We start from the raw sequence: 63,867 nt of genomic DNA on the forward strand, positions 1-63,867 counted from the left end.
TGCATAACTTCATGGTGGTAACATCATTTCATTATTTGTGTAGATTTGTGGAAATGTAATCATGATTGTAATCATGATTACTAGACAATGTATTCGCAATCGTAATCGATTACTTTCAATTATCTTGTAATCGTAATTGTAATCGTAATCGTAATCGTGACATTCTAAAGTAATCGTAATCGATTACTTTTGTCAAGTAATCGCTCCATCTCTGTATTACAATACAATGTATTGGCACGTGGAAGTACCCAAGTCATTTGAGGGGAATCGATCCTTTGACCCATCACACATCTAACGCTCTACCACCGAGTTACATTCTGCTTCGATAATGAAACCGAACGCAGACATCTAACGCCGTTTCCTAAAAGGCTCTAAAGTAGGGTCACTGATCCTGTACAACTTGAATATCTTTTATAATGGAGAGTTACAGAGGAAGGTTTGTCTGGGACTAGGCAGATGAGATGATAGATATCTGTGTTCCTCCGTTCACTTACAAAATAAAATTTATTCTCTGTAATCCGACCTGGAGCGAGTCACCGTTGTCCACGTGTATACATTACAAACATACCCACATCACCCCTCGGTTATTACCTGCGTTCTCACCGTATCGCATTAGCGTTAATCAGAGTTAATTACAGGAAATCTTTGTTGTTCAGTGAGACCCTTTGTAAGTGATCCTAATGACGGACGTCTTCATCAGTGCGCATGTCACCAACAGAGTGTTGTTTAGTGCGGAAGACGCGACCTTCACACCGAGTCATTGTGGGCAATCTTCTGATTCACACTTGTCAAGCAATTGCTTTTTCACACCCAAGACGGCGAGAATAATAAAAAAAACACACCGAAAAGTGATGGTGGTGGTGTGTGTGTGTGTGGGGGGGGGGGGGGGGGCCACCGGTTTCCATAGCCATCGACTGAGAGTAAAAACACAAACATTGTCCCTTTTTATTACCTTCGTTGAACTTCATCTCATTTCTTCACGATTTAGCAGCTCCTTTGATCTTTCAAATTATTTTGCTGTCCATCTCCACATACCAGTACTTGTCTATCCAACCGCGACATGTGCTTCTCTTCGGTCCTCACACTTGTTATTTTCCATCAGCTGTTGCTGTCAGTTTAGTCTGACCATCGGTAGACCCATTGGGCTAAATCTTGTTCCAGCCAGCTCTAGCCTGGTGTAAGATGTGGATAGAGACTGGAGCATGATGCAGAATAACAAAACCCCCACAAAAAACTCCAACAAACCTCCCCCCCAAAAAAAACCCCAAACAACAACAACAAAAACAACAACAAAAAACCCTCAAAGAAACCAGCGAACAGACGAATGAACGAATCAACAAACAAATAAATAAAGAACTAAAATTGAAAAGGGATAGAAACAAAGAGAGCGATACACCGAATCTCTGAACAAGCACACATGGATATCAGGAATCGCATTGTTTCCAGGTCAAAGCTGAATCAGGAATCTCCATGGTTCTTAATTGCGAGAAATGTCCACTTGTACATATTCACGTTCAGTAATTGAGAACTGTTTGATATAATGTTTCATTGCTAATGAATTCCATTCTATTAGTAACTTGACCAGAGAAATTGAGAAAGAGAGAGAACGATATATATACAGAGAGAGAGAGAGAGAGAGAGAGAGAGAGAGAGAGAGAGAGAGAGAGAGAGAGAGAGAGAGAGAGAGAGAGAGAGAGAGAGAGAGAGAGAGAGAGAGAGAGAGAGAGAGCACGCACGCACGCACGCACACACACACACAGAGAGAGAGATAGAGAGAGAGAGAGAGAGAGAGAGAGAGAGAGAGAGAGAGAGAGAGAGAGAGAGAGAGAGAGAGAGAGAGAGAGAGAGAAACAGAGAGAAACAGATACAGATAAACAGACGGTGAGATAAAGAGACATACACATAGTGACAGATCTGTCCCTTTGCGCCTCCTCTAGGTACGGTCAGGACAACTACAAAAGATAGTTCTCCAACAAATGTTTTTAAATATATTTTCGTACTTTTTTTTATTTTTTATCTTAATCGGAAGATATTTGAACACACGAGTCCCTGAACATACAATAATTAGACTACTCATATAAATATCCTAACAAATTACCCCCAAACTACTAAAATGTGATATTCAACATGGCGGGGAGCTGGACATTAACAATACCCGTGTGTATGTTCTTGAGAAAAAAGATCCCGAAAACTGCGTTAAAGCAGACGATCAGAGGAGTTTAAGAAACTTCATTAGTCCACTGACTGTGACCTCTGACCCTGTTTTTACTAATTACACAGCATGACGACCCACTTGGTCACACTCTGTCATCTGACGAGAGGGCCCCTCTTCTAAAAGGAGAACAGAAAATTTACCCGAATAATCTACGCACAAGGAACTCTAGTTCACGAGTTAATAAACCGGCATAACATGGGGAGAGAACTCACTGAGAAGGAAGATATTTTGGAACAAAATAATTTTTCGTTCATTGTCTAAGGACGAGAGCGAGGTTCGCTGAAGAGGTTTCATAAGCCATTGCATTGAAGCGGACCTGTCAAAGATACGCAAGAACCATCCCAAGATCTTGTCAAACAAGCCAGCACGCCATCATTTCCACGGTAGATGGAGCCACAAGAGGACGATAACTACGTCCGAATAAATCTCTTTGTTATCGGTGTTTTCTTCATTAACAATGGCAACTGAAATTTAGCTTTCAAGTGCTTGTGTAAAATGTTGTTATTAATGGCGCAGGGGCAGGTTTCAATGGAGTGTCATTTCTTTATTTGAGAACTGGAGAAGGACCTCGATAACCCAGGCAGCACAATGCAGGTGACTGGGGAGCCACGGTGTACTATCTTCTTGAAGTAGTTTCACAAGGGAGTGTTATTTTAATAACCGATATACCGCTACACGAAAAACAGAACTCACTGAAAATATCCCGTGCGAAGCGTTGTTATCCAATTCCTACACAGGTTAAATCAATCACAGACATTAAGGCCCACAGTACTTATAGAGCGAAGCTAGTTAATGTATCTAAATACTGTTCCAGATAGAATCACTTTGCGGTGGGACGTAGTGCTTTTCCTTCCAGTAAATACCATCCATAGAATTAAGTCTTTTGGATTTTGTTTGCATCTGCGATTTCGAATATGTCTTTGCTATAGGGAATCAACAACAACAACATCAACAACAATGGGCACAAAAATGTAGTATCTAACAGTAACGACGCCAATCACCTTACTGCTTCTCTGCGAAGCCCTTCAACAAATCTAATGCTAGATATGGAAGTGGAGTAAAAACCAATACATGGCGTACTTGTAATACACAATTAAAGAATTTTCTTCAGGATTACACTTCAGCTAATGCTCGTGTAGCGACGTTCCTCCAACATCTTTTAACTCTACCAGTACTTGATTTTGTTTTCTCCCTGTATTTTTATCGCATACCATCCTCATCTTGGTAACACTGCTTAAGAAGGTCCGAGAATATGCGCGCTTGAACCTTACTGGGTATTTAAACGCACATACATATCTGATCATGACCAGCCACTTTAGTGTAATTGTTAATCTGTCAGACTTAAGGCTGGTAGGTGCTGGGTTCGCATCCTGGTATCGGCTCCCATCCAGAGAAAGTTTAACGACTCAATGGTTAATTGGTACTCTCACACCCCTAACACACTGTCCTCGACAAACATCCCAAATAGCTAGATGTGTGCCCAAGACAGCGTGCTTGAACCACAATTGGTTATTAGCAAGAACATAAGTATAAACAACAACAACAACAACAACAGCAACGGTAGTCCACGCTGTCCTAACTAACGCTGTCGCAAACTAATGATTGCAGAATAACACTGTACGGATGAAGCTAGGGCCAAATGATTAATATCTACTTACTTAATGTTGCATATTGTCAAAATGAAATCTCTGTTCCTTTCCTCATTACTGACGTATATTAGTCTTGCACCTGTTCGTAATGAAAGTTTATTTTGATTTCTATTATATTTTGTTTAACTTTACTTGACTTTGACCACATCATTAATTTTGTTTCTTAGATGCCACGGATCCGTAAATTAAAGTCCTTCCACAATAATTTCACTGTAGTGATGGACTATTCTACTTGAAGTTATAATGTAGCTGAACTGTGGAGAGCTCGTTAGAGAAGAAGTTTATTTTATTTAACGACACCACTAGAGCACATTGATTTGAGCAGTTGTGGTGCACTGGCTGGAACGAGAAAAAACCCCGATCAGATGAATGGATCCACCGAGTTGGTTCGATCCTATGATGCATGCACCTCAGGCGAGCGCTCAACGGGCTGAGCTAAATCTCGCCAGCTGGCTAGAGGTGCGATGAATCTACGGATCTATCGTTTGTAGCGGACCTGTCATGCATGTTGCTATGAGATGCTGGACTCCACCAATAGTACGTCAAAGGCCATACTGTGTAGTTCTGTGTGACTCGACGCAGCCAGTGCACCAAGAATAGAATAGAATGAATGTTTAACGACACCCCAGCACGAAACAGACATCGGCTATTGGGTGTCAAACTATGATAAAGTTTGCGTGCGTGTGTGTGTGTGAAATGTCAACATTTCTTTACAGATCATAACTAGGGTAAAAGTAGTTCCGTTTTATTTAACGATGCAGATATATAGAGAGGAAACCCGCTGTCGCCACTTCATGGGCTACGCTTTTCGATTAGCAGCAACGGATCTTTCGTATGCACCATCCGGCACAGGATAGTACATACTAAGGCCTTTGTTACACCAGTTGTGGAGCATTGGCTGGAACGAGAAATAGCCCAATGGGGACACCGACGGGGATCGATCCTAAACCGACCGCGCATGAAGCGAACGCTTTACCACTTGGATACGTCCCACCCCAATCCGTCCCCAAAAAGCTATATTCCTAGTCGGTGACGGAAAATATAAAAATATATCTAATCATCCACTACTTGAAATTGTTATTGGAGTTTATCAGCTAACATTAGCATTTTTCTAAAGTTAGCAAAATCCTCGATTTACAGATTTACACTAAACTGTCCCCAGCGTCTGATTCGTTCAGAAGCATTTTAAATAGATAAAACTGTCCCACCCCCACTCCACCCATCCCACACCCCATACACAGGCGTACGGGCTCCCATTTTTGTAAGTGGGAAGACAGGGTTTTCTACCGAATTAAATGAAAGTGCCCGAATCTGGATTACATCATTTATTCATATTATTATTACTACCAAACAGCTATATAGGGTTGCAAAAACGAATCACTAAGCATTTTATTTTTTACATGGATCACAACTAATTTTGAGGGTTAAATGATGGAAACATATGGTAAAACGATATCAGGTTAGCACATATGGCCGAATATCTCTTATCATTTTTGCCCGAATTTGAGATTTTGCTCTAGCACAAGGGGGCAGTTTCCCCCCTGCCCCGTCTTGTACGCTTATGACACCATACCCATACACGTTGCCATCGTTATAATGTTACGTCATGACATTAAAGTTTCTCCACTGACAGGTTGGACAGGCTAGTGTAGTAACTGGCGGATAAGTGAGAATCGAGGAGTATTTTGTGAGACCGTAAGTTGGTTTCTTTCTTGAAATGGGGCGGGACGTAGCCCAATCACAATAGAATCGCATGATGCGCGGTCTGTCTAGGATCGATCGCCGCCGGAGGACCCATTGGGCTATTTCTCATTCCACCCAGTGCACCACGAATGGTTTATCAAAAAGCCGTGGTATGTGCTCTTCTGTCTGTGGGATGGTGCATATAAAAGATCGCTTGCTACTAATCTCCCCGCCCGCCTGTTACCGATCTCGATCGGACGGTTGTTGCTCCCGTGCACCTGCCAGTGCGGGCGATCCCCTCTCCCTCCATCCCCCACCCCTTTCCTGTCCTGAACAGAGGAGCCGGCCGAGGCCAGCACCTGTGCCTATGAAAGGCGTGCGCTAAAACAGCTTTCTCTGAATGTGCACATTAAACACGATGACTTGACTTTACTTAATGGAAACATGTAGCGGGTTTCCTCTCTAATTCTATAAGTGAAAATGACCAAATGTTTGACATCCAATAGCCGATGATTAACAAATCAATGTACTCTAGTGGTGTCATTAAACAAAACAAACAAACAAACTTTTAACTAGCATTAACGGTTGTATGTAACTTTTGACAGTGTGTCGATGGCATGGATGCCATGTATGCCATTTGCATGGACTCAGTCTGATAAAATATTTGTTGTAGCCCCTTTTAAAAAACTAATGAAAGAAAGAAAGAAAGAAATGTTTTATTTAACGACGCACTCAACACATTTTATTTACGGTTATATGGCGTCAGACATATGGTTAAGGACCACACAGATTTTTAGAGGAAATCCGCTGTCGCCACTACATGGGCTACTCTTTCCGATTAGCAGAAAGGGATCTTTTATTTGCGCTTCCCACAGGCAGGATAGCACAAACCATGGCCTTTGTTGAACCAGTTATGGACCACTGGTCGGTGCAAGTGGTTTACACTTACCAATTGAGCCTTGCGGAGCACTCACTCAGGGTTTGGAGTCGGGATCTGGATTAAAAATCCCATGCCTCGACTGGGATCCGAACCCAGTACCTACCAGCCTGTAGACCGATGGCCTAACCACGACGTCACCGAGGCCGGTAAAAACCTAATGAAGTATAAACTAAATCATTTTAATGGTTTTGCTTTCCACACCTAGAACACAAAATAATTACGCCCATCCCCCACTAAGGAAAACAAAACCCAACCCCCTAAATCATCCCAACATCTGTTCCAAAGACTGCTTTGCCAAATTTAAAACGTGCACAAGACAGAGCTCGGTGGATATGTATATTAGTGGATATGTATATTATTAAAGGAACATTCCCCAGTTTGCTGCAATTCTTAAGATGTTATCGATTAACAGAGACTTTTTAACCACTGTAATTAGATATCAAATATATTTTTTCTGCATAAAATATTAGTGGCTGTATATTAAATGTGTTTCTGATCGTTCTAATATTTGTACTAGGTGAAAGGGACATTCCTGAGTTTGCTGCATTGTAAGATGTTTATGACTAATAAAATATTTCTACGATTAAACTTACAAATTAAATATATTTTCTTGTTTAGAATATCAGTGTCTGTATATTCAATGTGTTTCTGGTCTTAATATTTGTAAAAAGCCCAAACTGGATTTTGTCTTCAAATAAATTTGTACGAAATAAAATTAACTTTAACCTAGTACAAATATTAGAACGATCAGAAACACGTTTAATATACAGCCACTAATATTTTATGCAGAAAAATGTATTTGATATGTAATTACAATCGTTAAAAAGTTAGTCGATAACATCTTAAAAATTGCAGCAAACTCAGGAGTGCCCCTTTAAATTTCATTTTATTTCCTAAAATATATATATATATTTCGTACGTACGAAATTATTTGAAGAAAAAATCCAGTTTGGGCTTCTTACAAATATTAAGACGACCAGAAACACATTGAATATACAGACACTGATATTTTAAACCAGAAAATATATTTAATATGCAAGTTTAATAGTAGAAATATTTTATTAGTCGGAAACATCTTACAATGCAGCAAACTCAGGAATATCCCATTAACGTATCATGATATAACACAATAGACCACACACAACACGAGGCAAACGCAAGACAACAGTGCATTTTGCAATTTTATTCATAATGTTAAACAGCAGAAGGAATAAAATGTACAGGCCTAAAAGTAGGAATTTAAAGAATTAATAAAATTTAAGTGCAACACATATAGCTGTTTCTATATTAATTTAACTATATTGTTCATATATAGTTCTCGTTGTGAATTTTCAGAAAATTGTGATTGTGCATAAAACCAAAGTATTATCATGCAATCTACATTGATGTGGTAAACTGTAATGAAAGTAATCATGCACATTTAAATATAATAATTATATTTATTAATAAATATCATTAAGAGTAATTCAAGCGAACACACCGAACTAAACTGAACAAATCACGTATGCTAATAATAAATCAAAGTGAAAAAGACAATAAAACGTTAAATATACAATTAAGAATGTTAACCTTTCTACTACATTAATGGAAAACATATTGTATTACATAAATAACAAACGGAATGGGCACAAGTTTCCAAACTTAAAAGGTCCGTACCTTATATATACAATTTAATACTAATGGCAACAATCATATAATAATAATAATAATAATAATAATAATAATAATAATATATATATATATATATATATATATATATGTGTGTGTGTGTGTGTGTGTGTGTGTGTGTGTGTGTGTGTGTATAAAATATAAATATAAATTTATTTCAATATTAAATAGAGGAAAAGAGGGTATTATATACAACATAATTTTGAAAGAAACCAATGATACATGTCAAACCATTGGACACTTTTTAATCAAAACAATGCGTTTGTTTTATACATTTTTGGACACGAATAAGTTTTGTTATTGAGATCACTTAACGTATTTTACCCGTATACAAGCAGTTGTAAATTTATTGCTTGTACATTATCGAGTTACAAGAACCAGCCCTGTTGCTTATATGTTTATTTTTCATTAACAGAAAGAGTGAACACTGTATAATATCCAGTTACTCGAAGGATCTATGGTAAACCCACATCCGTAATGATCTGCATTTAAGGTACTACAACCATATCGAAAACTTGTATTTAATATATTTTCTCTTCGTTCCCATACGAAATGTACAACTGAACCACACCTGATGTCACTGCTTTTTTAAAGGATGATATAGTTTCAGAATTCTTGATTTTAATTATCCCAAAGATCAATTGTTGAATAAATAAACGGAGTTTTAATAAACATATTATAGAAAAGTGTGTTGATATGTTTTCTTGACTTATTAATATGTAAGGGACTCTTTCGTTCTACATGTTTAAAGAATACAACCAGTTAAGAAATCGGGAGCCATTATATTCATTATTTTAAGCATTGTGCACACGTAAGTTTGAAGACTGTTCCAAATAAACATAGTACCAAGTTTCAAAACGATCTAATAAAAATTAAAACTTTCAAATTTTCCATTTAAATTTTAAAAACATTTAATAAAAAAAATAATATATATCTCTATTACTTAGAGTAGACTGCCCATGAGATTACGTATACTAAGTTTCTGAAGTTCTATACAATCAAACCTCTTGCAAATAGACTTTTAAATTTTCAATATTAAGTTTCTGTTTCAAATATTTAAATTTAAAACAAATTCACAAATCGAAAATGTTCTAAATATTTCTATATTAGGGTGTGAAGATTGTCTCAGAGAATCACAATACCAAGTTTAAGAACTATCTGATTAAAAAATTGACGGATGGATGAATGGACGGACCAACGAACGCCGGATAAATCAGTATTAGCAAAGCTCCACTGATGAACGTCATCGAGGAGCTAAAAAGCAAATGAAAATATAAACAAAAATAAATGGAATTGCTAGTTCATATAATTTGTGAAAGAACACCGAAGGGAGAGCTCTACGATTTTACAAAACGGGGAGGGCTGTAAACTGGGGATCCGCAAAAATAGCAACCTCGAATATATTGTTTAATATACTGGAATTAAACATTTAAAACAAAACATTAATTTATTGAGTGTATATACATACGAAATTATTTACAACAGCAACGAGTTCATTTATAAATCTACATGTAGGTCCTAATGTTCAGTTCAAGAGAGGGTCTCTAGTAAGTTGTCACACTTGTGCCGAATCCGTTAGTTGTTTATACAAAACACTGTTTTAGTCAAAATGTTCAATCAGTGCAACGCATGCATTTTGTCATTGTGTATTCCATATTTTAGAAAAAACCTCAAGCCAAAAACAACAACAACAATCAATCAATCAATTAATAAATACAACTTCTTTTTGTTTAGTTCGTATAACTTGTAAACAACACTAAATATAACCGTAATTCACCACGAGAATTATTTAAGATTTGATAAGCAGCTTGACACATACCTTTTACTGTAAAATACTTTATTTTCGCGGCATAAAATTTTAACGATTTAATGAGTCAGTTTGCGAGAATGCATTTTCGCGAATTCCCATCCCTCCCCCAATTAAAAAATGTACCGGTTCTGATGTTAATAATTTTGACGTTTATTGTTTACAAAATACCGTAAGTGTACGCAAGGTGCTGAGGCTACCCCGTGCTCTTTTTCGTAATCCTCAAATTGTTTAAAAAACCGAACCCCAAAACAAAACTGAATACTGTGATCTTTACTTCCGTTTTTTTTAAACACGTATGTATTGCTTTCATCGCCAGTACTTATGAACGAAAACCATACAAAACATCGTATTGTGTATTATCATGCAAATATATTGTCTTTACTTTGATATCGCTTCTTGATATAAAGTTATAAGTGTTGTTTTTTACTAATATAGTCCTGTGCAGTGGAAACTAAGGAAGTCTCGGATCTGATTGAACGAGAATACACTTATTTATTTATTTTTAATGGCCAATTTTCGTCAGGCTTTAATTTCGTGAACAATAAGGAATTGAATAACCTAGGTAAATATTTAGTGAGAGCGAGTACAATTAGAGATCGGTTAATGCAGGATAATAGTTAATGTAATAAATGTAACTTATATCACTTCATTTGTCCATGATTATATATAAACCACACCCACCATTGCTTTGCACGTGTGTATTTTTTATAACTATGTTGTATTATTTATGTTATGTATTCAGCTGATGAGTTGTAAAACTCAAAGCAAATAAAGAACTTGAACTTGAATTTATTTTCACGAAATTTATTCAAAGGCGAAAATAAATTTGACGTGAAAATTAAAGTATTGTACAGTATTAATCTACTGAAGAAAAACTTTCAATCAAAATGAGAAGGCGTGCACTTCCACACATCTCTTGATCCGTGCCTGTTAACTGCACGTGAACAATTTGTGACATATTTGGCTCCTTTTAGCCGGTGGGAATCGAGGAGACAGATTATTGGGTTAAGTGGTTATATGTATTTGAAATGTTCCGCTATGAATAGGACCAGCGAAGATGGTATGCACGATCTCAGTAAATAGTGCCTGTTTGTGTTAGTCAGAAGTCTTCAAATGAGAAGTTACAACGTTCAGTTTATTTGAACTGGATGAGCCAAAAGCGGTGTTTCACCGATCTAAATTCAGTGGAACAATCACGTGTTGTGCTTGATCATAGATTGCTAGTTCAACTTTGTCGCCAACAACGTGTGCTTCAAATATCATGATTTGTTTGTTCAACAGGATACTCCGGGTTTTTTTGTTCCCCAAACTGGTTAGCGTTTAAACAAAAGTTGGCCCTCAAGTGGGGTATTTTAGCAGACAGTGGCAAGACAAAATGGAGTTGTTGCGTCATGGAAGTCGGATGCTCGGACCGATTTGTATTTCTTATACCATTCAGTTGGAATGTCCACCGACATGTGATGGAGAAGTTTTTTTATGTTTCTGTTCTGTGTGTGTTTTGAAATGTGATGTTGAGGATATTGATATATTGATATTGAAATGTGGTGTTGAGAATCACATAACAAAATGAATGGTGTTATTATGTCAACAGGTACTGGGTAACGAATTGTCCTGTTTTCCAGAACTGTTCAAGTTCGTCGTCGGATAATGGTTCATCTTGAAATGAGAAGTTCCAGTTTTCGTCTCTTTTCAGTTGTTTCTGTTGTGTCTGAAACTAAAATCAAATAAACACCATAATATTCGTCAACCGGTTAGTTTGATTATACACACCACTGAAGGTTGCATAGTACCAAAGAAGAGAGTTCCGTGTCAGAGTTCGACGTGTACCGTCAAATATTTACGGAGTAAAAGCAGCTGTGGGTGTGATTGGTAGTAATATGTGACATTGATTATTTGTGCAAATACTATTATCCATTGACAATAAATAAATACACTTTTATTTGTCATACAGTTGTTATGCAGTATATACCAGAGGTTGAAACTAATGCGGGGTACCCCCAAAAATGGAAGTGCAATTTTCAGCAAAAATGACGGTTGCTATTAAAAACATTAATTAAATCTCTTAAATGATACGTGACCCCCCATTTTCTTGCAGGTAGATTAGATGTGAGGTGCCACACTTTCTATTGCTGTACTTCATGGGTGTGTTGAAACGCTGCTTATATCAGTTTTATTAGTAAACGTTAACATTATCGGCAATAGGAATTGATTTGGTCTATTAGAACCTGAAATATAAACTGACCCTACAAACTGACAAATTACAAAGGTACCACGACAATGTCCTATTCGTCAAAATCATCTAATGAGTTTTATTAAGCAGCTAAATGTTTTAAGAGGTATTGTCTAAAAACTTTACATGCTTATAATATAATTTGTATTTCACTTCTACTTTTTCAGTTCTAGATTCTAGATTTCTATAACTAGCTGTTTTCTTCAAATACAATTAAATAGAAATATTAAATGCGTTTCATACTATTTCTAGACTTAAGGGTATTTTTACTGGTCTTTCGAGTTACGATTTCTTTAGCATAATGCCACAGGAATGTTGTCAGCTCAAGTTCCAGCTCTCCATTCTTATCACTCTGTAGCAAGTCAATTGTATCCAGGAGTATCGACATGTAGATGTTGGCCAGGGTCAAGGCCATGATGACAATGAAAGTGAGGAAGTATATCAAGGCAAACCAGCTGCTCTCTGCTGGGATGTTGATCTTGGTGAATCCAGTATGACCCAGCATACCAGAGAAGAGACTCTCCAAACACGTGATGAGGTCTTTGTATTCCCTTGCGAAGGCGCCGAAGAACAACGTGCCACATGTAGCGAATGCAAGCAGGGTCAAGATGATGTAGGAAAAGAAACCTGGGAGCGTCTTGGAGCTTTGCTTTAGCACAGTGAAGACCGTGTGTGTGAACTTGCTGTAGGCCATGACTTTGATAAGCCGTAAGGTGACAATGAGGAGAGTAATGGCAACGACAGAAATAAAAATGCTGTCCCATATTGCAATGTGGTAGAAATTGACGAATTTGCGAGTGTTCTCTCTGAACTTGGCTAAGGCTTCTGTGGTGAACCGTAGCCTGTAGAAGTACAAGGCGATTGCACCAAACGATAAACCGACAGTGGCGAGTTCAATGATGTTCCAGAACTGGTTGAAGAAAGTCCATCTTTCTTTGAGCACTCTAAGTCCAATAACAACAGCCCAAACGACGGTAGTTATCAAAAAGAGGATCTCACAGATGATAATGAAGGTGCCCAGAGTTCCAGTAAGCTGCAAGCTTCTGAAGGTGAAGATATTTGTGTAATGCAGAAGAGATCCCGTTTCTGGAAACTCTGACAGCAAACTGATATAAGCGAACATGTTCAGATTGGCAGAATACACCGTGAACTCTAAAAACACAGCCCTCGTCTGACGGTCAATCCACATTGCTTCTATCAGTTCAGCTATTGTTTTTTTAGCCACTGGACGACTGATGTCCAGCTCTGCTATGTAACCACCACCGCCATATAGGTTGAAGCTTCCAGTAATTGGAATTCCCCAGATTTTCCAAGCTGGTACGAAACTCCATGCTGCACTTGATAACTTCAGCCCTTCATCCTCGTCACATGGTTTTGTAGAGTTCCAACCCTCACAGTAGTCAATCGTGTCTTCGGTAGTCACTGAATATCGTGGAATGCATTCAAAAGTGCCCATATACGGCAAGGAACATGGACCTGAAATAATATTAAAATGCCTGATGTAACCTAAATCCTGAGGAAATTTACTTTTGTGTAATTAGTTGGCTTCTAAATAAGAATGTGAAGATGTTGACAGATTTGGTTTTCTACATTTAAGCAAAAATTAAATTAGGATTATTTTGTATGGAATCTGAATGCTTTTGTATAAAATGTAAATATTTTCATATGGACTAGTGACAGTTTACTATCTACTTGTAATGATTTTCTATAGTATCTTAAAGTCTATCTTGAAGATAATGTCTTTCCTTTTATATAAAACAGACGTTTTTTTGTGCAGTCAGCTGTTTCATAAAATTTGATTGCATTTTCATGGCATGGCTTCTACACATTTTGACATTTGAATATATTTCTATTGCATTTCGATATAACGTTTCAACAAAATGTACAATCGGTTAATGATAACTTATTTCTGAGATTCTGTTAACTAAGTTCATTCCGCTCTTCATCCCGATAACTAAGAATTTAGATAGAAAAATTATCTATATATAAAGCTTACTTTTTCTCTGTCTGACAAGTCTTAGTCTGGGCGCTCCAACACGGAAATTGTTCAGGTCAGACATCAACAATCTGTCGTGTGACCCTAACAAATCGGTGTTGTAATTTTCCTCTGGAAACATAGCTTCCACCACTGTGTAGTTCAACCAATGGTAATACTGTCTAACACTGTGAACCTGTTGTAAAAGAAAGGAATATTTAAGAGACTAGATAAAATAGGGCGAAGGTATCCTTCTGTGGAGTGGCAAATGGAGCAATTAGGAGGTTTTTGACTCTGCCTTGTGTAGATTTAAAATTCTGAATATAATACTCGCTCAGGTTGATCGTTGACTGTTAGATGCAAAGCTGAATGAGAAAACCATTTGCATATTCAAGCTGGTATCTGTGCAAGGCAGTCTACATGAGTATTTTGAGACATAAAAACCTTAACCACTGACACATGCCTACAATATGAGTACAGCCGCACTCGAATAAATGATGATACACCTTCTCATTTCGTCTGGAGAATCACTGCCACTTCCAAGAATTGAGACACCGGAATGGCTGTCGTATTCCTATACAAGACACATCAGAAGGAAACACAGGTCATTATGTCACTAAATCACTGGTTTTAAAAAACTATAGGTAATCATTGTAAAACAGGCACTGTCATTCGGTCTGAGACTGTGTATGAGTGTCGGGCCAAAGCTTACTATTGCAGATTCTTGGAATTGAAATTTCGCGCCTCATTTCTCAATTTAGGGTACGCTTATGACCAATCCAGTCCAGTCTACACCATTCCAGTTCATTTCAGTGACGATACGCCACTGTACAGGAAACCATGGTAGGGTATTTAACATACTGAGAGCAAGTTATCCTAGCATAGACACACTCGTTGTAGTAAGCGATGTTGTGCTCAAAACAGGATTGGAGTACTGGGGTGGGGACTCCTTTAATTAAGACGTGCATAGGAATTCAGTGTTTATCGGAGGAATACAATACATTAATTTATTGTTAGTGTGGGACATGTAATATCTTTGTCAGCTTGGTGTTTCAGGGGACTATTGCCATGTTACAATGCCTATTGACGTAGTTTTCGATACTGCTGTTGCCCTTTTAAGCGTTGCACCTCTTCCCTCAATAGTGTAGTGCCATTTCACCCCCTCTCTAAAAACATCTTGTGGAATATAAACTATTGTTTAGTTTACAATAAACGGTTGTTGATCAAAAAGGGGTTATGAAAGAGACTTACTTCTGATAACTTGCGGAGCGGTTTTCCAGGTGATATCAGCTGGTTTTCCAGGTTTGTTCGTAGGAGAAAGCTGTGAGGATCCCTGTTACTATAGCCGATGGTGCAGAGGAGAATGAGGAGGAAAACAGTCACTAGAAACTCACTGATAGCCTTCTGGATCTTCGACTTTTGCTTTAATTGTATGATAGCGGCTTTAATTTTTGATCGACGGAAAGGACGTTTGTGTTCCAAGTTTCTTCGTGCTGAAAGAAAGAAGTGCGAATTTTATTACATTTCAACACATCATTTAGTCAGGTGATATTTGATGTCAAACATAAGCTAACTCTCACACACTTTAGATGTTAAACGAATCAAATAGGTTGTCCAACTTATATCCAATGACGGACCATGCACGCTGTCCCGGATGCACATTGCTTTTGTTAACAGGAGACGAGTTGCTGTGTTCGTCGACCCACTGAACCATATACAGTAACTCTTGATTTTACTAAGATACGAAACCAGTATCTTTATAATTATGCTATCGAGGAAGGTGTAGGTCGCATGTAATTCTTGTTTTATCAAGCAGACAGCACTATGACCATCACCATCTAGACACTATTAGCTGACCACAAAAGACTGCATTAAGGCTCAACATTAAAATGTTGCATATTTAATGCTCCACTATCCATTATATATGCTGCATTTTGAGAGAAAACAAAACGTTTTCAAATTACAGTTTATAACACATTTCTTATTAGTAAGAAGAGAAGAAAAATAAATAAGGAAATGTCTGTTTTAACAAATTTACTTTCTACTGGTTTTCCTTGCTTGGCATTCATGGCTTTGATGTGGTCCAAATCAAACACTGTGGGTCGGACGACTTTGATGTTCTTGAGAATTATTGCAAATATGATTGCGAGAAACAAGATCTGAAAGCAGTATTAAATATTAATCATTTGAAATGAATAATACATTTTCACCACCATTTGACAATTTTCAAAACTATATTCAGAATAACCTTAATTTGTTCCTTTTATCATTATTATCCAAAAGGAATTAGCAAAACGTCATTAAATACAAAAAACCAGTGGCGAACACGAAGGAACAATAAAAAGTAAACTATCCACACGGAAGAACAGATGGGGGATGTATGGAGAAGAAGTACGTTTAACTCTACATGATACATACTCAATCATTTAATAACATTACAATGTCTGAGAATGCTTTAAAATGGGTATATGCCGATTACTGTTACATAATCCTGTCAGTATTAAAAAGGAAACTGTTTGTATTTAACGACGCACTCAACACATTTTATTTATGGTTATATGGCGTCGGACATATGGTTAAGGAGCACACAGATATTGAGGGAGGAAACCCGCTGTCGCCACTTCATGGGCTACTCTTTTCGATTAGCATAAAGGGATGTTTCATATGCACCATCCCATAGACATGATAGCACATACAGCCTTTGATATACCAGTTGTGGTGCACTGGCTGGAGCGAGAAATAGCCCAATGGGCCCACTGACGGGTATCGATCTCAACCGACTGCGCATCAAGCGAGCACTTTACCACTGGGCTACGTCTCGGCTCCCTATCAGTATTGTACTTTGTTTGCCAATAAAACGATATAAAATTAGTATATAACACGATTTGTGTTTTAAATATTAAATGGTAACATAATTCTATGAATATAAAATCCAACATTCGTATATATGAATTATCTAAAATATTTACACAATCCTGTCAGTATTTATCTTTATACATCATTATGATTGTCCCAATATTAAAACGACACATGATTTTCATTTACTGACCTTAAATGGATCGAGGATGAATATGGATTCAAAAAAGCTTAAAAAGAAAGTGGCCAGCCACTCTTCAGAAATATCTTTCCCCCATTGTGCACTGTACATGGTGATGAAGAAGGCTGATACCAGTGAAGACAAAGCCACGAGGACCCAGCCGATGTAGACACAGAAGTGAGGCAGGACGCCCTCCTCGTCATCTACAATATCTTTTATGACCAGCACCTTCTGCAGTGCGACACTGTCCTTGTAGAACTTGAATCGTTTGAAACATGGCAGCATCCAGTGTGTTGTGTACTCGTCTGTAGACATCTGACTCTTGTTCAGCTTGGACTTCCTGAAATAGTGATAGTCATACAGGTATAGTAATAATTCAAAACAGAAAAGCTGCGATCATATTCAATATTTTGTGAAAAACAAGGCTACAATAACGATGGTCTTCAATTATATGTTAATTCAAAGCAACAGTTATACTGTTGTCATAGTCAAAATATTATATATATAAAAAATGTGCACATTCTGAAACAACAGTCAGGGACATATGGTTATTTATTAACTCTAAAACGGTACAGTTGTGGCCATAGTAAACGGTGTATCTATGTAGAATGACTTGGACTTCTAGAAACAGAGGTGGTCGAACATGAAGGTTATTAAACACTAAATATATGGATGGAATACCCCCCCCCCCCCCCCAGCACTCAAAATGTAAAACATACATGCATGACACATTTGCTAGTGGGATAGTGGGTTTGTTATTGTCACTAAGCCAAGAAGCTAAATCACTAGCCTATTTATATTTATATTGAAATATAAATGCATGCTGAAAACTAATAACATATAATTTAATTTATTATTGAAATATTTTAGGGTACCAGTGGAGTGGAAGCATGTGACTGTGATGGTAAAACACTACTGTGTTGACTGTGTAGACGGGACTTAAAAACTACCCGGTTGAAATAGATCACATATTACTGGGGGCTAAATATTCAATAGTGAAGCTCGCAAACGTTTATTGTAATGCTTTAAAGCACTAGCCCGTTGAGATACTGGGCTATCGTTTATCACTAACACCAGTCTTGGGCGTCTGGGCTGTTGAATCTGTTGAATTCTACCATGCTTGTATCTAGAGTCGTGTCTGAGCTAAAAGTCAGAATGCTACACTAAGACTGGTCCTGGTTAAACATCAGACGGTGGTTCAAGTCAGAGGTCACAGCCTTGTTAATACATCCATTGGGCTCCGCTTTGTGCATATATACGACTTTGGATACGTTAATGGATTTGTCATTCATATTTCCAGACTACGCCCATAGTAAAATGTAGAAGGAACAAAATATGCTGTCTGATGGGAAAGTGCGATCCATGGCCATGCATTGTATTTCACCTTATTATCAAAATGACAGATTAACAAAAATAATATTTACAATTCGAAAGCAGAACAGAGGAGTATGCCAAGCATCTCCTAATAATATACAGCTATGATCCAGCTAATCCAGATGCCATCTGATGGGCTTAGAAAAGACAGACTGTGAAATACTTACCTGAAGAGCAGCATCATCACAAAGACTGGAATAGCCGTAATTATGGCACTCACAAATGAATTCCATAACTGAGAGAAATTGAACTTTATTGGTCCTAATTCAAGATCTGCTGACTGCTTTCTGGTTTTGAATTCCTTGCCTTGAAAGAACATTGCGTTTGCAATCATGGACAGAAGAATGAAAGCCAAACAGCAACCAACTCGTTGTACTCGACTGAAGTGGCTCTTCACGGGTCTCAATACGGTCGATAGCCACAGATGATCGTCAGATATCTTTTGCCTAGCATGTTCGAAGAACATTGTTTTGAAGATCCGCAGGTTTTCAGCACTTCCGACACCAATACATGTATCAATTTGTCCTACTTCCAGTGACAGCCATTGATAAAAGATGAAATCATCTCTGGGGATATATAAAACAAATATATTAAAATATTCTATTTAAAAATATTTAAATGTATATAAGTCAATCTCTGCAGTAGTATTTATATGCATAGGGTTTCGTACTGTTACAATACAATACAATATAGTTTGTATTATGAAATCCTGATATAAATTATGATAAAACTTAAAAAAACCCATTTCACTGAAACCACCTTTTACAAAGCAATTATTAAAGGGACATTCCTGAGTTTGCTGCATTGTAAGATGTTTCCGACTTATAACACATTTCTACGATTAAACTTACATATTAATTTTTTTTTTTTTAGGATATCAGTGTCTGTATATTCAATGTGTTTCTGGTAGTCTTAATATTTGTAAGAAGCCCAGACTGGATTTTGTTTTCAAATAAGTTCGTACGTTCGAAAATTTAGTTTTTTAGGAAATAAAATGAAATTTAACCTAGTACAAATATTAGAACGACCAGAAACACGTTTAATACACAGCCACTAATATTTTATGCACAAAAATATATTTGATATGTAATTACAATCGTTAAAATGTCTGTTAATCGATAACATCTTAAAAATTGCAGCAAACTAGGGAATGTTCCTTTAATAATATACACATCCACCGAGCTCTGTCTTGTGCACGTTTTAAATTTGTCAAAGCAGTCTTTGGAACAGATGATGGGGTGATTTAGGGTGTTGGGTTTGTTTTCCTTAGTCGATATCATCTTAAAAATTGTAGCAAACTCGGGAATATCCCTTTAATATATTCAACGTTTTGTCGGTGTAAAAGTAACATCATGAGAGAGTAAACAAACAAACTAGTGGATCTACAAGTCCGTAAAGTATAAAATAGAGAAGGCTGGCTTGGAAGTTAAAAACAATACTGGGTAAAACAGGAGAGACCAGTAGGATAACAATAACAATACTATAACACTGGGGTATAAAAGGTCTTAAATGTTAAAACTAGCAGGGCTGTAATCATTGAGGCCATTAGGGTGAACAGGAAGGAAGGAAAGAAATGTGTTATTTAACGACGCACTCAACGCATTTTATTTACGGTTATGTGCCGTCAGACATATGGTTAAGAACCACGCAGATATTGAGAGAGAAAATCCTCTGTCGCCACTTCATGGGCTACTCTTTTTGATCAGCAGCAAGTGATCTTTTATATGCACCATCCCATAGACAGGGCAGGAAACACATACCACGGCCTTTGATGTACCAGTCGTGGTGCATTGGCTGGAGCGAGAAATAGCGCAATGGGCCCACTGACGGGGATCGATTCCAAACCGACCGCGCGTCAAGCTAGCACTTTATCAGTGGTCTACGCCTCGCCCCTAGGATGAACAGTGTTCAGTTTGAGTATCCAAAGGTTATATAAATTATGCACCTCAATAAACATTCATGAACGCACTGTTTAAGTTTAAAACATATTCAACAACACATAATGTCCTGTAAGGTCAATTCTATGTATGTATCGACTATTTAATTCAGGTCTGATGTAGGCAACCAGCTACAATTACTACATAACTTTTTACTACTCGAGGATTCTTCTTAGTATATCTAGGAATAGTTTTATTTCAATGTCAAATGTTATCTGTATAGTTGGGTTGTATTCTTTCCTCAATTATAGCGTACACACGATACTAATTACATTATTGCTGTATTCCTTTTTCAGATTCATTTTTCTATTTTGCTAACATTTAACATCTACCTTTGAAGCCTTGTTTTCGCTCATCAAAGTTTAGTAGGTTACATGTCAGAGTTATGACCATACTCTCAGGTTTTCCCAAACAAAACAACATCCAAACAAAATTATCTTGCAAGATTGCTTTCAAACATTGTCATTATTATTATTTTATTTGTTTTTGCAGAGATATTTCTCAAGTTATTTTATTTTTAAGTGCTCACTTTAGCATTTATTGAACAACTGTTATTTGTAATCAGTCAAGGTCATGTTGATCGCCTGTCCTGCGAATAATACTAATAAAAAAAGAAAAAGTTCATCATTGTTTACCTTTCCTTTGTCTGAAGGTCAACGACCTCTATTCTGTTGAGATACCAGGACGCCCAGGGTCCCTTGCCAGAGTTGTCATGCCAGATTTTTAGACACTGTAATCTACCCAGAGAGTGAGGGACCGCAATGATAAAATGTAAAACACTTCCTGAACCAAATTCCTGCACAAAGATGATAATAATTTTATATAAACATTATGTCTAAAATAAACACTAATTCAGGACACAAAAAATAGATAAGACAAGTTAAATCCGAACGACAAATCCGTTATGCATAATGAAAACCATATTTTTGCAAAATCATAATCAAAACCATATCTCATTCCCGCATCATTAATAGAGGACTGCCACCCTCAGACTAGTTTACTAAATCAGGATATACTCATCGTTTGTGAACAGCTGATATTACCACAGTTTTGACAGTGATTCATGAATGCATATCCTCACAATTATATGTATTCGAATGAGTTCTGTCCTATGTTAGTTTGCTATATGTTAGTCTGTGAGTGGCAGTCCTCTTTTAGCGATGCTGGAAAGATGTATCGTCCAGGAAAGAATATCATCGTGAGAGGCACTAGATAGAAATTCATGAAATAGCCCACGGTTTTACCAACTGGCCATTCGACTCTGTATTGTACTAAGATACGGCTTACACCATGCATAACAGTTTTGCCATTTGGATTACCTTGCGCACCCCGTCTGTAAGAACTCTAACACCAGTGTCTCCCTTCTCGCCGATCATGTTGAACTCAATCTTAGAGGTGGTTCCTCCGTGTCGGATCATCCCAGTGTAAACTGTTATCAGGTAGAAATATGAGTCTTCACAGAAATTGTCTTCCAACAGCGACACGCCCCACTGAAATTTAAATATATATTTTTAACTAAGCCAACTTCTCTCACAACAAATATATTTACAATTAGAAATACGATAATTTTGTAGAAAAACCCTTGCAGTAAAAAAAATGTGTGACATCTTACATTTAACTTACCTGGAATTAGCAATTCTATTAAATTCTCTTACTGTAGACAAAACTGGTTTCAACCTATATATTTACACTCAGGAAAATTACAAATATGCACCAAACATTACAACTGCGCAATAAAATTACAAACCTGTAGAACGTCCTGGCCATCTTTGTACCTTGAGAACAGAGCGGCGATGACAAACAGTGTGAAGATGACTATCAGTGTTGACAATACTGCTGCCTGGCCTGCAACATCAAACTTACTGAACACCGTGGAGAAGTCGATCATGTTTGGCGCCACGAAAAACGAAACACTCGCCACCAGATCCTGTGTGTCTGGACAGACGCATGTCGTCTCGTTGTTAAGCTCGTCTCTTGAGAACTACAAACACCACAGTGATGTAATGCATGTCGTGAAGATGTCACGATGTCAGAGAAGAAACAACATAATGAAAAACATTTGTAAGTATGTATGTGTAAGCCGGTATCTCATCCATCTCTCCCTGTCCCTGACTTCTATCTGTCCCAATCCTTTTGTCTATTTGTCTGTCTTTGTCTTTAAACCTTGCTTGCCGTCTGTTTCACATCTCCACTCGATGTCTCCTTCCAACTGGGAGCACTATCTAAGATCGATACCAGTCAGTGGGTCCATCGGGCTGTTTCACATTCTAGCCAGTGCACTACGACTGGTATATCAAAAGGCCGTGGCATATGCTATCCTGTCTGGAGCATATAAAAGATCCCCTTCTACTAAAGGAAAAAATGTAGTGGGTTTCCTCTCTAACACTATATGTCAAAATTACCAAATGTTTGACATCCAACAATGAATGATTAAAAAGTATATGTGCTCTAGTGGTATCATTAAATAAAACATTTTCCCCCAGTACTTCTCCAGTTCTGGTTCACCATCTCCATCCTCTTCCTCGACTTGTATTTAATCATGTTATTTCTCCACTGTGTACCACTCCATTCTCTACCCCACCTAGAGCTATAACCCTAACGTTTACCATGAAATAACTTTTCTTCAGTCTTATAATCCTTCTTCCAATCATACCCCTCCCCTCCCCCAAGTTTGTCAACAAGTTATATCAGATATACACATGCTGCTACCCAGAGGGGCACCAAACGTTTAATAGAGCAGTCAATACAGCCAGTCCTGCCACTGGAAATGCACATGACAGTGTTTGTTTGCAAAACATTTTTTTTTATCTAGACAATAAATGTATACGTTTTTATTTCATCTAGTACCACTGTGTAAAGTACCCTTGTGCATTAAACATGTTTGGTGTATCTGTCAGACTATAAAGTTGTGTAAAGCTGGAAGTGTTACAAAACCATCTGATTATATCGAAAATTAGCTATGAAGGGTTCCAATTTCTTGAGTTAATACTTTGAGGGAGGGGTTGTAGTACTGCAATTTGTGGATCATAGTTTGGTTGATATGTTTCATAGTGTTTTAACCATATACGATAACATTATCACCTATGAGATTTTATTTGGTATAGTACAACCATGTGCTGCTTCCCCTCGTTTCCCAGCCTCAACTAGCCATATGACATATAGCCCATATTTGCAGCTACCCCACCTCCCCCCAAACTCAAATAATCATATCTCATACCTCACACATACTGCTATTCCAGTCTTGAAGCTGTGCATCCCAGGCGAAACATCCGATTGTAGTGACTCTAAACATGTATGGAGTCTCGAGAACACTGGACTCGTTAGAGGTCGTCGTGGATTTTAGACCTGAAGCATCGTCTGCTTTATAGGAAACGAAAAACAACACATCAGTACATACCTTGTCATACGAGAGAGAGAGAGAGAGAGAGAGAGAGAGAGAGAGAGAGAGAGAGAGAGAGAGAGAGAGAGAGAGAGAGAGAGAGAGAGAGAAAGAGACAGACTGACAGAAAAATTGTAGAGAGATGGTAGTAAGTCTGAGAGAGAGAGAGAGAGAGAGAGAGAGAGAGAGAGAGAGAGAGAGAGAGAGAGAGAGAGAGAGAGAGAGAGAGAGAGAGAGAGAGAGAAGAAGTAGAAAGTATAGAAAGCATTAAAAAAGCCCCATCTCATTGCAAATATGTACATCTTTTCTCTTCTGTAAACAATAGGATGTAGGGTCAGCACAACAAATCATCAAAATGGGATCCATGCAATAAAAATAATAGAGAGAAAAAACAAGAACAAAAGAAAAAAGAAAACAACAACACACACAACTATATATATATATATATATATATATATATATATATATATATATATATATATATATATATATATATATATATATATATAATAATAATAACAGCAAAATAAAAACCCAAGCAAAACAAAACAAAACCTCAAAAGAAAAAGAAAACAAAACCACAAAACAAACCCTAACACTACTTATAGTCAATATATACAGAAAACACCCATTGATTTGTTCCGTGTGTCAGATACTCAACTTTATATTCACCTGAACCATCAATCGGTTATGTGGTGAATAGTTACCCGTTCTGAGAGGGAAAGGTAACTAATTATAGTGCTAGGTTATGGTATTTGATTAGGTAGATATATGTCATGGAACTTAACAATCAGTTATCTAGCTGAAAAGTACGTGAACAGACTTCCGATAGTTGAGGTTTTGAAATATTGTGCCTTGAAGAACAGTGAGTATTTGCAGTTAGGCACCAGATATTCTGTTATAGGCAGATACCTCTGCTATGTGGGCTGTCTGCAGAGTTGCGGATCAAGTGTCCTTCTATGGGCAGACACATGGAAGTATTTGGATTATCTGTTTGATTGAAGATCAAGTATCAGCTACGTGGGCTGTCTGTCCAGTTGAGGATCGACTATCTATATATATATATATACCCTAGCTCTGTTAGTTGTATTTCCAGTTGAGGACCAATATCCTATATTACACACATATACCTCTGTCAGACTCAGGATCAAGCATTCTGTTATCAGACGAGTGTCTGGGACAATCAGCTCCCCATGAACTGAACTGATGCTGTATTTTCAAAGATCTTTAAATATATCTGATCACGGTTAAGTGCCATACCAGATGCCTATCACTGTGTTAACGACTGTACTGGTAAAGATTGCACACCACCATTAATTACTCCATTGCGTTCAATACAATTTCTATGTCAGAATACATTATGTGACAAGCACAATATTGAGAGATATTACTAGTTTTTGGGAATACTCTCCAATGATAACTAACGTGAACCATAGGACGACCATCCTTCAGTTAGCCACCCCTATGCCAGAGCACCGCCTCGTATTCCTCTTATAATAGTGACAATATACCACTTGAACAGTTGTTATCAGTTTGTAGATGAGTATATAAATATATAATAATAAATACCTTCATTTAGTCTAGGTCGCAACCCCAGATAGACTACACCCGTACGCTTTAGGATGCCTGCAGGAATACAGTAGTTAATTCCAGACTCTCCCTCTTTCTCCTTGTAGGAAGTGTAATGGTCAAACGTGATGTCAGTGGGTGGTGTACCAGTTCTAAGAAACATGTCGTAAACAAGTTTGATGTCGTTAATCGGAAGAACAGATAAGCAGATATTTAGTAGAAGACTCCTGTAAAACAATCTGTGGTAGAACAGTTTAGCAGCATCTTCTTTAATGAACAGGGGTGTGATGAGCTTGTACGGGGAGGTCACCGGATCAGCCTGTTTGACAACTGGTTTTGAGATTTCTGCTAGAGAGCCGTCCTCTTTCTGTACCCGGGCAACCACGACAGGCGAGTTGACGAGCTTGGCATTGTCCCCATCAGTGTAGATGTTGCGTTTGACGACCCTGAGCTAAATATTGAACATCAAGGATTTAAATAAATAATTTTAGCATATCTTAAATGCAAGGGTCATTACTGATAACAATGAGTTAATCGCACTGTAAACCAAACTGTTCTGTAACAGTATATGATAAAGCTATACACAAAATACCAGCTCAATAAATAGAGGCATAGCGAATAAAAAGTCTGGAAACCTATGTGAGACAGACGGATAGAAGAGAGATTGAAGGATGGTAACAAACCTATAGTCCCTTCCAGTTGGACTCTACATGAATACGAATGAATGAATGAATGAACGAATGTTTAATGACATCCCAGCACGAAAAATACATCGGCTATTGGGTGTCAAACTGTGGTAAAATGCAACAACAGTGTGCTACATGAATACATGCTAACTTGGATATATTAGTATAGACATTGCATTTTCACAAGCCAAATATAGTATTTTGTAAATAGTCACCATCTTTCTGGGTATTTTGAATATATTCAGCTACATGGTCTCTGCGTACTTTATTGGCATATTGTAAGAAATTAGTTCCGGTTAGTATAACAAGCTAGAAGTAGCTTAGGTTATAATTATTGACATACTTATGTATTAAGGTTGGTGTAATGTAACAAAAGAGAAGTAGCCTGGTTTGTAATTGTTGCGGGCGAGTGCAACGAGTGGCTTAACATAATAGTAGTGTGTGTTGCATGCATTGTGAGCTTAGGCGTGATTATTTTTGGTGGATAAAAACCCACCCTTTCTGAAAATATCCCTCGAAATTTAAATGCTTAATATAGAGACAATTAAATACATAATATAATAATATTTGAAAAGCCTGTTCTAAAATGGCATCATAATAACTGTTAAAAATAAAATAGCCGCAAATAAAAATTTGAACGATGTGTAAATAGATCAAAACTGTCCCCTCTACCCTGGACACCACCACCACTGGCCATGCCAGAAGCGGGACAACGGGGGACCGGGTATGCCTAAAACCTTAATGGATGTGGTTATGACAAATGTGTTTGGTACTGGTCACTGTTAACATGTTACTTAGAATGTGTGTTTATACCAGTTTAATTTGTGTGTGGAAATATTGTGAAGTACATGCATTTCGTTTTATTTACTCTAGGCTGACGACCACCATACGTAGATTATGGTATATTTTATTGGATTAATATTCTAGTTTGTATAGTGTTAACAAACAAAGAGCCTAACATGGTCGCATATTGCTACTAATCAATATTTGAAGGTATATTTGTGAAGAGTGGCGTCATTCCTCCAAAAGTACAAGTACTAAGGCCTGCTGAATCTATGGCTGTAGCTGCCTGAGTGAAATGGCTACATATAGCATGTATCACCGTTTTTCATTAGTAAACATGACCACTCCATTCTTACTATGGTGTCCTGTTGAGGATAGCGATTAATGACTATAAAAGACCACGAATATCTGGATGTATTAGTATAGACACACAATATAATTTTGTAGGAAGCATTCTATTAAACTACCACTATAAGATGCATTCATCATACTCCTGTGCTCTCAAGCACTGCGAAATATCTTTTCATAACTGGAAATTATATGTCATATTTTTAAAATACTATTGCATACGAGGAATAAGAATAAACGATAAATAAATGAATACTAGTACATGCATATATTAGTATAGATATAAAACATAATTTATGGCAAATAGTCTATCAACCAACGATTATGTTATTAGTTTAGCAGAGCCCATTGCTATCACACATCTTATAACGTCCAGACTTTCTAACTCTCACTCTTGGTTATTCTTTGTGAGATACCTATTCATTATAGAAACAAGAAATGCTTGCGTGTTTTGAAACATTTTAACAGTAATTGTCATGAATACTAACTTTGAGTATTACAGGGTTCTTGTTTCCAGTCGTCTCGTTTTTTAGACCATCCAGTTTAAAGTTTATGCCGTTCAAGGGTGCTCGACTACTGTTGACTATACTTTGCGCAGTCTCTTCCTCAACAGATAAACCAAATTCTTCCTGGTCCAGAGTTTTCTTTTTTATCCTGCCCATTAGCGCAAATATGCTGCCTGTTATGATTTCTGAATTACCAAATGTTTTTCCAATCTACAATGAAATTAGGGGTATACCGAAAAAAGTATTTGAACATTACTTTTTAAAATGAAATAAATTATTTTCAATACAATATATATAATTTCTTGTCATTTTGATGATTTACTAGAGAAATTAGAAGAAAAATATCTACGCAATTGCGAATGTAGAAGTGTCTGTGTGTGGGGGAGGGGGGGGGAGGGGGGGGGGGAGAGGAGAGGAGAAATTGTGGACACAAATACCACAGTAGAACAACATCATATAAATAATTTACTATCTGTCTACCTCGTCTCACAACCCTGCAAGTACAACTGGCAGTGGCACCCTTTCGTAATATAATATTTGGATCCCCTATAGCTAAAGCCAACTTGTGATGAATACAAAGCTAACCAAGAGGCCTAAAGAGCTCTGCTATTTAATTTTAAATTTTGACACTAGGGTATATTTTGAGATTAACTACAAAAAAGAATGATGTTTGAATACCACATATCTTGGCTGCAATATATAGTGGAATTGTACTTGGCAGTTGTTATAATTTTGGAACAGAGTTGTCTGAATGTATTTATAATCTGATCAGGTTGAAGTAATATAAAATCTTAATGACTTAATATGTAATTTACAAAACAACTCTATGTTTTTACCAAATACTATTTTAAAGTTATTTTTTTTAACGTCACCACAAAAACACCTTGATTTATTAATAATCGGCTATTGGATGTCAAACATTTTTACAATCTTACAGAGGAAACCCGCTACATCTTTCCATTAGTAGTAAGGGATCCTATATATGCCACATCCCAGACAGGATAGCACATTTCGCGCCCTTTGATATACCAGTCATAGTGCACTAGCTGGAACGAGAATTGGCTCAATGGACATCCATATATACAAGAACTCGTATATTGATATATTTTGGGACCAGTTATTCAAATGATTTGCCAGCTGTTTTAGAAACACAAAATGGAAACATTTACTTTATACATATATTTAAAAAAAAAAAAAACCCAAAATATCTTACAACATATCATCGATTACTATGACCTTCCATGAACGCCAACTAAACAAGGTGAGTGATACAAATCGAGATCAATTATGAGTAATAAATATGATATTAAACTCGCCACCACCCGCACCATGTCTATGTCCCTCATGAAACAATTCTCATTTGTCACTCCCTAAAGCTCGAAACTACTGAGGACTATATCACTCGGGACACAAACACCATACACATGAAAAAATAGATATTTATAAATGCCCGTGGTCAGCATAACCATTCTTTGAACAACTGGCCCCTGGTGCAGGTAACAGCATTTTCAAGTATAGTAGCATACAGTAAATTATACATATATGATACATGTCGTTATACATCAAGCGTCTACCTAAACACACAATATTTCAGTTTAAAGTAATGCAATTTCCGCTTCTCTACACTCTAATGCTTTTACAATATAGATTCCTAATTTTTTTTAAAGATATTAATTCCTTGTTGCCCTTAAGTTAGAAAACATATAAAAGGATCTCGTAATGTAATACTTTCTAGGAATATATATAGTTCTTAATGTCTCATACAGTGAACAATTTATAATGAAATGAAATTCATTTTCTACTTCTTTTCTATTGCATAATGTACACATTTTTTCCATTTTATTTAAACCAATATGTCTCCCTCATCGATAGCACTATTTATGTTATCGTAGTACCAAGTATCAGAACTATCGGATACAAATTTAAAAGTGTTGAATGTTATATTTCTGGATGCTAAATTTTTTAATTTAATTTTTAAACATTTGATACAAATTTTCAGTTTTCAATTTTCAAAATTTCTCTGTATTAGATTGACCATGAGAATAATTGTACAATAGTTTTAGAAATATATAATGAACACTCTAGGAAAAAATAAACTTTTAACTTTTCAGTGTTAAATGTCAATATAAGTATAAAACATTTAACAATAAAAACAAGTTTTAAGCTTATTATCTCACTATTATTTAGAATCATCATTAAGTGTGTCAACTGTCCAAACAAAACTCTACAAGAAGATAGTCTTTCAATTTTCAGTTTAAGTTCTAAAACCATTAATAAAAATCGACAATTTCCAAAATATCTCTCTATTAGTTTATAAAGGCTACCCTAATATTTCAGTTTCTGAAGACTGCCCAAAAGAATTATGAAACCAAGTTACAGAACTATTTGATAAAAATTCTTGAAGGTAGACTCCCAAATTTTAGTTTTAAAGTTTACAAAAATGTTTCAATGCTTCATATTTAATACACATTTAAAAAATTAAAAGTTTCCTAAATTTCCCTATTAGATTTTAAAGACTGTCCGTGATCAAAATTCTTGGAGAGGGAAGACTTTCAAAATTTCAGTTAAATTGTATAAAATTTAATAAAAAAGCAAAATTTCAAAACATATATCTTAATTAGTTTGTGCCAACTTCATAATGTGAGTTTCAGACTATACATTCAAAAGTCTAGGAGAAAATAGACTTGTAAATGTTCAATGTTAAATTTCTATTTAAAAGTTTTAAATTTAATACCAATTCAAAAAATGACAAATCTATCTAATCTAAACACATAACCATAAATAAAATGTTTTGAAAGCGTCAATAAATAAAACATTTCCTTCCTTCAAATGCTGAATGTTAAATTTCAATTTACGTTTTTAAAAAAATTTGTAACAATTAAAAGATCCGAAACTTCCAAAACATTTAACTATTAGTTTACTTCGACTTCCCAAAAGAATCATAATACCAAGTTTCAGAACTGTGATAAAACATTCTAGTACAAGATAGACTTTCAAAATTGTTATTTAAATTTCCTAAAATGTATCTAATTACTTTGTGAAAACGTTATCTGAATATAAGAATACTGCATTTTCAAACACTTGGAGACGATATACTTTTAAATTTTCAATATTAAAGCGTATATTTAGTTTGTGAAGACTGTCACTGAAAATAATTGTACTGAATTGCAGAACTATCCAATCAAAACTAGGCCTATGCAAAATCTATGTGTGTCATATATAACTCCTGTGACAAATCATATACATACATACACATACACATACACATACACATACACATACACACATGCATATAGTTCAGTTAAAGAGCATTCTTTTTAAGGATGACTCGATAGCTCAGAACTATCGTGGCAAGTCTGCAAGTTGCGGGCGATTCAGTGCCTCGGTTTGGAGTCCCTGCAACAGCCAGAAAGGATTTAATTATCCCCTGCGAGAGTGCGTTAATATCTATATAATAGTAAAACTCGATATACATACAATATACACTTACATCAATACATACATTCATACATACATACATCTGTGTGTGTGTATGAATGCCACTGGTCATATTACGAAAAACAGCCTTTTTGAAAGATTCATAATGTATAATTATCCATCTGACTACTATGAATGAAACCATGTATGCCTGGTTAACACAATAACGTAAAGGCAACAGAAGGTGAACACCAGACTGTTTTATCTGTCACATTGATTACAACGTACATGTTGCTGCCTCTTCTGTCTCTCAATCTGACGTTTTGTCTTGATGACTTTCTTCAAGTATTTTCTTTCGAAGTCGTTGAACATGCGCTCTCCCTTAGTGAGGTGTTTGTTCACAAAGATCTTAGCACCGTCCAGGTCATCTAGATCCTCCACAATATCATCATTTGCCTGGATGTTGTTCAGTCTGCTCTCTGCGTCTCCTATTGCTGAAATCACAAATCGAAATAACAACACTGAAGACAAGAAACAAAACGAAAAATAAACCGAAAAAAGAAAAAGAACAAACACTCGAAGCACCACCCCATAAAACAACCCACCCCAACACTCCCTCCAAACAGTGTCACACTTTTTGAAGTGCAATAGCGAAAAATAGTGTATAATGCCGAAGATTGACATTAAGCACAAACTCAGTTTGTCAATAGAAGGTGAAATTTTCATTTTGATAAATGACTTACTTTGTGTTTTTTGGGCATGATATAATGATAATAATAATGAATAAATGCTTAACGACACCCCAGCACAAATATACACATTGGCTATAGGGTGTCACAAAAGGTAAGTACATGAAAACATTTAACCTGCAATTCTGCATAATACTAAACATTTTTAAAAAGAACCGTTTTATTTCAGAAATACAGTTACCCAAAGTATTAGCACTGGCGTCGGAAGCGGGGGGGGGGGGGGGGGGTGTCTTCGGAGGGAGGGGGCAGTAGCAGTAGTTTATATATACTCTTGAGAAAAGGTAGGAGAACCTGAAATATTAATGTTAGACAGAACATACGTTTTGACCACAGACATTCTAGTAAAGAACGTTCAGGTCTGTTTATCAACACACCGAAGCATATTTCATAGTTTACACACGCATCACGCAGTTGCCTCGTACTCGTGCGTGGGGTATCATTCTCGATTTTGACAATTTTCAGGAAGGTCGATTAATCACTGTGGAACATTATTTCTGTCAATCATTTTCATTCTCTGTGTGTGTGTGTGTGTGTGTGTGTGTGTGTGTGTGTATGTGTGTGTGTGTGTGTCCCACGTTTTGGAACATTTCTACGCCCGTGATTAGGTTCACGAGTGTTGAATGGTTAGTCGCCCCTAGGACCACGATAATACGTCTTAAATAACAATGATTTATATGCGTATGTTTAAAGTAGAAAATGTCTTCATAATGTCTTGTAGAAGGCAATATCACCAACTGACAATAAATGAGAATAGAATAGAATAGAATAGATGTTTAACGACACCCCAGCAAAAAACCCTTCAAATCACGCATTTTGGAGATCATTACATAAAAATAAACTAGTGTTTAACGTATTTTGTTTTCTGAAAGCTGTACAGCTTTTCGTGTAAAGTTGCTATTGAAATGTATTTATTTGATGAATGCATACGTCAATTATGAAATGTCACCCTAGTACGTTTGTTTAACTGCCAATAAACGTAGTGACGTGACCTCGATTAATTTACATCTAATTTGCAAAGTTATCAAATTCTGAAATTATGTGATCTGAAAAATATGACATATTTTGCTTACACTGGATATGCTAGCTAATATATGATACGTATATGTATCTAATCATTGTATCCTTCCAATATAGTGCATTAAGCTGTTAGTTCAAGACACACACACACACACACACACACACACACACACACACACACACACACTACTAACGTCCAGTAGACTTATTAAAGATTTTGTCATACTAATCAATAAAATATAATTTCTCAACTCCTTTATAAAAGTTAAAGTTTGTTTTATTTAACGACACAACTATAGCACATTGATTAATTAATCATCAGCTATTAGATATTAAACATTTAGTAATTCTGACTCGTAGTCCACAGAAGAAACCTGCTACATTTTTCCTAATGTGTGTGAACCTAATCACGGGCGTAGAAATGTTCCAAAACGTGGGACACACACACACACACATACACACACACACACACACACACACACACACACACACACACACACACACACACACACACATTAGGCAAGGAATCTTTTATATGCACTTTCCCACAGACAGGAAAGCACATACCACGGCCTTTGACCAATTGTGGTGTACTATTTAGAACGAGAAAAAACTCAGTGAGTTGAATGGATCCACCGAGGTAGTTCGATCCTGCGACGCAAGCACGTCAAGCAAACACTCAACCGACTGAGCTAAACCCTTTATAAGACGACATCTTTAATATGGGTAAACATTTCTTTTTTATGCACATCTTGAGCTGTTTTTACACACTGAACATAAACTTAGGATTTCTTTAATTTCAATCGAAACAGGAATTACTGAACAGAAAATCATTAAAGCGTTTGGTGGGTATGGAGTATAATTAAATATGTTATCAAAATTTGGAGGAACGAGTAAAACTGAATGAAATGCTATTTTTTCTGCATTATTGTTAAACATATTAATGTTTTATATATTTGTAAGAAGCCCAAACTGGATTTTGACTTCAAATAATTTCGTACGTACGAAATAATATTTTATGAAATAAAATGAAATTTAACCTAGTACAAATATTAGAACGACCAGAAACACGTTTAATATACAGACACTAATATTTTATGCAGAAAAATCTAATTGATATGTAATTACAATCGTTAAAAAGTCTCTGTCAGTCGATAACAGCTTAAAAATTGCAGCAAACTCAAGAATGTCCCTGTAAGAAAACAATGGGTGTTTAAAACTGCTAGTTCAAGGCATCTTTGACTACTCTGGTTTCGCACCAAAAAAAAAGTGAAAAGAAATGGCATTCTAATTTTAGTAGGACCTCGACCATATTTGAAACACAATAGTAGCTGCCACATTAATACTAGTATAAATTAAATTACAGTAATTTACTGGCCAAATAAAACCAAATTTTATGACAAGACCTGTCACAAATGGCAGGCATGGTCTTATTTAACATTCAAAGTTAGGTACACTTCAAACTTTGTACCGGTGAGTTAAAGTTTGTTTTGTTTAACGACACCACTAGAGCATATTGAATTAATAATCATCAGGTATAGGATGTCAAAACATTTGGTAATTGTAACATTTAGTCTAAGAGATAAAACCCGCTACACATTTTCGTTAGTAGCAAGATATCTTTTTAACGTACTGTTCCACAGACAAGATAGCACAGACCACGGCCTTTGATATACCAGTCGTGGTGCTCTGGCTGTAAAGAGAAATAAACCAATGGAACCACTAACGGGGATCGATCCCAAACCGATCGCGCATCAAGCGAACGCTTTACCACTGAGCTACGTCCGGCCCCACCTGTCCCGCCCTTCTTGTCAAGCCCCACTTGTCCCGTTGAGATGTTATTTGATATACTACGTAATAAATATTGCTTTAATTCAGTGTAATTTAATCATTACCTTTCATTGCAGACTCAATCTGGCTGATATCTCTTGTGTGTTTGAGCGTTTCCATGAAGACTTTACTTAGTGTACTTAGGCCATTCGACACATTTGACTACACAAGGAAACAAAAAGAATAACATGTATTATTCGTACAAATATCTTTAGCGACAGCACTAGAGCACATTGATGTATTAATTATCGGCTATTAGATGTCAAATATTTGATGATACTAACATGTATTCGTACAGGAAAACGCTGCATTTTCTGTTAGCATCAAGGGGTCTTTTATAAACACTTTCCCACAGACAGGAGATCACACACCACGGCCGTTGATATACCAGTAGTGGAACACAGGTTGAGGCAGTCAGAGAACGGTTCCATCGGTCCTATGATAAAATCACCTGAAGCGAGTACTCTGTCGACTGGGCTAGATCCTGTGCTCTAAATGGAGTTGTAATTCTCCCTACATTTGAACCCACCTTGACCCCTGTATGCAATGTCGTTATAATGTGTTATAATTATGTGTCACAATTGTTCATAATTACACATGTGTTACGTACATGTTGGTCACAGTTAATATTTGTTACATTGATGAAACAATGTCCTGAAGTGTCGAAATCTTATTTTTGTAGAAGTATATTTGTTTTGTTATTCTCACATTGACTCTGGAAAACAAAGCGTCGTTCTGGTGGTGGTGGTGGTCCTTGCCTCCCCCTAGACACGGCCCTGTTTACTATAGAAAACAATACTACCATGCAAATATTTACGTTCATTTAGTAAAGAAAACTGAAATGAACATGCTATGTTTAAATTTAGCGAAAAAACACCCTACAATAAACATTTTGTACATTTATTGTGAAAAGAACTGCAATGAATATGCTAATTTTACATTTAATGTAGAAAATGGACATGTTTTTGTTTTTACATTTAACGTGGAAGGCAAATCTGTAAACTGGTCACCTCAATACCAGGCATGACAATTTCCGGTTTTTCAATGGTCGTTGACAACGCCGATGTTAACATGATGAGGATCTCAACTGATGGTTTTGTGGTAGGTAACACGATCCCGTTGCTGTCGATGTTGCCATGCCCGACAGTATATGGAGCCAACACTAGCAATTCGATGGCCTCAAGGGTGGCACTGGTTAAAACCGCTGTGGCCTAGAAAAACAAGAGCATGTTTACTCAAAATTAAAAGTTTGGCGTTTTTGTTGGTCCTTTTATTATTTTAATACGAATCATACCACTGTGTTGATTAGCTCAGTGTTTCATTCGTTCATTCATTTATATTCATTCGTCGAGGACATCAATTATATCTTCATTCTTCATTCGTTCATTCATCAATTCATTCAGTCAAGCATTAATCAGTCAGTCACGCAATGCATCATATTTATGTCCCGATTCAAGTTAAGAGCTTAATATACTGTTTAAATTAGAAGAAAGACTATTCCTCTATCCAGACACTCTGTGGATCTGCCAATACACAGACAAAAGATAAATGATTTGTCAGGGTTATGCCCCAAAACCAAATGAGTACGTAGAATAAAATATTGGATGTGCCATTAGCAAACAGACATGTACCTCTTGGGTGCGAATCATATCTGGACTGTGAGATGTCAGGAATGTCAGAGCGTTAGCTACGACATTGTTTACATCACCGTCACCAGCAACAGCAGCATCGGCGATGGAAGCAGATGTGACCTCTGGTAATGGCTGCCATTGATAAAGATAAATTGAAACAGGTACGTCGTAGACACAGAAATCAAATATGTAAAAGGAATGAAAAGGGAATATATGTATGCATGATGAATGAATGAGGAAAAGGACGAACGGAATGAACAAATGATTGAATGGAAAAGGAAGATCGGAATGAACAACACAACACGGGTTACTGATTGTCAATCAAGGTCAATGAATCAATCTGTCCGTAGTCCAGTCGGTTGAGTACTCGCTTGAGGTGCTTGAGGTGCTATGTTCCAGGATCGAACCACCACGGTGGATCCATTCAACTGTTTGGGTTTTTCTCGTTCCAAACATTGCATCACAACTGGTATGTGCTTTTCTATCTGTGGGATAGTGCATATAAAAAATCCCTCGCTTCGTTAGGAAAAATGTAGCGGGTTTCCTCTGATGACTATGTGTCAGATTTAACAATATGTTTAACATGCAATAGCCGATGATTAATTCATCAATGTGATCCTGTGGTGTCGTTAAACAAAATAAACTTTTAACAATCGTTCCGCGCGACAAAACTGTTATCCATGATCAAGAACGTATCTCTGCACAATGCAAATATAAGGTCCTGATCATATAATAATGAGCGTATTACACGTTCAGTAGCATACACATAATATAATATAATATAATATAATATAATATAATATAATATAAAGGGCTATGATAAAATGAAAACCACGTTTATGATAACGTTGATTATTATTCTTTTAGTTATACAATGACACCACTAGAGCACACTGATTAATTCATCGTCAGTTAATGGCGGTCAAACATTTGATAATTCTATGTGTAAACCCGCCACATTTCCCATTAGCTGCCAGGGCTCTTTTACATGCATTGGCCTCGATGGTATCGTGGTTACACCATCGGGCATAAGGCTGGTAGGTACAGGTTCGCAGCCCGGTACCGGCTCCCACCCAGAGCAAGTTTTAACGACTCAATGGGTAGGTGTAAGACCACTACACCCTCTTCTCTCTCACTAACCACTAACAACTAACCCTCTGTCCTGGACAGACAGCCCAGATAGCTGAGGTGTTTGCCAAGGACAGCATACTTGAACCTTAATTGGATATACCACGGATATAAGTTGAAATATGCATTTTCCCACAAACAGGGCGGCTCACTCAAACCTTAAAATCATGACAAAGAGGAAACATTAGAAATATGATTAATATTAAACTCGATGATGTTTACATCTACTATAAAATCTGTGTTTAGAAATCACCCAAATCTGTATATATTGGTGGCTTCTTAAATTTGTACTGTTAAGTCGGTTAACTGCTTAATAGAGGTGTCCACTTGAACAAGTTTGACTATAGACAGTACGTTGTTAATATACACGCCCTGTCATCGTCTTATCATCAAAGTATCACTTAACGTATCACACACATATATCATACTATCTCTGTTTTTCTTTCTCCGTGTGCATATCTTTTTTTCTCTCTTTCTGCCCCTCTTTGTCTCTGTCTGTCTGTCTGTCTGTCTCTTTCTCTCTGTCTGTCTGTCTGTCTGTCTCTTTCTCTCTCTCTCTCTCTCTCTCTCTCTCTCTCTCTCTCTCTCTCTCTCTCTCTCTCTCTCTCTCTCTCTCTCTCTCTCTCTCTCTCTCTCTCTCTCTCTCTCTCTCTCTCTCTCTCTCTCTCTCTCTCTCTCTCTCTCTCAGTTACCATTACAGTTGCTGAGATCCACTATTATTAATTTATGTAGTCCATATCTGAAACAACCCTTAGAGTGACTGGTACAAACCGAAAGAGACAAGGCATTACATACCATGTCGTTTATGGCTGACATATACGCGGATGCTACTTTTGCCATTTTCTCGGAATCTCTGCTCATCTTCAGCAATCTAACAGCTAGCTCAGCTTCTTCCAGGAAACGTCTTAAAACTGGGTTGCCTTCTTCGGGGTCGTATGTGTCTTCGAGCGGTACTGGTGGAAGATCTGGAGCTGGGTTATGGACCTGTAGAGTAAAATCAGTATCAAATTATATACGAAACTATAAAAGAAACGCGAACTGTGAATGAGACAAGACTACCCCCCCCCCCCAAAAAAAAAAAAAAAAAAAAAAAAAAAAAAAAATTCCAACAACACATTTACATTCATGGCAAGAATAAATGAAAATATTCAAAACTAGGCACTGTTGTAATATTCTGAAATAATTTGCTACGTATTATTAGAACAGTCCCAAAACAAATAATTACCTATTATTAGAATAACAAATAAATAGGTATTATTAGAATAGTCCAAAACCAAAAACGTAGAATAGTCATAGAACAAGTATAAACGTAGTTAGAATAGTCTGAAAACAAATACGTATCATTGGAATCGTCCCGAAATAAATAAATATGTACTGTTAGAATGATCCTAAACAAGTATATCCGTCTTATTAGAATATTTCCAAAACAGGTAAATGATATAAGAATATACCAAAACCAAATAAATACGTACTTTTAGAATATACCAAAAATAAACTGATATACGTGTATACTGATGCAATAGTCCAGCTATAAATATACCTGCACTGTTAGAATAGTCCACGAATTAATACATACTATTAAAATAGGTCAAACATACATTAACACTTACTATTAGAATAGTCCACGAATTAATACATACTATTAAAATAGGTCAAACATACATTAACACTTACTATTAGAATAGTCCACGTATTAATACATACTATTCGAATAGTACAAACATACATTAACACTTACTGTTAGAATAGTCCACGAATTAATACATACTATTAAAATAGGTCAAACATACATTAACACTTACTATTAGAATAGTCCACGAATTAATACATACTATTAAAATAGGTCAAACATACATTAATACTTACTGTTGTAATAGTTTAAACTTGAATACACACTGTTGGAATAGTCCAACGATATATTAATATGTACTGGCAGATTAGTCAAACAATATATTAAATTGCGTTCATTGAAGTGAAGATTGCATCGGTACACAACAACAAATAGACGACTGTTTAACGACACCACGGATAGAAAAAGACTCATCTGTTAAATGGTGTGAGACAAAAGTAAGAATATAAAAACTCACATGAGAATACAAATTGTTCATTCATAATTAAACACAGTGTATAATAGTTGAAAAAGGCAAATATGTCCAATGCACCAAAGAGAAAAATACGAAAAAACCCCAACAACAACAACCCTACACAACAAAACAAACGCCTAAAATAATCACAAACACCTACTCTCCTAAGAATAGCCCCCAACAACAAACAACAAAAACAACACAAACAAATCAACAAAAAACAAAAACGCCTAAAACCCCAATAGGGCCCAAGTTATACCCACCGTAACGTCAATATTCACAATAGCCTCAGCGTTGAACAGATCCCGTATTCTGAATTCAATTTTACACAAATAGTTACTTTCTTTAGGACAGACTTCTAACTTTTGGACCGTAGTAGCTTCGTCTAGAATTTAAAAACAAAACAAAAAAACTTTCAAAATTGGCTAGAGTTGCTGGTTATCACATTTACATACTAAATAGTATTTACTAATGTGTTTTAAGTAGTGCTGAAAACATAACGTAGAAAACAAATACTTTTGACATAATTGTTAGTTTAATGCAATAAAACAGTTTTTATTTATAATTCATACTGTTATATAACCGTCCAAAATACATTAATACTTTCTGTTAGAAAATATATCGCTTGTTCAATGCAATAAAACAGTGTGTGTTTGTGTGTGTGTGTGTGTGTGTGTGTGTGTGTGTGTGTGTGTGTGTGTGTGTGTGTGTGTGTGTGTAATTCATACTGTTATATAACAGTCCGAAAATACATTAATACTTTATGTTAGAATGTATGCTTGTTCAATGCAATACAACAGTTTGTATATATAATTCATACTGTTATATAACAATCCAAAATATACTCTATCAAAAAAGAAACTCATAGGTGATAGGGAAAGAAGAAAAGTGTTTGGTTTTACAAAATATAGTTTTTTTGTACGATGTTGCTGAACGACCATGTTTGTTAATGTTCCTGGAATGGGACAGCATGCCCAAATGCACTCTAAAACAAATTTAACGCACGTTGTGGCACGTTAAGCGACAATTCTAGTAAATCGTCGTGAAATGGTAAGATTTTGGTGAATTGACCTGAAACTCAGGGAAAAGATTGGGGTAGTGATGGGTATTTCAAGCTGCAATGCTCGCAATGATGCCTCATTTCCATTTCGACGTAGACGAGTTACAAGATGCCACGACTATGCCTGCCGAATCAAAACATTGCAATAGACCGCCTCCAGTTAGGAGAATCGCAGTCAGCAATCGCACGCCACATGAACGTCCATCAGAGAGACCTCGCATAACAACTGCAGCACAAGATCGCTACATCCGGGTTCTGCACTTGCGTCACCGAACTACGACAGCAACGAACACTGCTGGACGCATACCTGGTTTGAGAAGGGTGTCTGCACAAACCATTCGGAACCAACTTCTAGAAGCTGGTTTACGGGCTAGGAGACCGTATGTTGGCCCTGTCCTGCGACGTCAACATCGACATTTACGTGTTCGCTGGTGCACGAATGTACAGGGGTGGAACTTGGGAAACTGGCGGCGAGTATACTTCAGCGACGAGTCACGTTTCCTTCTACAGCGACGTGATGGACGACAACGTGTTTACAGACGCCGCAATGAACGTTTTGCCAACAACTGCGTCGCCCAAGTTGACAGATTCGATGGAGGGAGTGTCATGATGTGGGTAGCCGTCTCATACACCGGCAGAAGTGAACTTGAGTTCGTACAAGGCAACCTGACAGCTGTACGCTACCGGGATGAAATTCTTCGCCGTCACATGCTTCCCATTTTGGATCGACAGAGAGAACTCTTTCAGCAGGACAATGCCAAGCCGCATACGGCACGTGTAACAATGGATTTCCTACAGAATGAGAACATTAATGTGCTGTCTGGCCATCAAGATCGCCAGATCTCAACGCCACTGAACAACTATGGGACGAACTGGACAGACGTGTACGCCAGCGTGACCCGGAGCCTCAGACGGTTCCGCAACTGTTACATACACTGCAGGAATAATGGGCTAGGATTCCACGTGCCTGGATTCAGAGACTCATTCAGTCTATGCCAAGGAGATGTCGCGCAGTGATTGCTGCTGCTGGTAGCCACACTATGTATTTATTTCAACGCCCTCGTGCGACGCTGTTTGGTGACGAAAACGTCTCCACTGCCGTCAGTCCATAGCAAGAACATTGTCACATACTCATGTCAAATGTGACTGTGATATGATCATAAATAACGAAATTATGCCACTTTGTATTAAAAAGATAATTCCATGAATATTTCGCCTATGCGTTTCTTTTTTGGCAGAGTATACATTAATACTTTCTGTTAGAATAGATATTGCTTGTTCAATTCACTAAAACAATTTATATATACATATAATTCATACTGTTATATAACTGTCCAAAAAGACAGTAATGGTTTCTGTTAGATTATGTATCGCTTGTTTAATGCAATAAAACAGTTTATACATGTAATTCATATGGTCATATAACAGTCCAAAAATACATTAATACTTTCTCTTACAATATATATCAATCTACCACTCAGACCGCCAATATTTGTCAAATCGGCTGACCAATCAGATGTACTTCCATAACTAGCGGTCTCATTGGTCAGCAGATTGAAACCGGCGGTGTCTTGGTTAAGCCATCGGACATAAGGCTGGTAAGTACTGGGTTCGCAGCCTGGTACCGGCACCCACCCAGAGCGAGTCAATAGGTGTGTGCTCAGGACAGCGTGCTTGAACCTTAATTTGATATAAGCAGGAAAATAAGTTGAAATGAAATGAAAAAAAGTGTCGTTTAGCACATAGTCCTTCCAATAAATACAATGGATCAATAATCGAGAATTTGGAACAACTTGACAGGCCCGTACAAACTGGGGGTGGTGGTTGGGGATGGGGAGGATGCGGGGTGTGGTTGGGGGTTACGCCCCTACTTGACGACAAACGTGTACCCTTTTTTTCTTTTCTGTTATATATAAATATAGATAATAATGTGGCTTGGGCCCCCCACCCTACCCAATAAAGACTGTGGCCCTCTCACTAGAGATTGTACACACACCCATCTCCAAATATAATTTTTACAGCAACGTAGCCATAATTCAACTAGATATCAAAATACTGATAACAAGCTGGATTTGATAACTATGTAGCTAGTTGAATCAAGTATGCTAAATGTACGAATGTATAAATTTTCAGGCAACGTCCCCCTCCCCCCGGCCATATAGAAACACACGCGACAGTCTTACTTCCGGTGTAGATGATTTGAGCTACGTTTCCTTTGATCTGCGAGATGACGTAAGTGAGAGGCTCATCGGCGTCCAAGGTCTTGTTGCGGTCGTAACGAGGTCCGTCGTCCTTCCAGTTCTTACATTCGAACCTGAAGTCGTCGGTAGCAGCATTACCTACAAAACAAAATCAGTTAAACTCCGATCTATGGGACGTAAGTACGTAGGTATGTCTGTATATGTGTATGCACGTATGTATGTATGCACGTATGTATGTATGTATGTATGTATATGTGTATGCACGTATGTATGTACGTACGTATGTATGTATGTATGTATGCATGCACGTATGTATGTATGCATGTATGTATGTATGTACGTACGTACGTACGTAGGTAGGTACGTGCATGGTGAAGGTGTTTATTAAATATATTAAACAAGGCGAATTCACTGTCAGTATAATCATCCCTTGGTTAAAGACATCTCCGATTGGTACCTGCTTCGTTTACAAAATATAAAAATAAAAGACTTGATTGTTCGAAGTTAATCTTTTTATTGGTTGACTGGTAGCTAGTCACTTCGTATCATGGTCCTTTCGTACCATAGTCATTTCGTAACTAATTTGGTCATTTCATACCCTGGTCATTTCGTACCATTGCAAAAAGTCACTTCGTACCTTGGTCATTTCGTACCATAACTGAAAGTCATATCGTACCATGGCATAACATTTTTTTAATAATCATCTCGGTAGAGTCTTTTACAAAATAACATTAAATTACAAATTTATGGTTAATTTAAGGGATATGTTATCGGCAAAAGACTAAAAATTATTTCCGCTTTGTATAAACATTAGCAATTGGCTAGTTTGGCAATCAATAGGGTAATTAATATTTTAATGGTTGTTATTGTTTATTTCTTAAACAAATAAGATGCAAATAAGTAATATTCGGCCATTTCAGCTGGTAACTGAAAACTTTGTTCATATTTATTTATTATTATTAGCATATTTATTAATTGTGAATATAAAAAACACAGTTTGGTCACTTGGATTATTGCCGACTTATTACAGTAGAAACACTGTTTCCCTTCGCAGACATTTTTCCATACAAGTGTGCAAGTAATTTAGTGTCTAAGTTCTATTCTCATTTGATGAAAATTGTATACAAAACAATACGGATTATCTTGGACCTTAAATCTATTCCTCTCACCTGCTTTAAGGGTTATGTATGTTTAATGTGTTACTTTGAACATATAAGCAGAGCAATGAGGACGATGTGTTATTTTATGAACAATGAACAACAGATGATACCATTTCGCAATTTAACAATGGAACTGTCATCACGCACTGGTATCAATAACGGTATGCTGCACAATATCGTGTTCTGAATTTCAAACTGTCCACAAAAATTCGGTTGACTCAAGACTTATTTTCATATTTAGCAGACATCGGTATCTCGGATAGCACGTGACACTGTCGGCTCATTACGAGATCGACGATTCTAAGTTGCCAACATGCTACAGTATCTATGGTTATGTAATGTCATTGTAAAGAAGTGTTTTCAGACATCGGATGCCTGTTTGTTCCTAATTTGCTCTGTCGGTGTCGGAAGGTGTGAATTCCGGTGTAATGAACATAATAACACTGATGCACATTTGTTCCCGACAATTTGTGGTCGGATTGTGTAAATATCGTTGTAACAACGGTCGTTGTAACGAGATCTACATATATATATATATATATATATATATATATATATATATATATATATATATATATATATGTGTGTGTGTGTGTGTGTGTATGTGTATGTGTATGTGTATGTGTATGTGTATGTGTATGTGTATATGTATATACGTATGTATGTATATTTCTCCCCCTTCCTCCTCTCTCCTTCCCTCTCTCTCTCCATCGCTGTTTGTATTTTTCGTTACTGACCTGTTAAAGGGTTGACGGTACAGGTTCCATCGTAAGGTTCGCCACTCACAATAAACACAGAAGTCGCCCACGCAGACGGGAGAGTTCCTACGTTGGACACTGTTACCTTCAGTTTGTAAGATTTTCCTGGATCCAGAAAGTCAGCCGCAAGTTGGAAAACTTTTTCATCTGGACCTGTGAGTGTAATAAGATGAATTAGTTTTCCTTCAGCGAACCATTGTAACAAGTATGTCTTCTATTTTGCTATTTATGTACATTTGCATAAGCACGCACGCTATGGTCATAATAATGTACACGTTGTGAGTTTTAGACAATTACAAATAGTACAAAGGATTTTGTTTAGAACTGATGGATGTGAACTACTTTAGGTCATATTCCTAAATCATGTCACATTCATCCCACAATTGAGACTTGAAATGAGACGCATAGTTATATATTATTTAAGTCTCTTCCAGGATAGACATAGTAAAATACACATTATATCATTAAAACATTTTGTCAATCGGGCTAAATAGAGTGAGTGAATGGATGAATGAAAGAGTGCACGCATGTATGTTTAACGACACCCCAGCACACTCTTTATAGAGTTACGAGACTCATAATACTAATCAGACTATAATATACATAGAGAATATTTCATTTGGTTTTTCGAATACGATTTTTATGTCAACTCGTGATGTGTGAAAACCATATTTTTACGAATTGCGAACCATGTTTTGACGAATTGCGAAGGCATGCAGGAGATGGCCCAAAAGTGCTCTAAAAATTACCGAAGTGGCAACTATCGTACTACCAGCTAAATTTGGGGTCCTGACTAGATCCTGGGTAAAAATTACCCAGAATACCTGTTGGGGAACAAGGTCAAATGACGTCATCAATATGGCCGCCTCGATTTTGATATTTTTGCATCTGGTTCCTATAAAGTCTTCATTCTTTTTAGTTGCGTGGCATTTTAAGCCTTTACTAAGTTTGGAAATGTTATAATACAGTTTAAAAACAACATTTATTAATTTTTGGGTATTAATAAAAGTTTATACAAGTTTATACAATAGAGAGCCCTTGTAATATGGTTGTCTCCAGGCGAATAATGCTGTTTCTTAGCGATGATGAAGTTAGATTTACTCAATTTAAGCTGTGGTAGTTTGTCTGGTTGTAGCTAATACAATGCCTTGGTTACTAATACAAATTCATTTTAAAAACATTGCATTATACTATTTTGGATCCTGATATTTAGTGTCTGATTGTATTCTCACAAGAAATATGCTAGTGTTAATTTCTTTAATTGTGTTTTTGAAGATATCTAGCTATGTATGTAAATAACTTTCTGTCAAACACTCTCACACATGCAAGCATATACTATTACCACACACATTTAGATTATTGTAACAATACTGCAGTATTTGAGGGTCACACGTTTGGTACTGCATGTAGGAACGCAGGACTGGCTTTATCAAAAGACCACCCCACTCCTTTGGAGTAGACGCAATTTATTCATTCTATCCACTGATGAATCACAGGTTGAGCAATAGTGGGAGCTGTAGTTAGGCATCCTAAGGTGATGAAATGATTTCAATGTTGTTCCATTCTGGCAGTACAACATATTCCTTGCTACGTCAACATGTTCCAAGTCACTGGTCTTATTAAGAAAAACTTACGGTGAAGAGCTGGAGTGTGAATTATTTGCATATACTAGTACTTTGGTGTAAGGAAAAGGCACGGGTGTTATGTAAAGGCACTGGTCACATCAGGGTAACACTTTCATGCACCCCGTGCGGTCCTTTTACATTTGTATATCATGTTAAGCTATGGAAAAGAAGCAGGCACATGTATATCTCTTTTCCCAGGACGTCATATATACCATTGATGTAATGATATGTAAAGTATTTAACTGTACCACAGGCAAACCATATTATCACATTTGTTTTACCCAAGGTAAAAAGTTATGGATCTTGTCCAATTGGGACGACAGATATATTTGTGTTAACAGTGCGCACAAGATAGCTGGTACAGTCGTTCATAATAATGTTCTGCACATGAATTAAAAGTGTGGTGTCTGATTCCTCCTAGTCACATGGTGGCATTGAACGAACATTTGCTTGAATAATAACTGTCTGGTGTGCATGGAACTGCTACCCTGATGTGACCTGTGTCTTTACCAATATAGCACTCAACTCTTACACCAAAGCAGATACAGATGGTCCATATCTCCAGCTACTGAAACGCATTACAGTTATCTTGTATGATAAATTCAGCGATCTCAAAATTGTTAACGGAGCAAGGGGAAAATAATAGAATCCATTTCATTTACACCAGGATGCCCGACTGCAGCACTCAAAACAGGTTGCCTACCAAGATGAATTATGGCTCACCAGTGAACAGTTACCAAAATGCACCCACTCGGTAGAGGGGTGGGGATGGAATTTTGATAACGAAAGCCTTTCTACCTGTAGCCTCGAAGACCTGCAGTAAGCTAAGTGGGTGTCATCCCATTATGTCTACGTATCCATTGCAATTGGTCTTAAAGATAAGATCATAGCATTTAAGATCATAGCATTACCTGCATAATAATGGACAAGTCGGTACAATCTTTACTTGGGACGTTTGGGTGCTAATAGTAAAATTGGTAAAGTGATTAATTATATTAACTAATCAGTTAAATGAGATGTCTCTAATTTGTTTTGCATTTGTTTAAATACCTTGTGACTGAGTAATAATCATGTTAAACAAGATGTATTCCTGTACTATATTAATATTAAACTCTGATATCATTGACACTAATCACACATTGACATTGAAACTTTCAAACTGTTCCTCTAGTATTATTCACTAACATGTTAATTAAAATGTGATATTTTCTAATAGCTTTATAACATGTTATTGCTATATCTTTCCCGTTATTCTCGTTGACTAGTCCAAATGCATGTAACCGTTAGATGATTAGCAATTCACTCGTTAATGTTTTATAATTTACTTTATTGTTCGACCAAATGGCATTTTAACCAAATGGAAATGAACTGTTAAGTGTAGAGGCGATACGGTAACAGAGTGCACTGGAGTCAGCTGAAATTTATTTGTTACTGTGATAAATATAGTTTTAATTGAGAAAAAAACAATGCCTGTGCAGTGGCGTAGGAAATCAACAAATCATCTTCAATATTATATACCTCTGCATATTGCACAATTATTAATTGTGTTAATCTATGCCGTGACTACAATATATTCTCTATTTCAAGTACGTTCTCATGAATTAATTAATTGCATATCAAAAAAGGTAATCCATGGAGAGCCGGCAGCGGGTTTCATCTCTAATTATCTCCGTGGTCCGTGACCATATTTTCGAAGCCATAATGTTTTGTGCGTTGTTAAACAAAACATTGTTTTCTTTGTACAGTTTCTTCTTAAAGACTATCTAAAACACAACGATAATTCAGCAAGAAGCTGGTAATGCACAATAGACGTTTGTCTTCCTGAATAATATTTCTCCATATTTCGTTCCTTGTATACAAATCTAGCTAGTAATATTTGAAATTATATCACTGCATTCCTTGACCCTAATTTTTTTAGTTGCGATCCTAGGTGGCATGGGTGCTGAGATATTGGTACTAATAGGTTTTTATGGCAGCCATCTTGAAAATCCAATTTAGCCACCATAATGTAATTTGGGCAAATGCTATCAACAAATACAAAAATTAGCTGGTAGTACGGTAGTTGCCACTTAACCCTCAAAATGAGCCTCAATCTGCACGCCTATAAAGTAAACACTATTTTCCTAACGAGCCCAAATCTGAGATCTATATTTCGGATTATGAGTGAAAAAAAAGCCTATCATGTTCAATACACCAGATCTTGTTAATTTTAATTCCACGAGAACCCTATGTAGCCGATGGCCTAAAAGGGGGAAGCCTAAAATATAGAATACGTAAGTCTGAATCCGACAACAGACGCAACAAGAAAGACATCAACACATCCTGCTACTATTCTTCTTCTTCTACTATTACTAGTACTAATTCGATGACGGCAACTAGAACAACTACTTTGAAATAACATGTGTACAAACCTGACAGAACAAGACCATAGTTAGCCCCATAATATTTGTACAGGTCCCACTGATATGTTGCCGCTGTCAGTTCGTCGTCCGTGCAGTTAGTGCAGTTTAAGCGTGTGTCGTAGATCATGCGGACTCGTCTAGATCTCTTCATTTCACAGTTCCACTTACAGCTGAAAGCAACGTTGTTAGGCCATCGTAGAACATTTTAAAATTAGTAACTACTTTTAAAACGAACACTTTTTATAAATGTATATGAAGCATGGATGACATGATAATACATACTAGCGAGACATTTTTTATTTGAAAAAATTAATGCAGTGTGATTATAATCTAGAATATTTCAAAACTGTTTTTGTTTGAGCGGGTATGAAACGGAAATTATTGGTAAAAAAAGTATTGGGATCTGTGGGATAAACAAAGACGTTACTAAACGACTGCAATATAGCACAGGTTAGCAAAACATGCCAGTACATGTACTTGGAAACGGAACAGAGACTGGGATTGGCACACTAGTACCCCTTCGCGTGCTGTAACCTCACCGTGGTGCAGGGGTGTAACATTCTCTTTGAGATTGGCCAATACAGCACAAAATTGAAATTTTGAGTAAAAGTCTGTATCTATCTGTGATATTTGTATTTTTGCACAGTTCTTTACACTGTTTGTATTTAAATCTTGAATTCTTATATTGATGTTGATCATCACTTTATTTGTTTGCATTACCATGTATTGTTCGTGCTGGGGTGTCGTTAAACATTCATTCATTCATTCATTCATTCTTATTTTGGCACGCTAGTAATACGTTTAGGTATACTTACTACAGAAAGAGTTCTGGTCTGGCATCGTCTACGATGTGTATGGCTTGAATAGCTCTTGCTGACCGGACGTTTTTGGAAACAACAACTTCAAATAAGAACCAGGCATTGAGCTGCAAAGACGACGCAGAGACTGTCACGACACCGGTGGACGTGAAGCTAACCGTGCACCGAGCACCGCTTAGGTACGACGTGTCATCACTCAGTGGGGTTAAATACTTTTTCAGGTTGCCCTCCACCACCTTAAAACACTGCCAGTAAAAAGCAAGATGGTATTCTTTCCCGTACCCTATCACCGGATCATATGAATTAGAAACGGCGTCTAAGAAAATATCAGCATCACTGTTTACAGTCAACTTCTCGCCTCCTTCTATCCCAGCAACTAAAGGTGGGTCTATAAGATGTAGGTACATCGTGTCTTGGCGCATCGTTCTCACGCCCCATGAAACAACAGCCAGACTACAAGACAGTTTGTAGAATCCAGGTCCAAGTTCACACATGGCAAGGTCATAGACCTTAGCATTTGGACTGGCAACATAGAGTTTACGCCATATAGGACCCTGCCGTTGTTCGACTGTCCACTCGAAGGTCTGGTTAGTACTGTTCTGGCAATTTGATGTCAATTCTATTCGTTCAGAGATGATTGGCATCAACGATGTGTAGGCCTTAAGAGGTGTCGTGGAATTGCGGTATCTCTCTTCGAACATGCTTGCCACAGTAAAGCATCCGCTCACCACTGTGTTGTCTCCAACTGATAACCATACGGCTACCAGCAGGAACGGGTACTTCCAGATCATTTTGCGCGAGTATCTTCTACAAAACACAGCTCACTGGCTCACTGAGCAGTAGCATTATTTCCATCTGGTATATTCTGTGATAGCGCTACGCATGACGGATGCGCTGTAAATTAAGCAACTAAAAGAAAATAATAACGGTCCCATAAGACGTGTTCCATAACAACAGATGACGCAAGGCCTAGTTATTTAATTTCTGGGTTTTTTTTTCGTTATTAAAATCACATGTTGTTTAATTTATTTATCTAATTAAAGATGATACATAATGTCCTGGGCACACACCTCGGCTATACTGTTGTATGCTTTATATATTTGACGAGAAGTTATATTTTGTTTTTATTTCAATGTTCCAGAACAACGGTTGATAAGTGGTCTAGTTATTTCTGTTTTCTTTCTTAAAATCACATGTTATTTCATTTATATGCATAATGTCCTGGACACACACCTCGGCTATACTGTTGTATGTTTTATATATTTGACGAAAGGTTTGTTTTCTTCATTTCAATGCATTGTACGTTGATTAACGAGAACATGTTGAAGGAGAAGGCTTATGAATACGAAGAGATAACATTTTATTACACCGCGGTGGAAGAGATACCCATGCGATATTTGTCGTCTTTTCACATTGTGGAATATGCCTTTTGAGGGGTCATGATCAACCGTGTCACACAGTACAACCCCTCATAGCTGTGCATACAAAACGTGTGCGCATGGTTCTTTCGATTCATATTTCCAAATCGGAACAATACTTGCTGTCAGTTCTAATAATTAATGTTAGCAGCATAATTTAACAAAATATTTATTTTAATAATTTTGTTTAGCCTTGAATATGTTTACAATATTGTTTGTGTAAACTTCATTGATAGATGCGTGACGTAGGAATTCAAAGTGTCATTGATAAATAGCTAAATGAACGTATTGAAGTGACGTTATTTTCCCAGTCTTTAATCTGGATTTTAATCTCTTGTTTAATTATTTAGGAATTCATTCTGTGTGATTGGTGTTCATTCCTGTATGGTGTAATAAATAAAATACTACACTCGTTCCCGTGTGAGACCGTTGATATTAAAACTCGTGATGTACAATTGAATACACACTCGTAATATAAACAGTCTCACACGGGAACTCGTTTTGTATTCTCTATGTACTTGCTTAGACAACGAAACGCTTACTGAAAATTATCTAAATCATTGTAGGAGATAATAATCTATTTTACACAGAGTTATGTTGATAACAATAGTTTAATTATGTATGATCATCATCCCAAAAGTAAACCTAATGATAACATGCCCGTTTGAGGTTTAATTATGAAATAAATGCTAAATTTCATAAACCAATATCTATATAGACACGTAAAGTAGTAATTCCCGTACCAGTTGGAACAAATCTTGGAGTGTTGAAAATGATGTATTCATGGCAGTGCGCATGATAATGATGATGATGAAGATTGTGATGGTTGACAATTATGATAGTGGTGGTGGTTATAGTGGTGATATCATGATGCCAATGACGATGACGCTCATAATAATGATAGTGGTGGTGGTGATGTAGCCCTGGCTGAAAATCTGTCCAAATGTCCGTCCAGCCCCCTACGGTCAGAGTACTCTGGTGATAGTATAATAATAATAAGAATAATGATAATGATAATGATAATGATGATGATGATGGTAGTGATGGCATGCTAATAATAATAATAATAATGGTGGTGATAATAGTACGCTAATGATAATAATGATGATGGTGGTGGTTATAGTATGCTAATAATAGTAATAATAATAGTAATAATAATAATAATAATAATAATGGTGGTGATGATGGTATGCTCGAAATATATAATGATGATGGAGATGTTCCCAATAATAATAATACTAATACTACTACTACTACTACTACTACTACTAATAATAATAATGGTGGTGACGATAGTATGCTAATAATAATAATGATGGTTGTTGTGGTGATGGTATGCTAATAATAATAATAATAAGAAGAAGAAGAATAGGATTTTTTTTTTAATAGTGATGATGTTGTTGAGGTGGTGGCGATGGTATGTTCATAATAATAATAATGTTGATGGTAGTAGTAGTAGTAGTAGTAGTAGTAGTAGTAGTAGTAATAGTAGTAGTAGTAGTAATAATAGTAGTATTAGTAGTAGCAGCAGCAGCAGCAGCAGCAGCAGCAGCAGCAGCAGTAGTAGTAGTAGTAGTAGTAATAGTAATAGTAGTAGTAGTAGTAGTAGTAGTAGTAGTAATAGTGGTTGTGGTGATGGGTGATGATCTGCTCATGACAGTAATAATGACGGTGTGCTTGAAATGGTTCTGTTGTTAGTGGTGCTGGTCATGGTTTGTTGATGCTAATGACGATGGTGATGATGAAGCATTTTTTCTAGCTTACTGAAATATTAGGTCTCTATCTAGTAACTCGTCTACAGAACAGTCACGCCCGAATAGATATTTTACCGAATACTATTTCTTTCTTGCATTGCCACAAAGAAGACTGTCATTCCCAGACTAGGCTACTTAATGAAATCTAGAACAGAACAGAACCGATCTCAATGGAATAAATACAGCTGTGATGACATGCACTCATGAATCACTGTCAGAAGAGTCAAACGATAATGATATCAGATGTTCGCAAAAGTGGGCACATCCTGCCCCACTGGTGGTACCCATCATGAATACCGTTACCACATATAATTAATAATAATAAAAAAAAATTCTGAACTACCAGTTCGGGGATAATCCTCCGCCCGCCCCCTCCCGCCTCCTACACACACACAAAACAAAAAAGAGAAAAAAACCCCGATCGATATTTGCTTCTAAACCAATAAATCTCCTTTTGCTGGATAACTCTGTGATGGCCTTTTTCAAACTCATCAACCTGTACTTGATATATAGCTTAACGAATACTGTTCTATTGTTCACGCCGACTGTCTCCCTTGGCGCAAGCAACCGGGATATTTTATTACAATTCACGTGGTATTTTGTAATATTTAATAAGCGGGACTCTAGTGTATACTGTGTTTACTGATGGATGATTATGCAGGGTATTGTTCTGCAATGTAAAGTGCCGAATTGCAATATATATGTTTTCCATAACAAGCTACATGTAACATAATCTTGTTTACCGCCATCCCAGAACAAAATTGCCATGTGTTTGTATTGTGTCGAACAATGATCTTTTGAAATTTTCGGAATTATTATATTTCAATTAGCTCGCCGTTTTGAAATATACTACCTTTATCAAATACTAACAACTTTTCAACATCTTAAAATCACTGTTTGTTTTTAACTGGAGTTTAAGGGGACGGTGGAACAATTTTCTAAAAGTGTCTTTTCGCAATAGTGTCGAAATTCAATAAAAAGCTTTTTTGTTTTATATTATTCCCTTGATTCGAACGTACTCAAACATGAATTCTTTACTCCCAAACCAGGTTTAGGTTCTGGCATGTCTTCGTCCTTTCAAAACAAATTACCATTATTTGAACATTTCGAATTCATTGCATTTCCATTATTCAAACATGATCAGGGTTTACCTTCAAACTTACATGTGCGAAAATTCTGAAAAAATCTATTCTGGACATACCCAAATACCCAAAAACTAAGTATCAAGTCGCAGGCATATGCTTAAGCTTGACGTAAGTAAAAGTTTTAGCAATTTAGAATTACTAGCCATGTTCTCACAGTGGGTAGCACCGTCCTCGTTGGTGTCGTGGTTAAGCCATCGTACGTAAGGCTGGTAGAAACTCGGTTCGCAGAACTTCTGATACCGGCTCCCACCCAGAGCGAGTTGTAACGACTCAATGGGTAAGGCGTAAGGCCACTACACCCTCGTCAACAAACCACTAACCCTGCCATGGACAGACAGCCCATATTGATGAAGCGTGTCCATGATAGCGTGAGAGAGAGAGAGAGAGAGAGAGAGAGAGAGAGAGAGAGAGAGAGAGAGAGAGAGAGAGAGAGAGAGAGAGAGAGAGAGAGAGAGAGAGAGAGAGAGAGAGATGTCTAACGACAACTTATAATACAAAAAAGAAAAACCCAAAACACTTCAGCAGTGGTAAATATATTAAATCATGAACTGATGATCAGTAATGATATACACCTTCATAAGTTAAACCAGTGTAAACATTTGAGATGTGCAGACATAAATATCACAAGTAAATGTTACATTTGGAATAAATGTCAGTATCTCTTATTAATTTGAACAACTGTGACATTTAAGAAGGATTTTATATTGTCCTATAAATTAGTTTCTATGGTGTGCCTGACCATCCATGCCTGTACTTTAATATGTACCAGTATGTCTTGCCCCTCCCTCGAAAAAAACTAATGCGAACGCCAATAAATACACATAATATGGCCTTTGCATGACATTGTATCTATTATTTCGCTCTTGTGGCGGTATGTGAAACAAAATACAATATTAGAAGAGTATATATTTCACAGAAAATATATTTTCTTACATTTTGTAAGAGATAAAAATGGGATAAACCGAAACACATTTCACTTGCTGTAAACTCGTGTGTTCTCAATGTTTTTGCCCGTTTTTTTGGAAGACGAGTACCAGCGTGATAGATCTAGATAAACCGTTAATCGAGTTGCAGCTGCATTTAAAATTTCGATTTGGGCCCCGTAAATCAGCGCCCGATCAGACTCCTCACCTATAGTACTAATTATTAACTGTTGTTTTCTGGTGCCAATTAAACAATTATATTGAGTGGCATCAGTGTCATATCCATGGATCGGGGTAGCACACAGAACGCACCCACTATATATGAAACTAAACTTTTTCCCCCATTTATTCCAGAAAACATTGTTTTACTGATGTTGAATTGTAGTGAGTACATACTGCACTGATTGACCTGTGCATTAACTGTGAGTTGAATCCGGGACCTGCGCATTAACTGTGAGTTGAATCCGGTACCTGCGCATGAATCGAGTATGTTTCAGCCTTACGTTGCTTGATGGCCTGATCAAGAGTCATCAGGTCAATTGAAGAAACTTAGTTTAACGACACCACTGGAGCACATTGATTAATTAATCATCGGTTATTGGATGTCAAACATTTTAGTAATTGGGACACGTAGTCATCAGAGGAAACCCGCTACAGGGATCTTTTATATGCACCATCCCACAGACAGTATAGCACATGCCTTTGATATTCCAGTCGTGGTGCACTGGCTGGAACGAGACATAAGCCAATGGTCCGACCGACGGGGATCGATCCCAAACCAACCGCGCATCAAGCGAGCGCTTTACCACTGGGCTACGTTCCGCCCCCCTGTCCCATTGAGAAAACTTAGTATTTGGTTTACATGTGTTGTTCTGCTGGATATGATGATAATGATGAGGAGGACGATGACGACGACGACGATGGTAATGATGATGGTGATTACTATGATGATGATGATTGCAATGATGAAGATTAATGTGATGGTAATGGCAGTGATAATGATGATGATGACTACAACACGACATAGATTATGGTGATGAAGTAGATGATGATGATGAAGATGATGATGATAACGATTAATGCTTGCTACATGAGTGATCGACATACGATAGCTGCCAATTAGGGCCTCCACGAGTCCAATATATTGGACTCGAGTACTCGAGGGTCAAACTCGACCCGGACCCGAGTACCCGACGCTTACACAAGATGATAATGAGACAAAGGAATATAACGTAAAATAGCATTATATAGCTTAATTCCAACACTGAACATGAATGCCAAATCATGCCATTGTATTGCATTTAGAAACCCGTTGATACGTTCAGTATTGTGACGGACGAACGGACGGCCAGATTAAAAAAGAAACTAGCAAATAGTCATATAATTATCGTGTAACTTGTATCGTTGATTAGTTACTGCTGAACTAGTTGCTCTACATTGTCTCACTTGTACGGGTACTCGAGTCCTGTGAATGGACTCGAGTCTTTGCTAGACTCGACCCGTGCCCGAGTACTCGAGTACTCGTGGAGACCCTACTGCCAATTAATCTGAACCACAGAACCATAACACGTGATCAGAGCCGTATCGCTGCACAAAGCAGAGTCGAATGTGTACTTGGGAAACTAGTGGTTGATTCCATACATCTCTATCTAGTAGCCCGTCTTTAGGAGGACAGCCACTCCTGAGGAGATATTTCATCCTCTGTTTATTAATGCCATTCCACCTTTTCCCTGCCTATAGCCACCAGTTTCATATTTTCAACAACAAAGAACCGACGTTCCACTCAACATCACAGTTCTATAGAAGGATTAGTTCGTATGAAGTAGAAAGTGAATTATGCAATATATTTGACATTTTGTTCTACTGGGAATGCTTGATACACAGTTGACGTTGAAAGAACCAGAATTACTAATAACGCAAAGACATCATAACACATTTAATTGAGCAGGCGCTATTATAAATAGGAATGTATCTGTTATAATTTGTACAGAATCAGGCAGGGTAGTGAGACACGGGTTTTTCAAATATATTATTTATGTATTTATTATTATATCGTACTGGTTGTTTATATAACCAAGAGTTTGTTTGTTTATTCACATGTTGATGTTGATTTTATTCTGAATATTGTATATACTTTTATGATAGTTTAGATTTAAGTTGGTTGCAGTGGAAACAATATTGTGAAGTTGAAAAGATTCAGTCATGGGATGCAGACTTCCAAAAATACATTATAAGTCCAGTATTGCAAAACTATTTCAAATTTCTTTTAAAGAATGTTTATAATAGCCGTCAATATGTGTGTAGGAATATCGGGGTTTGACTAGTACATACACAGATATGTATGTATGTATGTATGTATGTATGTATGTATGTATGTATATATGTATGTATGCATATATGCATGTATGTATGTATGTATGTATATATGTATGTATGTATGTATGTATGTATGTGTGTGTAAGGAAGTATGTATATTTATGTATGTATGTGTATGTATGTATGTATACATGTATGTATGTAATGTATGTGTGTGCATGTATGCACTAGTATGTCATGTATGTGTGTGCATGTATATATGTATTTGTATGTATGTATGTGTGTATTTGTGTGTATGTATGTATGTCATGTATGTTTGTGCATGTATGTATGTATTTGTCTGTACGTGCGTGTGCGTATGTGTGTTTGTGCGTGTGCGTTTGTGTGTCTATATGAGACGAAAACTGTGATTTGTGGCCATCAGTGAGAAAGAAGTCCGTGCCATGGCCACATAACTTACCCATTGGGCCATCAGTTGTTTCGGAGACGGTTGATGAGATACGAACCTAATATCTTATATTCTATACTCCAATGATTAATTGTATGACAAACATAGGTCAAGCTACGACAGCCGAGAACTGATTACTGTGAACATGATCGTAGTTGCGATTCTGTGTTTCGAATAAGTCTACCCCACGCAGAACTCTCTTGAGGGCAACATGAATCAATTTGTATTCCTAATGTATGATATAGACGATACGGAAACACATAATAGTAATAATAATAATAATAATAATAATTCGTAGTATACGAATAACTTTGTATATACTCAACAACGAAGGTTTAGCTAATGTTAAAAGAAATGGCATAACATTTATAAATTAACCTATTTTTATTAATAAACTCATCAACCTTTGCCTTAACACAACAGGAGGACCTGGGTTTTTTTCAAGTCTATTCAACCATGGCAAATTTAGACGTCATAAAAGATATTTGCTAAACTTTCGTTGTTAAGTATATATTGACAGCAAAAAAACAACTTGCATTCACGTGTGGTAGTGTTCATATATGAACGAAACATCAACCTGTTCAAGATTTGGATGTGTATCACGGGTCAATGTTACTGAAATAATATTTAGAAGACATCGGTGATCAAAACTGTCTAAAATTATGTAACACCAGTAAATAAAATAATGATCAAGACGTCTACTGGCACTAAATTAATTTGGTTGAGTATGTATCACATGCCCTTTTCCATAGAAAACACTCCTATTCGACGGTCATGCATACTTCGATCAGCTTGCCGCCTTAACAGCACCTAGTAGATACTAGTGGTGTTCCAATGACCAATTATAATCGAACATTGATCGGACTGGCTCTTACGATGTGATGATCGATTATACAAATCCATAATGGATTGTTTCTAAAAATGTTAACTGTATCTGTTCCTCCAGTTTAGATGATAAAATTGATGGAAATATACAGTGCTTTGGGTTTGTTTTGCATGTGTATTTAAGGTACAGTTAGGCATTTGCAGGGTGCACACGACAATAGGTACATGGTCCTTATAATTCAAAGTCTTCTTATGGTCATGGAATTCTAACCCATTTTGTAATCGAAAGTTGAGCGGTTGGTGCCAACCAGTTATAACCGATGATCGATGATAAAATCCCGGTTTATGCCATTTAAAGTAAATAAGCGTGAATCTTTGTTTTTCCAGGTAATTCCAGAACCCCGTAAAATTTGAACCGAACAGAGCTTGGTTGGCCCCCTGCATAATGACACCATGGTTGAACAAGTGCCATCAGCTCTGTCTGCACTCACGTACGATTTAGACCCGTGAACATATTGTTAACTTGACGAAAGTCAACAGCGCGTTATTCGTGTATGATGTGAGCATGCGTTGTTCTTTGTGTTGGTTTGCTTTTGTATTTTTTGTCTTTGTTTTTTAGTGCCGACTGTTGTATCGCTTCGGTGGTAATATGACGCCATCTATGAATTCTTTATGACTAGATGCTTAAGAATTGTTTAGTACCGTTTTGATTAAAACCCTAACGCTGGGTACACAGACATGTTTTGACAGGGGTTTAGTGGCAGCGTCTGCCGTTTCCCCAAACTAGGGAATTGAACATTGTTTAAGGCAAACAATTAATTCTTGTTGGACAAATTCATTTTACATAGTATCATATGTTTATTGTTTGTTTTTGTAGAGAGAGAGTTTACATATACCGTAAAACAGTATCGATCTGAATCGTGTCTGCTACGTGTTAAAGTGACAGATCCTAGTTTGTAAAAACTACAGCGTAGATTTCAATATTAAAGCCTTTTTTGTTATTGAAATCGTACATCGGTTATATTTTGTTGTTTAGAACATCCATTTTCGTGTATCCGAAGTGTTTGTGGTGATCCTGGAAGTTTGTACTTCCACGAAATGCATGTTGTATCATTTTTGAAGTAACGGCCATGAACACGAGCTCAAATATACTAGTAATTCTAGGTGGTATTTTGCCTGTGTTGGTGTTGGTGCTATTGTAACTTTATCACAAATTCCAGGTTTATAGATTAACCAAACTGAATGTCTGTTTTCACGGGAACAAACTAGGGTGTGCGACTTTGAAACCCCCCCACCCCAACCCCCACAAAACTAAACAAAACAACAACAACGAAAAACCCCACAAGGAACTCTCCAATAACAAACAAACAAAATTTGCTTTCTTATCTCTTTAAGTTAGTAATTCCAAACAAGAAGGTTTATAGCAACCCATGAATCTCTGTTATTTAAAACATTGAACATTAAGTGTGTGGTCTTAAAGGCGCACGTTCCTCTAAACACAATGTAGAGTTGGGTACTCCAGGTTAAAACTAAAGTTTCTGGCTTAGAATATTCATTATGTGTTTTCTTGGTTACCCTAATGTTTACAAAACCGAAGGCAGTGTTATTGTGTGACCGTTTGGCTCACGCCACAATTTGGTTAAAATATTAGAAAAGTGAAGTACCTGTTCAAATTCCATCCCACCGACGTCATCAGAAAGTGTGACAATTCGGATTTTTTTTGGAAAATGATCATCGACATAAGATATCACTTTTTACTCTGAAATTAAAAAATACTATGGGTTTAAGTCATTCAAATATGTTTTCATACGAGTTTCAAAGTTAAAATTTGTTTTGTTTAACGACACCACCAGTGCACATTGATTTATTAATCATCGGCTATTGAATTTGACATTTTGACATATAGTCGTAGAGATGAAACCCGCTACATATTTATGTATGAGGTTTAAAGAAGACCCTAGTTTCAATTCATGAGAATGTACGCTAAGTTTGGTTAGTCGTCAAACCAGTTACATATATGGATAATATTACAATAAAGTAAAACAATACTCTGGGAAGTTGAAATGGGGAAATAGCGTTATAAATAGAACTCGTCTCCATAATCATTACTTCTGAGAGATACTTGTAGTTTTAAAATATAAAATATAAATTGAATGGTGTTTTAAACAGAATATGTCATATTCATTAAAAATGTATAATACCCTTGAAGATATTTATTGTCAGGTGTGCATATATATATATATATATATATATATATATATATATATATATATATATATATATATATATACACAGTCAAACCTGTCTTAGCGGCCACCTGTACTCAGCGGTCACCTGTCTTAAGCGGCCACGTTTTCCCTCCCAAACGATTTATAATGTAACTGCACCTATGATAAGCGGTCACCTGTCTAACGCGGCCAGCTACCACCTAAATCAGATCCCAAATCGCTAAAATGCCTGTATTAAGCGGCCACAGTAAAGTTTTACTATTGTATAAAAGAGGTATTTTAACAACATTGATAAGGTGCAGCAAATAACCTGTCTTCACACCTTCAGGAATACTAGTACCCATTCAGTCCCGACATCTCTACTGTGTATCAATTAAGAAAGTATGACCCTGGAATGTATACAACTGCCTCTGGGCAGGCTACGCATGACAGTTGTAGATTCACTTACTATGACGATACACCGCATGAAGTAGGAATTAAGTAATTAAATGGAAAATGAAAACAAACGGTTAATTTAATACATTCCATTTGCATTATGTCAAAAGTTGATTTATAGTCAACTGTGAAGCACACATCCGTTGACTAGCAGTACAGATGGTAAACCAGAAACAGAAACAAATGTGGTAACCTGTAATAAGCGGCCACCTGTCGTATGCGGCCACTTTTATCTACTCCCTTGTTTGACCGCTTAAGACAGGTTTGACTGTATATAGATAGATAGATAGATAGATACACCATGCATATATGCAACAGTGCTTGAAGGATTTTTGTTCTGTATAGGATTTCATCCGGAATGGCTGTTCTCCTATAGACGAGGCTCTATTGACTCTGCGTTGTGCAGATATACGGATTTGATCATATATAACAGTTTTTTAAATTCAGATTCAGAGAATCGCGTCTCCTTAGTAAATTCCATTAAAGATAATTTATTGTAGCCACACCATAACTATCAATAATACAGGCACATTAGATAATTAGCACTGTGGAAATGCAGTGTTTGAGGAAGGAAAACTGAACATGACTGCATTTGTATTAAGTAATGACTTAATGTCACAAATACTGTTGTACTTGTGTTCAAATCACTGGGTGTAGGATTTTCGAATTCATCAGTCAAGCTGGTTTTGATATATGGACGACCAAAACCACTGGTAGCTACCCATATTCCTTACTAAATAGTGGTTGATTCAATGCAAAGACGAATAGGCATTTGGCAAAATAGTGATTGATTCCATGAATTGTTATCGCGTGCCTCGTCTAAAGCAAAAATCGATCATTCGGTATTCTAGGGTGTGCACTTGAAAACTAGACGGCCTGAAATGTAATGTTTTACATTCTGCTATTAAAATTATTCGTGATAAATGTCTGCAAATGACACATTATTTAAATGTATATTTTTGCTGAGTATGTAGCGGAAATGGATTTTAATAAAATTATACAAGTGATGTAAGGGAAATAACTCTATTTATATAAGTATCTTTTGTCATTATGTTACTATTATGTTATGGGTAGGTAATTTAAACTGGTTAGAGTATTTAACTAATTGGAATAATTTTAAGTCTATAAATGGTAGTTAGTATTGGGGAAAGTAATTAGGTTGTGTTTGGTCTTGATTTATGAGTCTTGAACTATTGGTTTTAATTAGTCATAGTCTAGACACCACTATTGAGTTTTTATTGTAAGTGGTATATTAAAATTAGTTTGGAGGGATTACTTTTACCATACTCTCGACTTGGGACCCAGTTGGATATAGAAGTAGGAGCAGTTCTTGGACTTTGGATTAAGATTATTACTTAGTTAGCATGTTCCATTGAAACTTGTGTGCTTGTTACTTTGTCTAGACATTATATTATTTACTGTAGTTTACTGTATTTAGCGAGTACATAATAATATTTTAGTGTTTTCGCTTTCTAGTGTTAGGTAGCATACCCCACCAGACCACATAACGCTCTTATCATTACTATTTCACACATTTTCGATTTAACACCCTAATCAAAATGGAAGCCACTGCCACCAACCCCAATGCTAGCCATGTAGAAGGGCTTAGCCCGCTAAAACCCGAGAGACTGAACAAGATTAGAAGCAAAATAGAGACAACTAGTGAAGTAGTGACGGACTTCCCTAGATCCCCCACTCCCTCCCCTCACCAACAACTAGGACCACGACTACCGGACCACGGGCGGCCGACTTGGAGGCCCGCTCCGTCGGAACGGCTACAACCAAGTACTCAATAGACGAGAACGTTGAATTCGTTCCAACCAGCCAAAAACTCCGTGCCTATGACCTTGCAATCAAGCGAGCACTCGTCTCCTCTGTCAGGAAAGGGGATTCCAACACCCCCCCCCCCCCCGGAGTTCCTCCAAACGGAAGGGATCCCTCGACTTCAGAGTTGAAATTAGCTCAGATGAAGAAAGTGATATTGATGTAGGGACCGAGGTAACCACCCAGAGATAGAAACCAGCAATCAGTTTCAAATACTAACCAAAAAACCTTGTCAGACTAGGACCCTAAAAAGTGCGAGGAGATCTGCCAAGCTCAGCTCATCGCCAGTCCCCAATAAAATTTCAGGGATCAGAAAAGTACTCTTTAACCAAACCAATCCCACTCTCTACCAATACATTTACTGGCAGCAGGCTGTAGCGGCCATACAGGAGGGGGGAGTTGAAAATGGGCAGAGTTTTAAAAATAGCAATTAGTAAAAAAGTTAATAGAATTAAAAAAAAAGATTAAATAAAAAGTTACAAGCCGAAAATAAAAAGAACTGACTGCTCGGCCGAATATTTATATAATTTGGAGCATTTTAGAAGGACTACAGTCATTAGGGCTAGACTTTCTGATAAAATATCAGTTTATACAAACTGAATTAATGGCCATCCTTCATTCTCTAATTTGGATTTTAAATTATTGCAAAACTAAAGATAGCCCTGACAGATATGTGATTCTTTTTGACAGCCTCAGTGTATTGCAGGCTATAGGTGGCTCGCATAGTACACGTCCGGAACTTGTTAAAATATACAGAAATATTATAATAAAATTATTATTAGGGGCGTGAAAGTCATACTGGAATGGATTCCTGCCCACGTTGGCATAGTGGGCAATGAAACTGCCGATATGGCTGCAAAACGCAGCCTGTCGGATCCTAAA

General features: G+C 36.9%; 2 protein-coding genes across 2 annotated transcripts; both read right to left on the reverse strand.

Moving 5' to 3' along the window:
* Positions 1 to 12,083: 12,083 nt before the first annotated feature.
* LOC121379980 (polycystic kidney disease protein 1-like 2) lies at positions 12,084 to 22,489 on the reverse strand. The gene is made up of 9 exons (XM_041508684.1): positions 22,266 to 22,489; positions 21,838 to 22,008; positions 21,154 to 21,314; positions 18,749 to 19,147; positions 17,220 to 17,547; positions 16,209 to 16,329; positions 15,422 to 15,663; positions 14,192 to 14,366; positions 12,084 to 13,671 (listed from the first exon to the last, which is right to left on the reverse strand). The coding sequence occupies exons 1-9, from the start codon at positions 22,404 to 22,406 to the stop codon at positions 12,422 to 12,424; spliced, it is 2,988 nt and encodes a 995-aa protein (XP_041364618.1). The 5' UTR covers positions 22,407 to 22,489; the 3' UTR covers positions 12,084 to 12,421.
* Positions 22,490 to 23,729: 1,240 nt separating this feature from the next.
* LOC121378731 (sperm receptor for egg jelly-like) lies at positions 23,730 to 50,460 on the reverse strand. Its single transcript, XM_041507017.1, has 13 exons — positions 49,667 to 50,460; positions 48,861 to 49,021; positions 44,804 to 44,977; positions 42,889 to 43,044; positions 39,909 to 40,030; positions 38,357 to 38,545; positions 36,434 to 36,565; positions 35,813 to 36,013; positions 34,868 to 34,964; positions 31,495 to 31,700; positions 27,772 to 27,999; positions 25,467 to 25,917; positions 23,730 to 23,878 (listed from the first exon to the last, which is right to left on the reverse strand). Exons 1-13 carry the CDS (start codon positions 50,458 to 50,460, stop codon positions 23,730 to 23,732), a joined length of 3,060 nt encoding a protein of 1,019 aa, XP_041362951.1.
* Between the last annotated feature and the right edge of the window lie 13,407 nt (positions 50,461 to 63,867).

The sequence above is a fragment of the Gigantopelta aegis genome, chromosome 8, assembly GCF_016097555.1.
Source record: "Gigantopelta aegis isolate Gae_Host chromosome 8, Gae_host_genome, whole genome shotgun sequence".
Lineage (NCBI taxonomy): Eukaryota > Metazoa > Mollusca > Gastropoda > Neomphalida > Peltospiridae > Gigantopelta > Gigantopelta aegis.

Excerpts from the sequence above, each read along its gene's own strand:
- LOC121379980 (XM_041508684.1), bottom strand. The coding sequence starts at position 22,406 with ATGATCGACTTCTCCACGGTGTTCAGTAAGTTTGATGTTGCAGGCCAG. Across the intron at positions 22,009-22,265 it reads ATGGCCAGGACGTTCTACAG|TGGGGCGTGTCGCTGTTGGA; the intron begins GTTTGTAATTTT and ends TTTAAATTTCAG. Across the intron at positions 17,548-18,748 it reads GTGATGATGCTGCTCTTCAG|GAAGTCCAAGCTGAACAAGA; the intron begins GTAAGTATTTCA and ends TCACTATTTCAG.
- LOC121378731 (XM_041507017.1), bottom strand. The coding sequence starts at position 50,460 with ATGATCTGGAAGTACCCGTTCCTGCTGGTAGCCGTATGGTTATCAGTT. Across the intron at positions 44,978-48,860 it reads CTATGGTCTTGTTCTGTCAG|GTCCAGATGAAAAAGTTTTC; the intron begins GTTTGTACACAT and ends TTACACTCACAG. Across the intron at positions 25,918-27,771 it reads AGAACCCTGTAATACTCAAA|CTCAGGGTCGTCAAACGCAA; the intron begins GTTAGTATTCAT and ends TTCAATATTTAG.